This window comes from Hibiscus syriacus, unplaced genomic scaffold (genome assembly GCF_006381635.1).
Source record: "Hibiscus syriacus cultivar Baekdansim isolate YM2019G1 unplaced genomic scaffold, ASM638163v2 tig00112344_pilon, whole genome shotgun sequence".
NCBI lineage: Eukaryota > Viridiplantae > Streptophyta > Magnoliopsida > Malvales > Malvaceae > Hibiscus > Hibiscus syriacus.
Window position 1 is genome coordinate 1450662 of NW_024063307.1, and position 72089 is coordinate 1522750.

The following is a 72089-nucleotide window of genomic DNA, read 5'->3' on the forward strand; positions in this document are numbered from 1 at the left end:
TGAGCGTTTTCTTCATCTCATGATCACTTGGTGTTTTCGACCATCTAGGGGTCATTATTCTACTCTCAGAGCTTTAGATCTTTGGTGGTTGCATTGTTTTGAACACAATATAAAAATAAACCTTTCCGAGATTATCTTTGCTGAGATTGTTGAAACCGTTAACCTAGTGCCAAATAAGAAACTCTGTTCTTCACTAGTTTACAGCTGTATCCTTAGTAATCTCTTTTCTAAAGCCGAGCTTCGAGTTGGTCTAGATGCCTCATTTCCTCTTAAGAAACAAATCAATCTTCTTTCTTTAACAAGAGCGGGATGGGTCAAAAATAAAGAAACCGGTGAATGGGTTCGATCTTCTGCAACTACTCCGGGAGCTAGTTCTTCACAAGCTCCACTCGAAGCTGACGAAGATCCAGAGTTTAAACAATTAATGAGGGATATCGATAAAGCCGAAGATGAGCCTGAGCAACCCGAGGAGCACGGACAACAATCGACTCAAATGCCTCCATATTTTCAATCCTTTATGGAGACATTTGATTTCCGATATGCGACCATGGATTCGCGCTTTACTTCTATAGAGTCCCATTTATCCACAATGGGAGCTCAACAATTAGAGATTATCCGAGAGATGCGAACAAACAACGCTTCAATGAATGAACGTATTGATGCACTCTCACACGAGATGGCCGCTATGCGAGCTCGTTTTCCTCCTCCCGATCCTCCTACGGATGTTTGACTCTATATTTTGCTTTGAACTCCAAACTTATTGTTTTAACATTTTGAATATTTTGGAATGTTTGAATTTGTGGATTGTGAATTTGTTTGGATTTATGGATGGTGTGAACTTATATGTTTTGTGTGATTTATTCATTATTGCATCATTTACATCATTATTAGTAATATGACCAATTTTGCCATATCACATTGTTTATGAATATTGATTATGGAACTAATGGCTAACGTTTCTCTTGATTGTGATCTTAGAAGCTTATGCATACATATACCTAATCAATTGGCTAAATGATTTTCACGTTTCTTTGAATCTTTTTGATTTAACAAAAAGGGGGAGAAGTGTGTGTTTTTAAAAATGATAAATGAGAGAAGTGTTAAAGTAAGGGGGAGTAATTTCAAAACTTGATTTCAAAATCTTAAAATTACTAAAATGTTTTGTTATATCAAAAAGGGGGAGATTGTTGAAAACATTTTGATATTTTGATATAACAAATTAAGTTAAATGAATTTTAAGATTTTCCAAATGATTTTCTAAGTATATTCGATATAATTATTCGAATATTAAAACATTACTCCAAATATTTCAAAAATCATTTTTAATCCTTACTTAAGTGTAAAATTAAGTTTTAATCTTAAAACAATTTCAAAATAATCTTTCAAAGTATTTCGAACCATTTCAAAGCCAAAAATTCCAGATTGCTCAGAGGGAACCGATTCCCCCCCAAGGGGGTACCGATTTCCCCCTGAATGGTTTGGCTCCGAGATTTCCAGAATGCTCGGAGGGAACCGATTCCCCCATAGGGGGTACCGATTCCCCCTGATCAACGGTCGAAATATTTAAATTTTACACCTAGGGAACCGATTCCCTATGAGGAGGAACCGATTCCCCCCACGCTCCAAGCTGTTTTATTAATTGTTTTCACACTAAAACGACTATATGATCTTCACTAATCATCCCCAACGTTCATAAGTGATTCAAGGTGTATTTAAACAAGTTCTGAAGCCCTTGATCAACAAGAAATTATAGAGAAACAAGAGAGAAAGCATCAAACACCAAGTTTGTGCAAATCAAGCCAATTTTCCTTTCAATATTCATCTTGCTTTCAAAGAACACCATTTGTGCTCATTTGTAATTATTTGTGAGTGTTCTTTTCTTGTTCTAGAATTGTGCAAACATCTTACCTTGTGAGGTTTTCCTTGTAAGTTTGCAAATTTGTAATATTCTCTTTGGGAAAGAGTGTTCTCAAGAATTGGGGTATATTCTTGAGAGTGTTGTAAGGTTATCTCTTTGGCCTCAAAAGAAAGAACAAATTAGTGAATTTGTTGGAAAATACTTAGTGTGGATAGCTAAGGTAGTGGACGTAGACTTTGATTGAGAAAGTCGAACCACTCTAAATCGCTGTGCAATTACTTTCAATTTTCTGCAAAAGCTTCCACCAAATTTTAATTGCCAATTCACCCCCCTCTTGGCCAATTCCGTCAATCGATTAACTCAACAGAGTACATATTGAATATTCGTGAACGATGAATGTTGAGAAGGACATGCCTGCAAGCGAGGTGGTGTAGTATACGAATAATGTGATATAGAAATTGTGCACCATGTAGAATTACTGAAATACCCTTATGTGCCTAAGTGAATAAGTTAATCTATGCTAATAAGAGTTAAGGATGATCCATAATGGTGGAACTTAGTCCATGGGGGACATAAATGACCAAATATACTTAGAAACACTCATAGGAGCGGGTTACAACAGATGTAACCATATTAGGCAAAATTCCCCTAAGTATCTTCAATCAAGGATGCATATAAATAGTTGGGACCAAAGATCATTAATGGAGATATCCGATAAATGATATGATAAATATATCATATTCAGTGGTAGTAAAAAGCACGAGCTTCGAGAATGTCAGTAAACCCAGGAAGAGTAAGTCATACTTTTAGTTCAAGAGGTTTTGAAGGGAAGTACGATAAGATTGAATAGAGTACCGTTACTTAGAAATAAACTCGAGCCATATATCGGGATAGCCAGTTCCTCAGATAATATGTAAGCCTTCGCATAACATTCTAGGTGAGAGAACGAACGAGATAACAACTAGTGTGACATTGACTTCACTTTAGTGAGTCCAACTATGTTAAGATATACCTATGTTAACTTTGTTTCCCTAGAGGGCATTACCAGTGCGCGAGGCTCTTCAGGGGCTAACTAGGGCGCGAGGCCCAAACACTCGTGATGAGTGGTTGATAAATAGACATGTAAGCTTCTTACCCTAGGCTATTTCATATTTAATGTGGGATAGGGTGTTGTTCTGATATGCACATAAATTCCTCCGACCACACCATCAGACTTATTTCATGTATGTAACCCCCTCAGATCGATGCGGATAATCTAATCCGATCTGGAGTGTCACATTAGGGCCACCGGAGTGAACCACTGTAAAAATAGCAGAAATTTTAAAACTTTTATTAAAACATGTAACTTATAAAATGATTTATCAGTATATAGAAATAAAACAAATTTTTAGATTCAAATATTAAAACAAAATACAATTACATGCCCCCTAATCACAAGTACCATACTTTGCAACCAACGTCGGAATAACTCTTTTATTGAAGTCGATAACCGCACTGGTACAATTCTTTTAACCTGAAAAGGTGAGTAACAGAGTGAGCTTCGGAAAGCTCAGTAATACAAAACTACCAGATGATACCGAAGAACGTGCAGATACAGATAAACATATTTTCCTTATTGGTTTAGATATTTACAGATTTCTTTGGCTGAGCTGAGGTCCCATTGATATTTTAGGTATTAACAGATAATATTCAGTTCTGATGGAAAATATTTGAGATGTTTAGGTTCAGGAGATCAGAATAGGTTTTTTAGTGTGTTCCCAAAAACCATGTAACTTTTGAGATCTTTTTAAAACATATATATATATATACCCCCATCCGTCACGAACAAAATGTGTAGGTTCCCCAGAACCATACAACCCCGTCACGAATAGTAAGGCCCTGAGCACAAAGCCAATGAGCCTGCAAGTAAGGCCCTGAGCACAAAGCCGAGGAGCCTCCAAGTATTCTTCCTCCAACGATACCCCCTAATAAAACATGTTCCATCCGTAAACGAATATATCAAAAATCAAAACATAATTCAAGTCAAGTATCAGATCAAAATCCATGTCATTTATCAGATCAGAATCCATGTCAATATCAGATCAGAATCCAGGTCAGGTATCATAACAAAATTCAAATCAGAAATCAGATAAAATATTCATGTAATTAGGGAACACACCAGAGTTTACAGGTATTATTCAGAGGCACTGGATATATTAACAGGTAGAGGAACACAGATCTTCAGTATACCAATAGAATATCGGAATTCAGAATCACTATTGGAAGAGTTCATTAACTGACGAAATCATCAATTATTCAAAATATGACTTGAGCTGGTAAGGAAGAAATGAAGGGTTCAGGACATTTACAGTCTATGTCGATTGATCGGATTATCAAACAACTCTTAGATGAATAGCTCCCAAAACTAATGCTTGTCGATTGATCAATTCATTGTTCTTCCAGGGTATTTACTTTTTAATACCACAAATTCTTGTTCATAGATCATTTTCGAAATCATAACTGAATAGATCTTCCAATGTCTTTATTTCATTTTCACGCTTCCACAATATCATGTAATGCTGACGTACTTGATTAATTTATTCATAACCCATTGTAATTGTACACTATGTAAACTCATCAGAGTTTCCAGACTTATCCAAATCATTTATTAAATCCTCATTCATTGAGGTTACCTAATCATTTAACAGTCATGTCCATTCCTGTTATTTCGAGGTTTTTTAGGGTAATTCAGACGTTTTTGAATTTCGGATACATATTGTACTTCTGTTCAATTTAATTCGGTCTTTGTGGTCGATTTGTCTAACAAATATCAAATCCTTACTACTGAATGCGTTCTAGAGTTGAGTTGAGTTGATACTTCCAAAACTATCATCGTGCCAAACTTGAAAATACAAACACGCATTCAAGTGACATCTATGTCGTTCAAGTATTGATATAACACTAGCATTGGTTGCTCGGCTTAATATGTGATCCATAACTTTTAAGATCAGTACCACACCCATGTTTATTTGGATTCCTTAATTACTCCAACATCTACTTAGTCTAGGTTATAAGGGTATTTTGGTAATTTTGGTGTTCTATTTTATTCCATTCATTTCAAAGCTCGAGGATATCCAATCATTCCTGAGCTTGGTGATATTCTTGGGTCATTTCTATTACAGGGGTATTTTGGTCATTTTATAGATCTAACATATTACAATCATTTTCTTCCGTTTGATCTTATTATTGAATTCAAACTTATCATTTATTTCAGTTCCTTCGAACAATTCTGTCAAAAGAACACCCTCGATAATTTATTCTTAACTCATATATTTTCAGGTCAATTGTCTTCTCAGAAGTTACCAATAGGTTATCATAAATTTTCTGTACAAAGACAGAATCTTAACAATTAAATTCGTACTTAATCGAGTTAAGTACGAATCCTTAAAGTACTTTCTCATTCAGGGTTAACTCAGATTATTTTACCTCTCAAGGGCATTTTCGTAATTTATAAACCAAATAATTTCGGTATTAACTCTTAACGAAAATAATTATAATTTAGAGATCTTATGGTCAATTGCTTTCCCGTTATAGTATCTTGCACAAACCCTCTTGGAATTAAAAACCGGTTATTCGTATTTTCTAAGAAAAACTAGCATTTTTTATGCACATCAATAATTTTTACCGGATCAATATGTCTTTTCAGAGTTATTAACCAACTTCCAGGGATAATTTTGTCATCTTACAACATAAGGGTATTTTCGTAATTTTACCCAACTAGAGTATTCTCATAATTTCTCATCTGAGTATCTTTCGTATTTAACATTTGTTGATATAAAATATAAGTTACAAATCCAAGGATGATTCATTTATCACTAATCACAAAACTTGTAATTTAATTCTAACAATCTCTTATAAAAGTCATCTGAACCATAATCAATTACTGAACCTTTTTACCGTATTCAGATCGAGTGTAGAAATTAATCAACTATACAAAAGTGACCAATATTATTTTATTCATGCATTTACCAATATTCACATGTTTCATAAAGCATAAAGAGGTAGTAAAGTATTACCTCGATTTTCGTGCAATACTAATCAACCATTAAATTTCATTCGAACGCCCTCGATCTTGAAATCCTCTTCCAATATTTCCTCAGATCCATATCAATAGAAATTACATAAAAATGGAGCTTAATTATGAAAACGGATCGAATCGGATGATAAATCAGTGAAAAATAACTCGGGTTCGAATTTGGCAAAATGGATTTCGGATTGGATTCAGGACGTCGATAGCATAAAATATGACTTTTCAAAAATTTGAAATTTTTGGTCAAAATCAAAGTCAATGGGTTTGACTGGCAATTTCAAGGCATTCGGGTCCGAATTTTGAAAAACGGACTGCGGAATCAGATTTAGAACGTCGAAAAATATTGGGATAGGTATACTCGATCAAAGTCAAAGGTTGTTTATTGCCTGGTCAAAGCCGGTCAAAGTTCTAGTTAACTGTGGTCAACGCCGATTAACGGTCAATAGTCGACCATTTTACACAAATATTACCCTAACAGAAATTAATTATAAAATTAGCCACCTTCTACAGATATTTATGAAACTAACACCTGAATTTTACACAAATAGCACCCAAACAGAAATTAATTACAACCAGATGATGCCCACTATCGGGGGTGGCGCGTGCGGCGCGTGAACAATGATACGGTGTCAGAAAATTCCTAGAAAAATTCCTAAAAATTATTTTAAGCGATTTTAAGGCAGTTACAAAGCTCGGTTCACAATTTTGGATGGCGGAGAGCTCGATTCCGAAACGTCGGAAACTTTGACAGTCTCACCCCTCCACGCACCGGCGATGATGGAGAAGTGGAGAACACTGGTAGACTCGGAACGATGCAAGGAACACGATGGTGCGGGAGGTGTCATGAACGGATGACCCAATCGTCGTGAATCGATGAAAAACCAACTGAAATCGAGTTATTGCTGGCGATACTTCCAACTGAAATTAACGAAGAACGGCGACGATTCACGACGAAAGCTTTGAGGGGTTTTGTTCCTCGGTCAACAACGAACACCATGGTGGTTTCGGATCGTCGATCAGAGGTCAGACAACAAGTAATCGGAGTTGAAAGGAGGGTTGTTGGAGAGGAAAATGGAAAACATTTCTGGAAACTGAACACAACAAGGGGGTTTATAATTCAACTCATAATAAAAATATGTAAACCATGAATTTAGTCATTGAACTTCCTACACTTCTTAAAATGATCTGCCAACTTTGAAATTTTACAATTTAATCCACTGTTTCTTTCAAAATACCAATTAAATCCAATACTTTATAATTTCTTAAATTTAACCCTTAAATTGGGGTGTTACAATGTATGTTTATTTAACTCATGCATATATAGTCTCATCAGTCAGGTATATCATATATGTAAAGCTTGGCTTGAAGGCTATGTGAGACTGAGCCAATGCTTCAGTTTGTGCAGGAATTGTACCGATTCTATGTGATACCAGGTTCCCCTCAGTTATCTACCTGATGGCTATGTGAGGACTAAGAGATCATTCAATATGTTTTGTGGGAATTACGCCGATGCTAAGTGACACTGGGGTTCCATCAGTAACTAGTTTATGAGAGCTATGTGAGACTATATAGTAGTTAAGTTTGCATTCAGATAATGCACAATATGCCAGGTTCACATTCAGATAATACGTCACATATTCAATCGTTAGGGTTATAGACCCTTTAGAGGTGTTCTCAAGGCGAGGCATTTAGCAGAGGACTAAGGGAAACATGAGACCCCTACTTCAGTGTTAGAGCAGTAAAACCTTAAGGGTGTGTTTGGTTGGGGGAATGTGAGATTCCCATGGGAATGGAATCCACATTCCCCTGTTTGGTTGGCCGGGAATGTCATTCCCGGTAATCTTACATTACCAATAGTGAATTTTTTGGGGTATATTACCGAGAATGTCATTACCTCCCTTTCCTTATGTATTGTTGGATTATCGGCGTTTTGGACTAAAATGCCCTTAATTTTTTTTCTTTCAGAAATATCCTTATTCTGTCATTGAATAATAAAAATTATACGAAGGTTACATTACAAATTTATCCTTAAACTATTTTAGATTTACAAAAAAAATCTATAATTAAAATTTTATATGAAGTTCAAGGATTAAAATAAAATTTTACCCTTTCATTAAACCTTTTTATATTTTCAATTTTGTAAAAAAAATTATATAAATTTTATGAATTTAAATTTTTTAAAGAAAATATATAAATATTTTACAACTTGTTAAAAAACAAATATATAATCAGGACAATTTGGTCAAATATACATTCCAATAATCTTTTATTCCTTTAACCAAACACGATAATCTTACATTCCTACTAAACCAACCAAACACAAAATACAACATTCCCAGTAATCCTATTCCCTGGTAATCATTTATTCCCACTGATAATCTTACATTCCGTGAACCAAACGCACTCTAAGTAGGTAGCACTTGATCTAGGTCATGCATGCACCAACTACTTAGTACCATGACTTCAGCATGCTTTTGTTTATGAAATTCTTATGTTGCTCTAGATTAGTGATTATACTGCTGGGCTTTGTAAGCTCACCTTTCGGATGTTTCCGTTGGCAAGTTAGTAGCTTGGGCAGTTCGTGGAGCACCGTCGCAGTAGGACTTCTAACATCTCCGACAGAGTACTGTACTGTAACTTTTAGTGGGCATGTGTATTTATAGAACCTTACTTATGTATATAAGTTGCAAAATTCAATATGCATTATTTGTTTTAAATTATGTGTCACGGAGCTCCGGTTTTGTAAAAAAATTATAACATTTATTTATATTTTATTATGATATGATTAAGTACTTTTGAAAAGAAAATGAACAAATTAAAAAAAATCAGGAGTTGCATCGATAGCCCAGTGTGACACTTTTGGCCCAATTGGGTTTAGGGTATTATAAACATTTTTCAGAAATCAAATTAAAAAAAACAAATAGACTTATCAATTGAAGTACAAATAAATTCACAACATATCTAAGAGAAAACATAATGAAACAATCTGATGTACGATGATAAACAACTAGACCTCAAAGTTTTATTGTATTTCTTAACAACTTTCTCATCATTTCCATTTATAATGACTGCCAACACCAACAATACAATTGACTCCATATAATATAAGTTCTTAAAAATATTTTTATTTTTTAATATAATTTATTATTTTATAAATTATATATATTAAAATTTTAATATAACTTTTGTATTTCTAAAATATATATTTAATTTTTCAGTAATTTAATTTTCAGTAATTTAATTTTTTAATTTAATTTTTTGATTATTTGAATGCTTTTATATTTCAAAATTTAAATTTAAAGTATTCTTTTAAAAAATAAATGAGTCCCTGAATTTTTTAAAACAACTAATATGACCTTCAAACAAGATAAAAAATTAATTTAACATATCTGCCATGTCATTTATCACATCAACAATCATTGTTGACAGTCACATTAATACTATAAACTATCACGTCATAATCATAACAATTAACAACAACAAAAATATTGATCAAACGATCTTATGAGTTAAAGAATCAACTATATCAGAAATCATTGAATTTTAGTTAATGTATTATTTATATAATTAAATTTTATGTTGTGTATAATTTATATTATGTATACTTTATATTATTAAACCTTTACTTTATCCAATTATAACATCAAAATTTGATTTTAACTTCAATTATGTCACTCGACATTAAAATTCAAATGGTATGATGAGGTGGACAAAACGATATCGTTTTAACGATGACTAGTAATGCTCACAATGACCTTATTTTAGGAGAATTATAAGGAACGACATATTAATATAAGACTAAAAAACGGCGTAACTGAAAATATGAACAAACCTTTAACAAAAAGGTTTAGCTGCACCTAAAATCAGGGACGGAGTCAAAATTAAATATTGAGATGAGCCGAAATATTAGACTATTTAAGAAAAATATAAAGATTTATTAGGTATTTAAAATTGAAATTCAGCATGAACAAGCGACCTTAGTGATTAAGGGGATTATTGTTATCATTGAGGTCTCGAGTTCAAGCACTGCGTATGAAGGAGTATGAGCGTTCATTGTCAAATAGTTGAAAGTATTTGTACATATATTACCTTGTATTCACCTTAAATTTATAATAAAAAACTCAAAATTCACAAGACAACTTCTAATTTGTCTAATGTTTAAACTTACAATGACCTGAATTGTAATTAGACTAAAAATTTGATAATACATAATTATCATTCTTTAGTTCGACCACTACTTGATTAAATATTTAATAAATTATATATTTTTTAAATTTCAATATTTATTTTTACATGAACCAAAATACTATTAAACTAAAATTATATTGAATATACAAATTTTAACAGAGACCGGGGGCCCTTGGGCCCTAAAGGAGCTTCGTCCATGCCTAAAATGTTAACTTATTTGTAATATACTGGGTTATAACTATTTTAAAATAACTTTAGATAGTGTAATCGGGAAACCTATCTTACAAGTTAAAAGCATAACACAAAATGTTATAAAGCGAAACTATAAAAGTTTTCAGTGTTGTAACATAATAGGTTACACCTAAAACGTTATAAAGTAAAAAAAATTATAAACAATAAATGTTACGAATATTATTAATATTTTAGGTTGAGCCTAAAATGTTATCAAATTTTAAGCTAATAGAGCATTGGATTTTCTCATGATAAGAAAATAAGTTAAAAATTGAAAATATTATGAATATATATAAGAAATACGGTTGCCCCTAAAATGTTACCAAAGTTTGAGCTGATGGAACATTGGATTTTCCCAAGATAAGAAAATAAGTTAAAAACTAAGAATGTTATGAATATACATAAGAAATACGGTTGCACCTAAAAATGTCATTGTTCACTAAGAAATAAGCTGCGAACTGGAATGTTAATATTTTTATTAATAAAATGGGTTGCACCCAAGAATATCATGGTTCACTAATAAATAGGTTGCGATTTGGAATGTTAATAGTTTTATTAATAAAATGAGTTTTGCCCAAGAATGCCATGGTTCATTAGGAAATATGTTGCAATCTGAAATGTTAATATTTTTTAATAATAAAATAGTTACACTCAAGAATGTCATGGTTCACTAAGAAATAGATTGCAATATGAAATGTTAATATTTTTATTAATAAAATAGGTTGCGTCCAAGATTGTCTTGGTTCACTAAGAAATAAGTTGTGATCTGGAATGTTAATATTTTTTTAATAAAATGGGTCGCACACAAGAATGTTATGGTTCACTAAGAAACAAGTTGCAATATGGAATGTTAATTTTTCTATTATAAAAAATTCGAAAGTGTGGATACTTTCCCAAAAGTATTGATACTTTCGAATTTAAAAAAAAACATGAAAAATGATATTTTAACTTTCAAAGTTAAAAGTATTGATACTTTTGGGAAAATATTGACTAGAAAAGTATCCATACTTTTGAAGTTTTATAATAGAAAAATTAACATTTCGGATCGCAACTTGCTTTCTTAGTGAACCATAACATTCTTTTGTGCAACCTATTTATTAATAAAAATATTAATATACCAGATCACAACATATTTCTTAGTGAACCATGATATTCTTGGGCACAACCCATTTTATTAATAAAAACATTAACATTCCAGATCACAATCTATTTCTTAATGAACCATGACATTCTAGGGCACAACCTATTTTATTAATAAAAATATTAACCTTCCAGATCACAACATATTTCTTAATGAACCATTACATTCTTGGGCGCAACTTATTATATTAATAAAAATATTAACATTCTAAATCTCAACCTATTTCTTAATGAACCATAACATTATTGGACACAACTTTATTTTTTATATATATTCATAACATTTTCAATTTTTAACTTATTTTCTTATTGTGCGAAAATCCAATGTTCCATCAGTTTAAACTTTGATAACATTTTAGGCACAATCTAAAATATTAATAGTATTCATAACATTTACATTTTATAACTCATTTTCTTACCTTGTATAATATTTTAGTGCAATTTGTTATGTTACTACATCTGATAACTTTTTCAGTTCCAATTTATAATATTATAGGTTACGCTTTTAACCTATAATATTTTTTACCGGTCACACAGTTCATTAGTCTTATTTTAGGCGCCTCACAAAAGAATCCCTCCTTATTTTAGGCAATGAATTTTTAGGAATGATATCAGTAATCGTAACAAAATCGATATCAAATCGTTCACGTTTCATTCATATTTTTCCTCCTAATATACAAATTAGGTATAAAAAGAATAAAAAATAGGTATAAAAAGATAAAAATAAAAAGAATCTTATTCATATGATTGAGATCCAAATTAAAAAATATGATGAATTTTAACTATTTGATTAATAAAATTTTACATTATTTTGTAATTTTATCCCTTATTTTAAACAAATTCTTAGTATCTCATCATAGGTGGATGTTAATTATTTAAAATTTTATAATTAATTATTAAATTGTATATTTTTATAATAACTAATTATTTTTATTGTATCTTATATTTTTATTATTTTATAAATGATTATTTTTATTATTTTTCAAAATAATAATTAGTTAATTTTGATATTATATATATATATATATATATATATATATATATATATATTCACCTAGATATTAGTTTTGAGATTGAAGAAATAATTAGGGAACGATTGAGCCAGACTCAGCTTGAAAGGCCGGCTGAAAGGAATATCTAATTAGAAGCAGCAACTAGGATTGGGTTCCATAAGAAACCGGTTCAATCTCATCCCACTCCTCTCTACCCGTCTACCGGCCATCAATTATTTCAGGCTTTGAAATATAAATAAAAATCCCAAAAGCCGGTTCCCACTTCCCAAAGCCAACTTCGATATGGACGATAGTTTTAAACTTCGAGTGCAAAAACTCTTCGGATCTCTCCAATCATCGCATTCTTCATCTCAGCAGCAGCAGCGGCCCCCTCTCTGGTCTCTCTCGGACGACGAGATCGAGAGGAGGGAATGGAGGAGAGAATCCACCGTCGATCGTGAGGATATATTGTGTTCGTCGTCTTTTGATCAGTTCTTGAAGGAGGAAAGGAAGTATAGGAGTGGGAGGCGTAAAGAACTGGAGGATGATCTCGATAACGATGACGGCGACGGCGATGATAGAGGTTCGAGTCAGTCGCGTAGTAGAAAAATCGACGATCATGGAGATGAGTTGGATATCAGATCTTATATTGGAATGGATTCCACTCTCGACAATGAGGTATATTAAAATTCGTTTCGTTTTCTAAACTGTATAAAATTCTTTAGTTATTCTTTGATTTTGTTTTTTAACCGTTTGCATCCTGTTTGGTTGTTGATTCTGGTCTTGTAGGAATATTATCTTGTTATTTAGATTAAGATTTGTTTTATTATCGGGGCGGCTAAGTTGATTTTTTAAGCAAATACTTAGATGGGTGGCCTTAGAAGCTTTTCTGTCTAGAGAAGAGGATTATGCGAACGTTTAATAATTATTACGCTTTTGAAATTAAGATTACATTACATGTAACGTGAATCAAATATGAATTTGTTGTATGCTATTTGCAAATTCAGAAGCTTCCACTTATGTTCGGAGAAGGTGTAATTAATCAAGGATGATAGGAATGAATCAGGTTAATTATGGTGGAAGAACTTTTTTTTTAAATTTAATCCGTATTTCATGTATTAACAAAAGCATCAGCAATTACAAGAGCATTAATACATGAAGGGAAATTGTGATCAAATAACAATGTCTGAGCAGTGAGAGATACAAAGCTTGCTATAGCGAGCGCAACACCATTCGCCTCCCTGCGAGTGTAGGAAACTGTAACTTGCGGATGAGCATCAAGAAGCCGCCTAGCCTCAGACAAACAAAACCGCAAAACACTTCGAGCAGATGAAGAGCTCAAAAGCTGATTTACCACATTGAAAGCATCACTCTCTACAACAACACTAGGAACAGTTCATCTTCACCGCCAATCGGACACCATGGAAAATAGCTTGAGCTTCAACTAAACTGGCATTACGAACACCTGAAGCAGTTTACGAACACCATGGAAGAACTTTATATATAGATGATTGAAAACCTGCAGTCTTTACCATTTTATATAGATGGATTCATTAGGCACATCTGAAGCAGTTTACGAAGATGGTTTGAAACTTAGTATCATGCGTTTACGGTGTTGAATTAAGCTAAATTACATTGTGACTATGGCCAACTTTAATTGTTCTCACATGAATTGATTTATTTATTTATTTTTCGCTCTACCTTTATTCATGACAATAAAAGTAATTGTACACGTTAAGTTAGTATAGGAGATATTGTTTCTTAGATGTTTAGTGCACTTGTCGAGAATTTGATGAATATTATGTGTCCAGCGTGCCTGTGAGTTTTCATTTTTGTGTTCAGAACACACCCCACCTGTTTTTCTGCCTCCAATCTATTTGCAGTTGAGCTGATGTTTGTTTACTGTGTGTGACAGGAAGAGGAAGATGAATATGACATAGTGGCTTCAGGCAGGGAAAAGGCAGGTGAACGCCTTTTTATGAGTGACGTTTCTGATCATGGGTCTTTTTTGAATTCTCATAATATCCTTCAAAGAGCATTCAACAATACCAGTAGCAAGGACCACCGCGCAAATCATATGGCAGCAGAAATCAGACTAAAAGAAGATGATGAAGAAGCTCAGAAGGTTAATGATTGTGGTATGTCAAATTCAGAAATTAGAGAATTATCAGACGTGAAGGCATCCGATAATGGCTGCGAGTTGAGGTCTATATTAAAAAGAAAGAACACCGGTACAGATTCCAAGCCACAAAAGCGTGTGAGGTTTGACTGTGCTTTTAAAAATGATTTGGAAGAGCAGTTTGAAAAGTCTGAGGATCATCATTCTGAAGATTCGGACGTATCGCTTCCTGCTGAAAATGACAGAGGACTTCCAGATTATTTACGTAATCCTTCTAGGTATACATGTTATAGCTTTGATTCATCAAATGAGGTTGGTGAAGAATCTAATGCTCAAACTTCGAAGGATGTCCTTAAGCTTGTTCCAAACTCAAAATCTACAGAATCATTGTAAGAGCCTGAGGAAACACCTCGTGATCTTCCAAAGTCGGTGACATTTATCCCAAAGAGAAAATCTGGCATCCTTCAACTAGGAAGCGGTATCAGTGAATTCGGGAAAAGGAAGATGACTGTAAGAAGCAGTATCAGTGACATCGAGGACGGTGAAGATGCTACACCAGAAACAAGTACAACAAATGGCACTCCAGTTGTACGAAAAGGTGGCCGCAGTTATAGAGTAAAATCACAGCCAGAGGACATTGACCTAGAGGGCTGAAGAGAACAACTTTCAACCATTTAAAGGTTTGCTACTAAAATCTCTTGAAGTAGTTCTAAGTTTATACTGTTTCCCCAAGTTCCTTTTTTTTTCAACCACCATCATAACCCTTTAACCGTTATGTTAATACAGTCTATTAGAATGATTGAGCGTTAACGTATGCGTGCCTGATGTTAAGCGATTGGGTTTTCTGAATAACGTATGCATACCTAAACATTTAAAGAAGTATATCCCATGCTTAGATATTCAACTTTTATCTGTTTAAATATAGTTATTTTATTTTATTTTTATTGAGTAATATAAGATATTCAATCTAATTCAAGGTGTCACATTCAAGCATAAAAATAATATTACTAGGGGTGAGTCGAAGAGTTTCTAACTTGTTTACCCTGACTTAAAGCCGTCAAAGAATCTGCGACCTTGTTAAGTTTGCACCGAACATGGCGGATCTTCGCCTCCTAAGCTTGGTTCAACATAAATTTCGTTGCGTTTGCAATGGCATTACCTTCTAGTGCTAATGGTTCGTGGACCAACACATTAAAGATTTCGATACAGTCTGTTTCTACCTCGATCTTCTTGAATCCCAAATTTCATGATGTTTTAAAGCAGCGTGCACCGCCCACCACATGCGGTCGTTCCGTCACTCCCATCTCATTGCTTCGTCGATATTAGCTTTGACCCAATCATAGGAAGGTTTTCTCCATTGCAAAGTCTTACGCACAGCAGCTTGTTGTTGCAAATCTTTCGCTTGATTAGTTGCAGCTCCAGCAAGGATGACTTTATGACATCGCAAACAGCTTTCAATGGTGCTTTCAATTTGGACTTATGTTTATGATATTAATAATATCATTCTATATTGACGATTATACTACTAGGCATTGTAAGCTCAGCATTCGGATGTTTTCGTTTCCATATTTGCAGTTTAAGTCGTTCAAGGAACACTATCACAGCAAGACTTCCAGCATTCCTTCTAGAGTATTGTATTATTACTTTAGTGGGCAGTGTATTTATAGGACCTTTATTATTGTATTTAGATTTATAAACTCTGAGTTATATTATTTTGATTTAAATGATGTGTCACAGAACTTTGATTTGTAAAATTATTTTATAACAATTGTGGATGTCTTTAACTGAATTTATAATGTTTTAAATAAAAACAAACATGGTTTTAAAAATTAATGTTTGTCCCAGCAGTCTAATGTAACACTTTAAACCCAATCGAGTTTAAGTTGTTACGTTACCCTAATTTCAGTTGTGGGACGATGATCTAATTTAATAAGCAATATTAGCTTAACTCGTCTTTATTACAACAAAAATCTTCGAGCATGTCTCTTGAAGAATATCTTATCGCTAACATGTAAAATTTTCAACGGAAAATCTTAGCGTTTCGATGAAGAAAAAGAGGCAAATATTTAAAACTTAGAAAACTAGATGATGCGACTCGTAGTGTCAATTTAAATTTCAAGATAAACCACCATCATATACATAACTCAAACGGAGAAAATACGTAAACGCAAACAACCTTGAGAAGTGAAAAATCTTAGGTATGAATCATACCAAAAAAAAAAAAATCAGAAAGCTTAACAATGAGGTAAAACATATTTTAAACTTCAAAAAATGGTTGCAAGGATGACGAGGAGCAAGAAAGGCTGGTAAGAGAAAGAAAGCCTTGAAGCCTGTCATGAAATTGAGGTAAAGATACCCTTGCATGATGTTGAAAATGTACCTAATTATGCAAAGTTATTGCAAGGATTAAGCACATGTATGAAGAAACCAATCGAATTCGAATGGGTAAATATAGGGAAATTGCTTACACCATTGTCCATAAAAAGACGTCCAAGAAATGTAATGATCAAGGTATGTTTTTGATTCCATGCAATAGAAGTAAAGTTGATATTAAAAGAGTCACGTGTGACTTAAGACATCCACTAATATAATGCCATTACATAACATGTTTTTTTTCACTCAAAAGTGGCTCAAAGTTCCACTTTTTTAATACCTAAACATCCGGTAAATGAAACTTCGTAATTTTGAAGTGATTCGGATGTAATTCAGATCAGTCCAGGAGAAGGAACGTGACAGTGTTTCTTTTTTCATCAATACACGCACATACATGACTCTGATGAGATTAAAATAGAAACCGTCCAACATGTAGACCGACATTCTTGCCAAAACCCTCTGTTTTATGCAGAAAGTTAAAAATAAACTAAACCAGCAGAGAGAGGAGGTACGAATGGGGCTACCCCTCACCGGAATCCCATATCCGGGAAGTTGCATAGTCTAATATAACCGTTTCCTACACTCGTCTGTACCACAGAAGCAAGGAAGCTGTTTTGTTTTGCCATCAGGACCGACAACGCTATCAATTGCATAATTATAGTCGTATGTAAGTTCCTGTTTGTCAAATACGCAGAATCAATATTGAAATACAGTTGGAAATTCGAATATAACACACGCCGCAAGTACACATACCACACATACATATTGAACATCATTGAACGAAGAGGACTAGACGGGTAAGTTCAACATCTCATAGAAAGTTAAAAGTGTTTACATTTTATTTAATTAGTTTTTACAAACATCACGTATCCAAGATTGCTATTGTTCCACTATTTAGTATCACATTGCTTAAGCACTCTATGCAGACTTAAGAGGACATGATTTTGATTTGTCTCTCGAGTAGGGTTCCGGAAAACTCACATAAAGTCTTTAAATTTCAAATACAGAATGCTCCATATTTCAAAATAAATTTGAAAAAATGTCAGATTTATGGAGACTAACCTGCATGCGAGGAATATTATCCGCAGCAAAGAGAACTATACGGGCAAGTCTCACATCATGGTGAGAGCTCAAGACGCATTGAACAAAGAGGTTAGGATCACAACTGTGATTAATAAATCTGGTAGCATTACCGCAAGAACTGGCATCTATGCAAAACTCAGGCTCGGGATCACTTTCTAAACTTTCCTCGTCTTCATCCACGAAGTTTGACATAGGAAGAGATACATCTCCTAATCGTCTCTATTAGGGGAAATGCATTAGAGAATATACTCAAATACATGTACAGTAAGGCAATCACATAATGGATCAAAAAACATGCAGTAAAAAGAACAGAAAACGAGCATGAAAGCCTAGTATGGATGGACTCGATGAGAAGCTAACAAAAGTAGAATTTCAAAAATTACAGTTCAGACTGGGTTGGCAAGGGTGACAAATGGTTACCGACATAATGGTAGACAATGAAGGTCTACAAAAAAAAAATTGTATAGAAAAAGCAATTTTACTGTCAAAAAAGGAAAAAGAAAATAAGGTTGCAGTTAAAAAGATGATTGCCAAAAAAAAGGTTGTGGCAATGAAGGCCTTAGTTACAAGTAGCAAATTTCAGAAGGAAAAAATAATTCCAAGAAAATTGATTGGGCGGATACGATGTTGAAAAGAATGCTATTCTATATGGTATTTTTGTAGAAAATAGGTTTCTGTAGAAGTAATTTAATTCACAAAATTACAATATGATTTTACACAAGTAGTGTCAAACTATATACAAAGGTAAGGAAATAGTATTTTACTTAAAATAGTCTACCTCTTGTTATTATCTCTTATCTACATTCAAGGTTAGAAATTAGAATTACACTTAATTACAAGATAACCCTTATCCCATAACTTACACTCCCCTCAAGCTGGGGAATAGATGTTATAGAGACCCAACTTGGATATTATTTCATCAAAAGTAATTCTCAGAAGTGCCTTGGTGAGAATATCCGCCAACTGATTTTTGGTAAAAAAGTAGTCAAGTTTTACTGCTCCACCATTCACCTTCTCAGAGATAAGGTGTTTCTCAATCTCCACCTGTTTCGTTCGGTCATGGTGATTCAGATACTAATAGCAGACTTGCTATCACTCTAAAGTTCAAAACATTTATCGGCTCGTTACATAATTCGAGCTCATTCAGTAACCATTGTAACCAGATTCCTTCACAAATTCCAAATGCATCTGCACTACTTCGAGAAACCACTACCTGCTTTTTACTTCTCCAAGTTATTAGATTTCCCAAAACAAATGAACAACAACCTGTAGTGGATCTTCTGTCAGTTAACTCTCCTAGCTTGAATTTATGAAAACTCTTACTGTTCTATTCTCATTTTTTCGGAAAATTAATCCATGTCCCGATGTCATTTTCAGATACCTCAGAATTCGATTGACTGCTTCTAAATGTTGTTGTTCTCTTGGGTCATTCATGTATCGACTTACTATATTTACAGGAAAAGCTATATTCAGCCTAGTAAGAAAAAAGATAAACTAACTTCCCTACTATAGTCTTTGATATTGTTCTTTGTTCACTGGACTACCCATTTCTTCCCTTAGTTTTAGATTTGCTTCCACGGGAATTTTCGCCAGTTTTAGATTTGCTTTCATGGGCATTTTTGTCGGTTTTGCATCCTTCCATTCCTGTTTCTGAAAGAAGATCAAGAATGTACTTTCTCTGATTAATGACTATTCCTTCTTTTGATCTTGCCACCTCCATATCCAAGAAGTATTGCAACATACCTAAATCTTTAGCCTCCAATTCCCTTGCTAGTAACTTATTCAATCTTTCTATTTCCACAACATCACCACCGATTATTATGATATCATCCATAGACAATTAGAATTGTATTTTTCTTGTTGGATGCAGTTTTCACAAACAAGGTGTGATGCGATTGGCACCGTTTGTATCCATCTTGAATAATTACCTTTGTGAATTTGTCGAACCAGACCCGAGGAGATTGGTTAAGACCATACAACGACTTTAGTAACTTGCACACCTGTTGGCTGTTTGCATTTACTCCCGGTGGAACTCGCATATACACTTCCTCTTCCAAGTTCCCGTTTAAGAAGGCATTTTTTATGTCTAGTTGATGAAGCATCCACTCCTCATTAACCGCCAATGATAGCAGCACTCTTACGGTGTTCAACTTTGCTACAGGAGCAAATGTTTCTTGATAGTCTACTCCATATGATTGAGTGAGCCCTTTTGCCACCAGTCTCACTTTATACCTTTCAATACTATCATCTGTCTTGTACTTCACAGTGAATACCCATTTACAGCCGACCAATCTTTTGTCTTTAGGAAGATCAACTATAACCCAAGTGTTCTTATTTTTCAGTGCCAAAAGTTCTTCAACCGCTTTTTCCACTTGGAGTCTTTCAAAGTTTCTTCCACTGTATTTTGAACAACGATACTTTCCACGTTGAATGTAGAATTTCTAAAACAAGACATTAGTTTCCCATATGCAACAAATTTATTAATTGGATAATTTGTGCATCTCCTTACTCCCTTCCCTTGAGCAATCGGTAAATTACTAGTATCAATTGAGAATTCAATTCATTCGAAAAACACTGATTACCTTCTTCAGTGCTTGGTTCCAACTCTTGGCAGTGCTCACTTTGTATGCGAACTTCGGTGGTTTGTCTGTCTTCTTTAATAAACAAGTGTTTTGGGACTAGAAAAAATGCAAAGACAAACCTGTTTTGTGAATGGTTTGGGGCAGATTAGCTTCTCCTTGACGGTGCGGCACAATTAATGGTTTGGCTGACAAGGTTAGTTCAACTAACAAGGCTGGTTTGGCTGGTTGATTAAATAAAAAAGGCTGTGAAATAGGAACAGAATAAAAAAAACTAGGAACAGAATTTGGGAAACAACTTGACAAGGTAAAAGAAATTAGGATGTCCTAATCAAAAGTGCAATAACATAATATCGGTAGAAGGTTCAACCAAACTAGAACAAGCTTGATGTGGAATAGAAAGACTTTCGACAAGAAGATAAAGTCCCCCACAAAGTTTAGCACTGCCAATCACCTTCCCCAAGCTCAAATCCTGAGATTCACACATATCAAAATTAAAGCGGGTGTTGTAGTTCAAATCAACAGATAATTTACTCACAAAAGTCAAATTGCAAGCAAGATTAGGGACATAAAGAACATATTTTAAAAGAATGTTTGAATTTATCCAAACTGAACCACTGCTTACAATATTCGAAAGAGAACCATCTGCCGTTCGAATATAAGAATCAGATTGTAATGTCTGAAAAGTCTGAAAAAGCCGAAGATTACCTGACATATGATCACTTGCTCCAAAATCCACGATTCACGTAGTAGAGTCGTTTTGTTAGCCAAAGGGGCAAGAGGAGCTTGACTTTCAGGAGCAGAACTCGTAGAATCAGAACCCAATTCAACTGACCAAACAAGTGTCGTAATTCCCCCATTTGTTTCTTGCTGAAAGAGCTGCTATGCGAGTCGATAGATGATGCAAAGTTGCCGTGAGAGTTACATTTAGGAGATTTCCAATCTACCGGTTTTCCATGTAATTTCCAGCAGTTGTCTCGTACATGCTCAATCCTCTTACAGTGTTCGCACCATGGTTTACCTTTCTTTGGTCAAGAACTATTGTTAAAACGGGTAAGCAATGTCGACCCTTTCGTAGCCACCATATCGGGAAGCATTAGAATACGCCTACTTTCATCCCTCCGAACCTCAGAGAAAACCTCTCGTAACGAAAGAAGGGGTTTCACACTTAATACTCACCCCCTGACTTCATCAAGTTCTTTATTTTGTCCGGATAAAAATTGAAAAATTCGCCGCTTTTCAACAAGTTGTTTGAACAACCTAGAATCATCTTCATAACGCCAATCATGCGACTCAAACAAATCAAGTTGCTGCCAAAAATGAGACAACATACTGAAATATTGGGTAACACCCATACCTTAATGTTTGAGATTATTAATCTGACATCCAATATTAAACAACACAGCAGAAATTTTCAAATTCGAATATGTTCCCTTTGCAGCACTCCAAATTTCAACATCCGTATTGTATAGTAGAAAATTTTCCACCAACTCAGGGATCATCGAGTTTATTAGCCAAGATATGATCATGGTGTTGTCACTGAGCCAATTGGTGTACTCAGGATTGGTGACATCCAGAATAGGTGTCGTTTCCAAAAGATGTTGCTGTTTACGCTAGCCAGTGATATACAGTCGGACGGACTGGGACCAGGCAATATAATTATTACCATTCAAAAGGTGACAAGTGATCGACGTTGGTGATGCACCGATTAGGGTTGGACTGGGAGTATGGACAAGAGGCCTCGAGATCATCTCGGAAGAAGCCAAGGACGTCATGGATGGCAAGGTTTGTGAAATAGGATCGGTACCTTAGGTTAATACCATGTAGAAAATAGGTTTATGTAGAAGTAATTTTATTCACAAAATTACAAATTGATTTTACACAGGTAGCGTCAAACTATATATAACGGTAAGGAAGTAGTATTTTACTTAAAGTCTTAAACTAGTCTACCTCTTGTTATTATCTCTTATCTACATTCACGGTTAGGAATTAGAATTAAACTAAACTACAAGATAACCTTTATCCCAAAACTTACAATTTTCTGCTTAGTTACGCATCTATTTCATAGACTAGATGTATAAGACAAAAAAGCATGGAACTAAACTCTACCTAAAAATAAGTAATCTAATTTCTAAACTTTAGGAACAAGATATTTACATGATTTACCCAAGAAAAGGAAAGGCAATAATACACAACATTTCCACTATTTTGTTTCTATTATCAATTAGCATGCATATGTCTGCACATAAGCTATCAAATCATGATAATAATGCAAGTGTATGCTTTCAGTTCACATGTTACGGAATTATAAATGGATGGTTACGCACGTCTAACTCTATGAAACTACTTGAGTTATTCTCTTGAACTGTACCTCTCTTCCTCCAATCCCTTTCATAGTGTGCCAGCAATCAATCTCAAATATGTAGTCATTTTCTGAAATATCTTCAAGCTCGTCATTCTTCCTTAGGATTCCAACATACTCACAAACTGGTGCACCTGAAGGAATAAAGTCCAAAGTTCTAACTGCCCATCCTTTGTCTTTAGTCTGATAGACCTGTAAGAAAGAAAAAGTTTACTGAATATGTCAATGCAAGTATGCAACTGCATACCCAAATGCACTTCTTTGCAGCTATAGGTGTTATACCTCAAGATGGTATTTTAGTCCCTTCTGAGAGGCACGGTTGACACACTCCGGCCCACAGCCACAATTTGGACCACATTCAAATACAACATCTTTTGCTTCAAACAATCTGCAAATTATTAAATGAAGGAGAAAAGAACTAAGTAAAGGCATAACAAAGGATCAACCTATTTTCAAATGACTTTTGATCTTAAGGGCATGATCTTGTGGGAATTAACACTAGACCTTGACACGGTATAGGGTTTTGTGGTAAGTTATTTCAACTCAGCAATGCTCCCAACTTCTCAAAACCATATAATTCAAATCTTACCGGCCACCATCTCGAGAAACATATGGAAAGTCGCCACCATTAAGTTTAGCACAAGAACATGACTCTGGATTTGTGCACTTTCCTCTACATTTGCATCCAGGAGCATCTGGTGGGATGCTCACATTTTTGGCAAATTGAATGGACTTGATATATTTAAAGCCTACAAAGATGAACCATTAAAAAAAATAAGTTTGAAAATATGAAAAAGGAATAAACGGAGAAAGGAAATGGAGGTCATCAAATATGTGGTATTGTTAAAATTGGTTTTATTTCATCATTCTCATACACTAGCTTGTAGAAAGTTACAGAATTTAAATATAAACACTGCTACCTTATCTTAGGAAACCGTTAAACTAGGTAAGTATTGATTCTAGGACTAATTCTAATCCCTTAAAGTTAGGGATCCTAAATTAGTAGAATATTTACAAAGATCTTCCTAAATTAGGAAGCTAATCTCTGACACTCCCCCTCAAGCTGGGGCATGGATGTCTTCCATCCTCAGCTTGTCTGTCAACTTCTAGAAAAACTTACCAGGTAGACCCTTGGTAAGTATGTCAGCAACTTGATCTCCAGTGGTAACATAACTGTCAAGTTTCTTCTTTATGAAGTGTCTATCCACGTCAACATGTTTTGTTCTGTCATGTTGAACTGGATTATGAATAATATTAATTGTTGATTTGTTATCACAGTATAGCTTCATTGGTCCATCCCATTTGACCTTCAAATCTTCTAAAATGATCTTCAACCACAGTAACTCACAAATTCCCAAAGCCATAGATCGAAACTCAACTTCTGCACTTGATCTAGCCACAACATTCTGCATTTTGCTCCCCCAAGTAACTAAATTTCCTCCAAAGAAAGTACAATATCTAGAGGTTAATCTTCTATCAACTATGGACCCAGCATAGTCTGCATCAGTGTAAGCTTCCAGAGTCAAATTCCCCCCTCTTCTAAACAGAATTCCTTTGCCTGGTGTCCTTTCAAATACTGCAAAATTTGAGTCACTGCCCTTAGATGCGATTCCTTAGGATTGTGCATAAATTGACTTACAACTCCAACAACATATGCTATCTCTAGTCTAGTATGTGATAAGTAAATAAGCCTTCCCACAAGTCTTTGAAATGAATTCCTAACAACTGCTGCATCATTATCTTTTGAATCTCCAAGCTTATGGTTGACCTCTATTGGTGTTTCTGCTGGCTTACACCCTAATTTTCTAGTCTCCTTTAACAAGTCCAGAGTATACTTTTTTTGGGATATAAAGATTCCTTGTTGTGAGTGTGTCACTTCAATACCAAGAAAATATTTTAATCTCTCAAGTTCCTTAACTTCAAACTCCTTTATCAAACCATTCTTCAAACTCCTTTATCAAACAAATGTTCAAACTGCCAATCCCTTCAAGATCATTCCCTGTGCCAATTATGCAATCTACATACACCAAGAGTGCAGTTACTCCCCCTGAAGAAGAGTGTCTCACAAATAAAGTATGGTCACCTTAGCTCTGTTTGAATCCTTGTCTCATCATCAATTTAGCAAACCTTCCAAACCAAGCTCTAGGAGACTGCTTTAGTCCATATAGAGCCTTTTTCAACTTGCAAACTGTCTGTCCAACACTCGGTTTATATCCAAGTGGTATATCCATATACACTTCCTCTTCAAGGGCTTCATGCAAGAAGGCATTCTTGATGCCAAACTGCTGCAAATTCCACCCTTGAGTAATTGCTAAGGATAGTAGAACTCTTACTGTATTTATTTTTGCAACAGGGGCAAAAGTTTCAAGGTAATCTATTCCATAAGTCCGAGAATATCCCTTTGCCACCAACCTTGCTTTGTACCTTTACAAGGAGCCATCTAACTTATACTTAACTGTAAATATTCATCTATATTTCACTGTTTTCTTCCCTTCTGGCAGCTTCACTAAGTCCCAGGTTTTATTCTTTTCCAATGCTTCCATTTCATCTTCCATAGCCTTTTTCCAATTCTCATTCTTTAATGCCTCGAAAACAATCTTAGGGCTGGTAATGGTGTTTAGGCTGGTAAGAAAAGCTCTGTGACTAAAGGATAGGTTCTTCCTTTTCTAATAACAATGGAAATTCAAAATCAGAATTAGATATATCATTGTCGGTATTTTGAACATGAAGAGTTTCATAGTGTACCTCAGATTGCACAGGAGCAGGAGAAAAGGATGATTGAATCTGCATAGGTGCCTTCTTCCATGAATAAACCAGCACAGGCTGAGTAGTGTCCAGGATAGTTGGTTGAGGTGTACTGGGTTTTGGTTATGGACAATTTGTAGTAGTAGGCTGAGCAGACTGTGTTTGGGCAGGATGTGTTTGCTGTATTTGTTCAGAATGTGTAGGAGTAGGGAAATCAATGAGGAGTTGAAGTAGGAAAAGATCAACATCTTTATCTTCCTTAAATGATATCTCCCACTGAAGATAAGGAACAATAACTCTCATTTTCAACAAAGGTGACATCAGCAGTGGTGTAGTATTTTCTTGTAGGTGGATGATAGCATTTGTAGTATTTTTTAGTAGAAGAGTAGCCAATAAATATGCATTTTAGTGCCCTTGGATCAAGTTTACCTCTTCCCTGAGATTGTATATGAACGAAAGCAACACAACCAAATATTCTGGGTTTTAGGTTAAAAGATGGGCTAAAATTTGGGTGGAATTTTGTGAGGACTCTGGGACTCGAGGACTTTAGTGGGTAGTCTATTAATCATGTAGGTAGCAGTTAACACTGCCTCTCCCCAGTAATGTTTAGGGACTTTGTTTTGAAATAGGAGGGCTTTTGTAGTGGCAAGAATATGACCATTTTTCCTTTCAGTTACACCATTCTGCTATGGGGTGTTAACTCAAGATAATTCATGGATGATACCCTTCTCTAGAAAGTAAGGAGATAGGACACAGTTAAAGTAGTCTTTGGCATTATCTGATCTGAATCTCTTTATTTCAGTCCCAAATTGGGTTTTAATCATGGTATAGAAGGTTTTAAAAATGGGGCTAACATCTGACTTTTGTTTTAGAAGAAAGATCCAAGTAGCCCGAGTATAATCATCTATGAATGACACAAACCATCTAGCCCCGGTTATGTTAGGAATAGTATAAGGCCCCCAAACATCACTTTGAATAAGAGTAAATGGACTAGTAGTTCTTTTATTGATTGCTGGGAAAGTGGAACGCATGTAATTCGCAAGTTCACACACTTCACAATGAAAATCTTCAATACTTAAGGAATTGAACAAAGAGGGAAACATAGTCTTTAAAACTTTAAAAGGTGGGTGACCAAGGCGAAAATGATTTAGCCAGATTTGGTCTTTATTAGCTGTAGATTCAGATAAGAGAGACAGAGGTTGGGTATCCAAGATCCTAACTGGTCCAATGGGTTCTTCAAGGTAGTATAGGTCGTTTATTTCCCTAGTATGCCCAATCATCCTCTTCGTTTCTTGTTCCTAAAAAATACATTGTGTATGATAAAATAAAACATTGCAATTACTATCTTTAATAAGTTTCTATATGGATATAAGGCTGGTAAACAGTTTTGGTACATTAAGGACATTTTTAAGTAAAAGGGTTTCACTTATGGCTATATTTCCTTGACCATCAACTGTTATGATAGTGTCATCTGCAACTGCGATTTTCTTGCTGCTAGGACAGGGTGTGTAGGTAAGAAATTTAAGGAATTGGTCATATGGTATGTGGCTCCCGAGTCAATTACCCATGAATTTTGAGTAGGTATGTGAGTGGATATTTTCGAAACATTAAAATCCTTGGAAAAGGAAGAGGATATACCTGAGAAAACCAAATTGCTTTTACTTGTAGAGGAAGATTTCTTTAAGGATTCCAGTACATTCTTTAAATTTTCAACTTCTTCCCTGTTGAACTCAGCAGGTTGTTCTTCAGCCTCTTTAACAACTTGTTTAGTTGCATATGCTCTACTTTGTCCTCTCGATGAACCCCCTTTCTTGGTAAAATTCTTACTTGTTGACTGAGGTTTTCCATGTAACATCCAACATTTATCTTTAGCGTGGCGAGGTTTCTTGTAGTAAGTACACCATAGAGAGTCTTTATTAGCCATTCTTGTTGCTTCTGGTCTTCCTTCAAAAGTTTGTTGTTCCAAGCGTGTTGATTCCTCATTCACAGCCTTAGTGACCCAGGCTGAACTTTCTATTTGACTACTTTCAACTACCATCACCCCTCTTCTTCTTTCCTCAGCCCGAATGATAGCAATGGTCTCGCTCAGTGAAGGTAAATCCTCTTTTCCTAAGATCTAGACTTTCACTGCATCAAACTCAATATTTAGTCCAACAAGAAATCATAAATCCTTTCTTTCTCAGTAAACCTTTTTAGGCTTGCAGCATCTTCATTGCAATTCATTTGGATGCATTGATAATGATCTATCTCCTGCCAAAGGTTTTGTAGCAGGTTAGAATATTCTGTAATGAATATGCTTCCCTGTTTAGTGAATGAAATATTGCTCTTGATTTCATATACCTGGACAGCATCTTTGACTTTAGAATAAGTCCATTTCACAGCCTCCCATATCTCTTGGGTTGTCCCGAGAAACATACAAGTGTCACTAATCTCGGGCACCATTGAATTCCACATCCAAGACATGACTAGTGAGTCCTGCTCATCCCATGCTTCAAATCTAAGGTCTCCTTCTTTAGAGCCAGTTCCTAGGAGATGACTGAACTTTCCTATTCCTTTAAGGAACGTTTGAACCAACTGTGACCACTTAAGGTAATTCTTACCATTCAATCTATAGGCGACTTGAATATTTTATAAGTCACCAACAGTATTGGAATGACTTCCTTCATCAATTGTGCCTCCTTGAATGGTTTCAACTCTACTAGAATCGGCATCATCCACCATATTTTGTTAGGTAGAAACTTGGTTCTTTGAAGGGAATGAAAAGGCTAAGAAGGATGATTGAAAAACGAGTAATTGGACTTGAAAGGAAGAGCTGGAATAACTCTGATACTATGTTAAAACTGATTTTATTTCATCATTCTCGTACACTAGCTTGTAGAAAGTTACATAATTTAAATATACACACTGCTACCTTATCTTAGAAAACTGTTAAACTAGGTAAGTATTGATTCTAGGACTAATTCTAATCCCTTAAAGTTAGGGATCCTAAGTAGAATATTTACAAAGATCTTTCTAAATTAGGAAGCTAATCTCTAACAGGAATATTAAGGCATAAATGAAATTTTGCTGAGGTAAAAGCATATCCTTCATAAATAAGCATTCTTTGATGTAGCACATATTGTGGTACTTCCATAAGCATTTGAGAGAAAAGGTAGACAACTTAGTGAAACGTATAGAATGCCGATATCTTCAAAATATCTCAAAACTAGTTTATGGATTTATAAAAATATTTCTTCAGACATTCTTATAATTTAAATGTACGAGTCTCACTAGCCCTACAAACCTACCTGGAGAAATGGATATGCAATAATAACAAGAAAAAAACACAAAAACCTAAATAAAAAAATAGGTCTCAAACAGTTTTACGCAGTAAATTGATAATATAAAAAGATTAATGTAATATTCAGTTTATGAGGAAATCTGTGGATGGTTCTCTCAACAAATTCACTTCCAAGTGCAATGCATATATTATTAGCTTGGCTGACAATGCAGAGATAAAAAGAGCCTTTTATTAAATACAGGAAATATTTTTTCTAGCAAGCAAGGGAATCTAGTCCCATTAGCAAGTATATGCCCAACCTTCGCATTTCAATTTAACTTACCTGTAGGAGCCACAGTAGGATTATACAAATTAAAAACAGGGATGCATTTATCTTCTTGACCGTTTGATATGTCCTTGCATACAAGCCTTGGGAAAAAAGAAAAACATTAAGTCAAACGTGTGACTAAGATACATAAAACATGTAGTATTTGAATTTAATGTCTAAACAATCTATCTAGAAGCATATGCATTTGGTATTCATACCCACGCAATTCTCGGTTTACTCTGGAAACTTCTTCATGTACAAAGCGAACCTAAGATAAGAAAAACTAAAATTGTGAATACTAATATAAGCTACAGCCTACAGCATAATCCATGTCAGCACTTGCTGCACAAACCGAGCATAGCCAAACAATGAAAGACAAAATAGATGTGACCCAGGAGAAGCTTCCAAGAAAAAGAATGAGAAATATATTCCTCAACCATCAGTGCCACCAGCTATATCATGATAAGAGGCAGAGAAATAAAATGCAGGAAGTGTTTCATTACTGAGAACATTGTTTGCATATGTATATGTGCCTATGTGCATGTATGGGCAAGTGTGTTCCATATTCCTCATGACCATAGATAAAATAGCTTGTATAAACATCATGGTCAGTAATCTAAACAATTAGAAATCTTTTACAAAATTTCCATTAAAGAAAAATAAATTGCCTGATTCCAGCTCGTCAAATTGTCTTGCCCTTGTAGCTGCTTCAACCTGTACTTAAAAACTTTAAAGCCAGAAATTCCTCTCTCATCCCAATAGTATTTGAATTTAATGTCTAAGCAATCTATCTAGAAGCATATGCATTTGGTATTCATACCCACGCAATTCTCGGTTAACTTCGGGAACTTCTCCATGTACAAAGTGAACCTAAGATAAGAAAAACTAAAATTGTGAATACTAATATAAGCTACAGCCTAAAGCATAATCCATGTCAACACTAGCTGCACAAACCAAGCATAGCCAAACAATGAAAGACAAAATAGATGTGGCCCAGGAGATGCTTCCAAGAAAAAGAATGAGAAATTTATTCCTCAACCACCAGTGCCTCAAGCTATATCATGATAAGAGGCAAAAAAGAGAGATAAAATGCAGGAAGTGTATCATTAACTGAGGACGGTGTTTGTCAACTATCTGAGTAACAGGGTAACTTGGAGAACAGTGAAGGAAATCTTTCAACAAGAAGGTAGAGTTATACGAGTTTACATTCCGAGTAGCTCCAGGAAGCAGAAGCAGAACTATAGAAACCATACATTTGCTTTCGTTCAGTTTGCGAAGGAGGTTGGGTTGAAGAAGGCGATAGCAGATGTGAATGGTATTTGGATAGATGGAAAGAAAGTCTCAGTTGGAGTAGCTAAGTACAAGAAGAACATGTTCAGGCAAGCTGATAATAGTAATGTCAGAAGGGAAGAAGATAAGTTGAATAAGGGAGTGACTTCAAGAAGAGGAGTCGGATCAGAGTCATTCAGTAGATTGAGGGATGAGAGATCGTATAAGGATGCACTAGTCTCTTATGATGAGCGAAGGGAAGTCCAGGCGAGTAAAGAGATTAAGGAGGGTCATCCAGGAAAGGAAGCAGGGCTGAGGAATTTGTGGGAGATGCATATCCCATTAGATGAGTATGATTGGGTTAAAAGATTATTGACTGGAATTATCAAAACCCATTTTGATTTGGAGTTAGTGGTGAAGGGGTTAGCTAGTGATGGAATCATGGTCAAGGGAGGTAAATGGGGTTATACATGGAATTCTTGTATCTTAACTTTTGGTTCGGTGGAAGAATTAGAGAAAGCAAGGTCGAGTAGAGGGGAGGAAATGGCTTTTTGGTTTGATTGGCTTGATCCACTTATGAACGAAGAAGGTGTTCCGATGGCATTTTGCTCAGTTGAATTGGTTGGAATCCCCTTATTATGCTGGAATGTTTCTTTTTTGGAAAAGTTAATTTCAAGGTGGGGGAAGCTGGTGTATATTCATGAGTCGACGGTCAATAGGGAGGATTTGACGGTGGCAAGGGCTCTGCTGAAGGTGGCCAGCCCGTCTGATATACAGGAAACTGTTACCTTGGGTTCATATGAGAGATCTTTTAAGGTGAAAATTAATGTGGGGTCGGCTAGTATCAAACAGGAAAGCTTTGCAGCAAATAATTCTACGGTGGCCGGAGATGGTGTGCCCAGTATCGAAGCATTATCAGAGGAGGAAGAAGACAGGCATTCAAACAGAGTTGGTAATCCAAATTTGATAGCTGTGGATTCTAGGGACACAGTAGACAGATGGTTGGTAGGGGATAACTGTACAACTATGTCAGGCGGCAAAGGGGGAGAGCATTTATTGTTGCAGGAAGTAGAAGGTCAAACTAGTGGTGCTAAGATGTCAGACTCACCAGATGAAATTTTGAAATTTAAAGGGGATTTTCGAGGTCTTGGGTTAAGAAAAGATTTTCTAAATGAAAATGATGAAGCCCAGTCAGTGGACTTGAGTGAGCCCACCACAAACAACTCTAAATTTTCACCTTCTGGGCCTGTTGTTAATATAATCAAATTGGGGTATGTTTCGAATCCTGGTGGGGTCATTAACAGAATTCAGCCTATGTGTAGAGGAACTTCCAAAGAGTTAAATGAGGAAATTACAGACGATGTGGCAGTCCTGAACAAAGAATCTAGCAGTGAAGAAGAAACAGAGGAGGGTTGGGAAGCTTTGACGCTTCATATGGGCAGATCCAGGGGAAATGATGTAATAAGAAGTCTCTTGCAATTGGTTTAAGGAGTTGGAGTCCTTTCAATCACTTGTCTAGAAGTTTGTATATAGGAAGGTGGAATAGAGGTTCCATTTCTAGAGTGTATAGAAGATCTAGAGAAAGAAAGGTGTGGTTTAATCCGAGCAGAGAAAATGGGACATTGCAACTTACGGAGTCGAATGACCACAACAGGACTAGAATCAATCCTATTACGAGTAATCTACCTATTCCTAATACCCAGGAGAGAAGACCAAATGGGAATCAGGATGAAGGTGGTTTCTAGTCACAATTCGAAAGTAGACCAGTCACAGCATTCTCGGGGTGCTGAAGGAGTTGTAAAAGGTAATCAATCTAGATCAGTGGCAAGGAATGGCAATAGAAGAACGAGAAGGCTTTTGATTAGGGAAGCATTGGATGTGGCTAGTTTCCCTACTGTGTATTCTTCAAAATTCTCACTATTTTTGGAAGAGGCTCTAGCTACATGGAAAGTTAGTAAAATGCTGGGTATCTCATTCAAAGAGGGGAAGAATGCCTTCTTGGAAAAAATAATTAATTTGAAAGAGGGATTGGCTGAATGTAGGGAAGGGGTGGATCCGAGGGTATAGGGATCTTTTGGAAGCTTTGCTTTAGGGTGCTTTTGGTTCACGGAATGTAAGATTACCAGTGGGAATAAAAGATTACCAGGGAATAGGATTACTGGAAATGTTATATTTTGTGTTTGGTTGGTTTAGCAAGAATGTAAGATTACCGTGTTTGGTTAAAGGAATAAAAGATTATTGGAATGTATATTTGACCAAATTGTTCTTATTATATATTTGTATAATATTACAAATTGTAAAATATTTACATATTTTCTTTAAAAAATTAAATTCATAATATTTATATATTTTTTACAAAATTAAAAATATAAAAAAGGTTTAATGAAAGGGTAAAAAAAAATTTTAACCCCTGAACTTCTTATAAAATTTTAATTATAGATTTTTTTTGTAAATCTAAAATAATTTAAGGATAAATTTGTAATTTAACCTTCGTAGAATTTTTATTATTTAATGACAGAAGAAATATATTTTTGAAAAAAAATAAAAATTTAAGGGCATTTTAGTCCAAAACGCCGGTAATGTTACAATACCTAAGGGAAGGGAGGTAATGACATTCCAGGTAATATACCACAAAAATCTACTATTAGTAATAAAACATTACCGAGAATGAGATTCCCGGCCAACCAAACATGGGAATGTGGGATTCCCATCCCATGGGAATCCCATAATCTTTGAACCAAACACCCCCTTAAGGTTTTGGTTTCATACTTGTCTTCATGGTACAAATTAAGATTATTCATGGAACATTAAGGGTATTCATAAAAAGGAAAAAATCAAGAGCCATAGCTAATATAGTCAAGCAGTATAAACCAGGCATTCTACTAATTCAAGAAACAAAGCTAGAAAATTGTTCTCAGGCTCTTAGGAGAAAGATAGGTGGTAGTCTTCTTAATGGTTGGATTTTCGTTCCAGTAGTGGGGTCTGCAGGTGGATTAATGGTGTTGTGGAATGAGAAGGATTTTGAAGTTACAAACAGACATTTAAGTGGCAGATTTATAGCCATATTTGGAAAATTTAAGAATTCAAATGATGAATGTGTGATTATTAATGTTTATGGTCCTTGTATTGACTCTGAAAAGGAGGATTTCTTCAGGGAGCTGCTGAATTTTGTAGCTGCTCAAACTGTATCAGTTTGTATTGGGGGTGATTTTAATGTGTACCTTGATTCGGCAGAGAAGTTGGGAAAGTCTTAGAATTGGTTCTCTATAGATATACTTAGAAATTTCCTGAGTCAAACAAACTTAATCGATCTACCTATGGTCGGGGGAAGGTTTACCTGATGTAATAATAGAGAAGCCTCTACTTGGGTCAGATTGGATAGGTTTTTAATTTCTGGGAATTTTCTGATTAGTTTTCCTAATGTTGTGCAAAGCCTATTACCCAGGTCTCTATCTGACCACAATCCCGTTTCATTGGAGGAAAAAACTGTAGACTGGGGGACCAAACCATTCAGATTTTTCAATAATCTTTTAGAGAAAGAAGGTTTTGAGGAATTAGTTAAATCGTCCTTGGATAATTTGAAGGGGAGTAGAAAGAGAAGGGTATATTCAATTTTCTGCAAGGAACAAAAAAATCGATCAGAAGCTGGTCGGACAGAAAATTCAATGGGATTTCTGGGTCTATTGCAGATCTGGAATTGAAGATTAATGATCTTGAATTCAAGGCTCAAGCTGATGATCTTTCTCAACAGGACTGGGAGCAGCTGCTGCAGTTCAGATCGAATCTTTGGAAGCTTTATAGGATTGAAGAAAGCATATGGTTTTAGAAATCAAGGGTGAGATGGATGAAAGATGGGGACAGAAATACACGATTTTTTCATCTTTCTGCACTAAACAGAAGTAGAAGAAACGAGATTTCTAGCTTGAAGATTAACGGTTCAGAAGTCTCAGATCCGCAATTAATTAATATGCATATTGCGGATTATTTTAAGGAATCCTATAGTTCTAAGACAACATTGGAAGTCGAGGACTTATCTATGAATTTTGCTAAGTTATCAGGGGTTCAATCCTCAAATCTTGAGGAGCAGTTTTCAGAACAAGAAATATGGCAAGTGATAGCTTCATCGGATAGTTCTAAAGCACCAAGCCCAGATGGCTTCACCATGGGTTTTTTCAAGAAATATTGGCCTAGTTTAAAGGAGCATGTAATGAAGTTTTTCCAGGATTTTTACTTTGGTAGAAAATAGGAACATGGGGTTAATCATGCGTTTATTACGCTTATACCGAAGAAGATTAATCCGGAAAGTGTGGAGGATTTCAGACCAATCAGCCTTGTAGGTAGCCTATACAAGATTCTATCAAAAGTGTTATCTAAGAGGTTGAGTTGTTGTGTTGGGGATATCATCAGTCAATCCCAATTTGCTTTTATTTCGGGGAGAATTATTGGATTGCTCCTTCATTGCGAACGAAGGAATTGATTATTGGAGAAAACAGGGATTGCAAGGGGTTGTTCTAAAAGTTAACTTTTGTAGAGCATACGACTCTGTGGAATGGCCTATTTTATTTAGAGCAATGTCAGAGATGGGTTTTGGATATAGATGGTCCTCGTGGATTACTCAATGTCTGTCTACAATCTCAATTTCGATACTTGTCAATGGGTCTCTTTCTGAGGAGTTTCCTATGCACAAAGGTCTAAGACAAGGCTGCAGTCTATCTCCTTTACTGTTTAACATTGTAGGCGAGATGCTACACTTGATGTTGTCTAAAGCAGTTGAAAGGGGTTTATTTCATGGTTTTGTTATTGGGAATTCTGAAAATTCTACTAGGTTGTCTCATCTACAGTTCGCTGATGACCTAATCATCTTTTGCCAAGCCTCTATTTATCAGATCAAGAATGTTAAAAGGGTGTTGAGGATTTTTAGCATTATGGCAGGTTTGCATCTTAATTTAGTGAAGAGTAAGCTGTTTGGAATCAATTTGGAAGATGAAATTTTATCAGATTGGGCAGAACAAGTGGGTTGTTCAGTTGATTCTTTACCGACAGAATACTTGGGTCTTCCACTGGGAGCTAAGAAAAACTCAGAGGCTCTATGGGATCCTCTCTTCAAGAATTTTAGTGCCAAAATTGTTGGGTGGAAAGCTTCTTGTTTGTCATTGGCTGGTAGGACAGTAGTTTTGAAATCGGTGCTAACATCTCTACCCATTTTCTTTTTACCTCTTTTTAAAATGCCTTGCAAAATTGGCAAGAAGCTAAATTCTTTATTGGCTAACTTTCTTTGGGGTGATAAAGAGGATAAGCGGAGGATTCATTGGGTGAATTGGAATATGGTCTGCAGGCCTTTGAATTGTGGTGGACTTGGTGTCCTAGATTTGAATCTCACTAATCGGGCTTTATTAGGTAAGTGGGTGTGGAAATTTGCCAATGATAAAAATTTTCTTTGGAAATATGTGTTGTGTAGCAAGCAAAAGGTTAGTTGTAATACTATGTCTATTGGAAAGGTTTCTTCCTCTCAATCTTCTTAGATCTTGAGAGGCATTGCAAACAATTTCACAAAAAATGATTCGGTAGGGGAATATCTTAGATCGAATGCGAAGTTGCAAGTAGGAAATGGGAAATCAATTTCCTTTTGGAATGATATATGGGCAGATGAGGTTCCTTTAAAAATCATTTTTCCTAGAATATATGTGCTTTCCATTAATAAAGGGGGGATGGTTGTAGAGTTTGGCAGCTATGGATCGAGTGGTTGGGAGTGGAATGTACAAACTAGAAGGAACCCGAGTGACTGGGAATTGGATCAGTGATTGGCTTTGATGACAAAACTTAAGGATATCAAATTGTCAAACTTGGTGGAAGACTTCCTATTTTGGTCTGCTAGTGGAGATGGAATGTTTTCGGTTAAATCCTGCAGAAATTCTTTTGGTAATGTGGTTGGGAGTTGTGATTTGTGGCTTAAAGGAGTCTGGATGGGTTTTGCTCCACCTAGAGTGGAAGCTTTCCTTTGGCAGTTAGCTCATCAGAAACTGACAGTTAAGGCAGAGTTGGTTAAGAGAGGTATATCATTAGGGGAAGATATTAAGTGTCCTTTTTGCAAGAATCAGGAGGAAACTGTTAAGCACTTATTTATCTCTTGCTATGTTGTTTGGGAATTGTGGAATAAAATAGCTAGTTTTTGGAATAATTCCTTAGTTCTTCCTCAAGACCCTCCTGCTCTGCTTGGTTCCTGGGGTGAGTTGAGGGGGAAATCAACGATTTGAAAGTTTATTCCGGGAGTTATCTTCAGGTCAATTTGGAAAGCTAGGAATGCAATGGTGTTTGAAGGATCTACTCTTGACAGTCTGTCTTTGTTCTTTACTGTTAGATTCAGGCTTTCAAAATGGTTTTTAGCAAAGTTTCCTATGGTTTATATACAGGAGGATCTGCTGATTGATAATCTTTCCCTAGCAGATGGGTTTTCTCTATCCAAAGCTAAAGATTGTCCTGTCTTTCGGTGGATTCCCCCCCAGTTGATTTTCTAAAGATGAATGTTGATGGAGCCGCTAGGCTTAATGGCTCGGGTGGAGGTATTGGAGGTATTTTGAGAGATTGGGATTGTTGCACCCTTGACTTTTTCAGAGAAGGTAGGGCAAGGAACTCCTCCATTAGTTGAATTAAAGGCTATAAAAAGAGGCATTGAAATCTTTTTGTCATCATGATGGGAATCTGTTGGGAGGTTGATTGTTGAGAGTGATTGTAAGTCGGCAGTGGAATGGGTTCAATCCCCGACTTTGGCTCCTGATTTTTACTCGCCTATTGTTTATCAGATTTTGACTCTTCTCTTTGGTAAGGTACATTCAGTGAGGTGGATTCTTAGGGCGAGTAATGGGGAGGCAGACAACTTAGCAAAGAAAGGGATAGGGTGAATGTAAGGTTTTATCAGTGGAATTTCTGGTCTAGCGAGAAGGTTTATTGGGAATAAATCCTTAAGTTTTATGTTATGTAATGTGATGTAGTGGTTAAATCTTATGAAATTCTTTATTATTAATAAAATTTCTAAGGCACTCTTTTCCTCCTTCCGCTGATTAATGAGCTTACTTCTTAGCTCCATTAATCAAGAAGGGGTTTTTTAACAAGGCCTTCCATTCCTATAAAAAAATAGATAAAATAGCCTGCATAAATATCATGTTCAGTAATCTAAAGAACTAGAAATCTCTTACAAAATTTTGATTAAAGAAAAATAAATTGCCTGATTCCGGGTCATCAAATTGTCTTGCCCTTGTAGCCGCTTCAACCTGTACTTAAAAACTTTAAAGCCAGAAATACCTTTCTCATCCCAATAGTCAGTAACCTATTAAAAGTAAAAGTAGAAGTGAGCATAACTGAAAGATAATTAGTTCGATACTAACAATAGAATATCTTACTATAAGTTAATGGTGGAAAAATCTATTTATAAGGACAAGAATCACTTGTTTAAATTGGTATTGCTGAATACTAACCTAAGATCTATTATATCTTAGATTCTCAACTAATAAAACATCTAAAATACTTCACAACAATAAGTGTATTCTTGCATGTCCGTCAAGAAACAGATATGAATAAGGAGAAAATAAAGGTAAGAAAACATTTTCACGTCAAAATTTCATCCCAGTTTCATAACAAAATAAAGTTACACATTACTGAGTCAGGCAGCACTTCATATTTATATTGTTCTACTGTCAAAATATGAGAAAAATATAATTTTTGTTTGTAGTTGACAAGCAATGTGTCCAACCTAAAAAACATTACTTTTGTTTGTAGGCAGTGAATTAAGATAGGAGTAACTATTCTCCATGCACAGAAAATTTTAAATACAGTGACCCTTCAATCCTTCATACAAGAAATAAAACACAAACAAACCTATACAAACACATCAAATAAATTTCTAAATTATGAGGCATAAAATTAGTTTTGGTGATCAATTATATTAAGAAATTTATTTCAAGATTTTAACCTTGTACAAGCCATCATATATGTACACTGTTTTGCTGTAACTATCATCACATTTATGACCACGAATAACTCTAACAGGCACAGATTGCTCCTTGTTATTCTGCAAATAAGTTACAAAGAAAAAGAGTAAAGAAACAATTTAAATTGCAAGTTCAATTCAACATCATATCATGTAGATAACAAAAATCAAGGCAAAAAAATGTACATCAGTAAACCGAGCTCAGAATGTATTTAGGCTGACAAGAGAAGAAAATTGCACATACATGTGATGTTTGACTTTATTCCAGTTGTGTTGCATCGTAATATGTTAATATTATGTTTTCGTTTCATTTTGATCACTTACTATTATAAAAGTAACAAAACTATTAACGTGATATTTTTTAATTTTTCAATGATGATATGACATTATCTTACGGTATCACATCAACATTACCGTTAATTTTTTAACAATAGATGCCTAAATGAAACTAAAACGTAACGTTAAGTATGAATCTAAAACAAAAAATAATTGGGTGGCGAAAATGAAATAAAAGTGATAGTTAAGACACTAAATTTGTAGTTTAACCTAATTTTAATTTTCTTTTTGGAATCAGATTTTTTTTTTGAATAATTTGGGATAAGTACAAGTAGTATCCGTTTAAAGATAACTCTCAACCATTTTACATTGAACGCTAACACCCTCGGCATTCTTGGTGCTCAAACCCAAAACCTCAAGGATTATCAACAATTTATGTACTACCGAGATCATTTTATTCGTGTTGGAATCGAATCTTAAATACACAATTAACAGAATCTCTGAAATGGGTTGACAGAACGGCAAACATAGAAGCTGATAGCTTAGCTAAGGCTGGTATTGGGTAGTTATTGTTTGTTGGGTTGGGATATTGTTTAATTGAGTGGAAGATGTGTTCTTTGGTGTGTTTCGGGGTGTTTTTGTAAGGGGTTTCTTTGTTTTAAACATTATGTAATCTTTTACTTATTAATGAATTATGAGGCACTCTTTTCCTTCTTCCGCTGATTATAGAACACCAATTGGTGTTCCATTAATCATGAAGGAGGTTTTTAACGAGACCTTAACTTCCTATCAAAAAAAATAATAATAAGTAAAGGAAAATAATCCCTGGTCAAAAGTAACAGCTTATACACAAACTAACTGGAAATTAAAGGCGATAGCTGACACGTGTCTTAATGACTCTAGATTGTACATTTTTTAATTTTATTTTCTTAAAAATATATGCTATTATTTCTTAGTTGACTAAGGAATAATAATAATACATGCTTTTTTTTATAAAAAAAAAATCATTAATCAGCCAAAACTGGCATGTGATATACTTGTCATTCTAGAGAGAGAGAGAGAGAGAGAGAGAGAGAGAGAGAGAGAGAGAGAGAGGGATGGAGTGAATAGTGACAAAGTTCGTCAAATTTATGCAAACACTTACAGAATGGTTTACATAGAACCTTTAATAATGGTTTAACTGGTGAATAATTCAACCAAATCTAAATCTATCCTAAGCTATTAAAATCCCTTGAGTATCGTTAGAAATAGTTTTATCCTTAAATAATGAAAGTTAAAAATAAGAAGAAAAAGAAAGGATTTCCGGTGGAAGAAATCACCTATTGAAATGTTTTTTAATAGGCTGGATATGGCACTAATATAAACTATATTCACAGCAAATATAAACTATATATTTTGAGAATATAATTCAATTACATGATTTATTAATAAATTTTTCACCAAATGGCCTGGTTTTAAGTGAAAGAAAATATAACTTTGATGCTAAAATAAGGTAGTATACTATAACCTAACATTTCATTAAGTTATAGTTAAATTGCAAGAAAAAATTAAAAGAATGGTCTCCAATGGCAAAAGTTGGGACATGTTTCAAAAGCTTTCGCCTAAAAATCATTATAAGTATGCCATTTTTATAAAGTCAAAGTTCAAATATCACAAGTGAGAGCATTATTTTCATTACCATATTTAAGCAAGTTTGCTTGTGGACATTGAGCAATACATGTCATCTCATAATTACCATGAAAGTAATCCCACTGATTAAAATAACCATTAATAGGTAAAATTTTATTTAAGTAGATAAATTTGAAACTTATTGGCATTACTAATTAACACCTGAACATTAATGTTAAAGCAGTTAAGCATAGAAAGAGTGTAAACATGATACTCTACGGAAGGCAATAAAGAAAGCAAGTTACATACTTTTAGAGCCAAATTACCACGAAGCATAACTTGATCTTTGATTTGATGTTTATCACCAAGTAAATCATTTCCACCTTCACCAGTATAAACAATTTCTTCGCTATTATCAAAATCATCTTCATATTGGCCAGACAGCACAACTGAAGCAGCAAGAGGGAAGGTATAGCCACTATACTCCTGAAATGCACCAAGAGATTACTAAAACAAAGTAGGACATGAGAAGCTGATGACTTGAATGAATTTTATAGGGAAATTATATAGGAACTTGTACGGACTCTTGGATCACCCAGTCTATTATAAAAAGGAAACTTTACAAAAGTAATTAACCAAGTGGCTTAAGGAGAAAACAGTAGCATAACGATAAAACAAAGGCTGAAAACACGTAAGATAAAGGTTGGAATTCTTAGAAAACAAAGGGTTAGATGAACCTCTAGTTTTTCAACTCTAAAGATAACTTATAATTCTGGCCATCTATCCATATGTCTAATAATTAGTACAAATAAGAATGAAATAATAAAATAGCAAAATAGTAATAGCTCGTGTCACCAACTCAAGCTAGATTAAAGTAAAGCATACCTACTTGAAGTCTTAGGATAACTTGAGCAAATAAAGTAAAAAGGAAAATGCATAAATAAAGTAAAGAATTCTGTACAAGTCAATCTAAGTTGAACACTGAGATTGCTCCATCATGTGAGAGAACTTTTATGACTAATAAGTAATAAAATATGACTTTTAAAGTTTATCAACAAGATTAACAACTCGCCTTAATAAAGCTATCATTTCATGCCTGCCTGCCTGCTCTGCTGATCCAATGGAAAAATAAAATAGAAAAACATAGAATTCTTCTGATATTTGAAATTTCACACACAAACATAAAGTAAAAAAGGCCTAATCGTTGTTCATCAGTGGATAGGCCCACTAACTCCTTGCCCTCCTACTTCCAAGCTAGATCTTTATCCTAAAAGTAAAATTTTTCATCATCCATGTGAACAATTTGTTTTTCATCTCTATACCTTGTCGACATATTATAGATAATATTTTGAAATCAGAAAAATGCAAAACCAAAAAGAAACAAAATTAAAGCATCTACTAAACAATATAACCAACCGATTTCACATAATGTTCTCCAATGTAGTCAATTCCCTTCAGCAAAAGTTTATGAAGTCCTACTGCAACCATTTCAGCACGAAAATAAAAGCAATGCCCAATTTCAATACCTACATAAAAGAAGCAAAAGAAATGATTTTTAAAATAATTCCATGCAGTACAATCTGAGTGTATGAATATATATACATATGGGGGAGAACTACATTCACCAACCAGGTAGATCACCAAAGTATCTTTCGTGAGATAGAATTTCATTTTTCTTCAACATCTGTCATGAATTTAAAAAAATATAAACATGTCATAAGTAGTTCATCAAGCAATATACAGATTTCTTATACTGCTGACGTGATAGGACATATACAGAAAATACAAGTTAATTCACATTTTAGCTGCAAGCACCAAATAAACAAACTTTACATATCAATCTAATTCGAGCACCAGTTTTTCTCCATATTGAACATATTCACATCACTCCTAGCCCCTAGGAGACCAATAGGAGAAACAAAATCACAAAAGTATCTCATTTTTATTGACTAATGGAATCAAACCAGAAGAAATCCAAGCATGACAGATGGCTAAAAGCAGAGGGTCGAAAATGGAAGTCCAGTTCAAAAGCTTCAGACAGTATAAATGTGGAAAGTACATGAGCCGAGCATTAACCATAAACTTGCCTCAGAAATCGCCATCAGATCCGGGCAGCTTTTGCTTTGCTTGACGCAATCTTTGCACTTAGATAGATTAAAATGACCTTGGCACTTGGATTGCTTGACATTACCTTCACATGCATATTCTTCCTGGAAATTTACAGAATTAACAAAACTAAAAAACATCTTCTTTTCATGTAAATTGAGATAGGAAGAAAAGAGAATATACTGCTATAGAATCACGTTGATTATATTGTTTGGGGGGCGGACTAGAACTAAACAAAAATCAGGATACAAAATTCTTCCAAACCAGAGAGTGGTGCCATTTTTATTGGAGTAACATCAATAGAGAAAGCAATCAGCAAAAAAAAAAAAAAATCTGAGTAACTTGGAGTTAATGTAACCAGGTTTTATCCAACCAGAGGAAAATGAATGTCATATTAAAGATATAGACGGTCGCAGATTAATAATATCTATGTGTTTTGTGGTTCAATAATGTCATATTTAACCAATTTCTATTCATTTTCACTAGTTTTACTACTTTGACAAGTTTTTTTTCCTGAATATCAGCTCATACAGGTTCCTGGAATAACTTTTAGCCTTTTAGAGAATTTTAGTTCGGCAAGTCATGACAAAGGTCATTTACTCATCGTTCACATAGAAGAATACAGCTTTTAAGGGTCATTTTTTCCTTCCTCGCCAACTAACCTAATTAAGATGATTGATGAATGTGTCACTTCATTTTAGGAAGTATTGAAGTCACTACCAAAATATAACTACATTCGAAGTCGCATCATTTTTATATTTAATCAAAATATATCAAATTGTTGCAGAGAAAGTGTCTTAGTGAATAAAGAATTAACGACAAATCTTAATAGAAGTGCTCCAAGAAATTAAAGAAAAAAAAGTTGAAATGCAATAAATTTTACAGTTAAGAAAAAAAAGTTGAAATGCAATAAATTTTACAGTTAAGATGCTTAAATAATTTGTTTCACCATTCACAATTTCATGATCACTACCTTGTTATTACTTCATAAATAGCACAAATATGAGAGCATGACATTGAAACACAGACAGATCAAGATGTAATTCATCTTAATATGTCCTAGATCACAATACAAAAAAATATAATAAAAAGAAAATTTGTTCCAAATTATACAAAGTACTCTATTATCATCATATTAATAAAATCTTCAATCTTCTTCTACAGAACATTACATTCAAACAGAAATGCAATAAATATTTCGTTTAAAAAAATCATGAAACATTTTCATTTCTAAATTTTCCTTTCAACAAAATATATGTTAGCACCAATGTATAAGCACCAATGCTTCCTTCTGTATAAAAACCTTGCAGAACAAAATAAACAGTTTACCTTAGAGAAGTGGAGAAAATACTTATTGAACAGCCTGAGTTTATCTTTCACCGCCATAGCCGCACTTGTACCATGAGTAGATGCTAAATCATCACCATAGTTCCCCCCTTTTATATCAGTTTCCTGTAGATAGGCAACATCCTTTTCACCGCTTTCAGTGGTTACAGAACCATTAGATACACACTCCAAATCTGCGTTACCAACTTTGTGCTTTTTGACCATGATTGTATCTTGAGAAACATTCATTGTTTTCCTCTTCCTACAACTACCATAATAAGGTCTCTTCTCCCAAGGAATACTTTGGAATCTGGGGCTAACTCTAGCATTTGATGTCTTTCCCGAGTCAAGCACATCCTGTATCTTCTCAATGTTTGAGTTACCATGAGAATCATTCAATGTTTTCCTCTTACGACAACTACCATAATAGGGTTTCTTCTCCCAAGGAATACTTTGGAATCTGGGGCTGACTCTAGCATTTGATGTCTTTCTTGAATCAAGTACATTCTCTATCTTCTCAATGTTTGAGTTATCATGAGAATCATTCAATGTTTTCCTCTCCCGGAAACTACCATAATAGGGTCTCTTTTCCAAAGGAATACTTTGGAGTCTGGGGCTAACTCTAGTATCCGATATCTTTAATGACTCAATTACATTCTGTATCTTCTTAATGTTTGAGTTACCATGAGAATCATTCAATGTTTTCCTATTCTGACAACTACCATAATAGGGTCTCTTTTCCAAAGGAACACTTTGGAGCCTGGGGCTAACTCTAGTATTTGATATCTTTCCTGAGTCAAGTACATTATGTATCTTCTCAGTGTTTGAGCTACCATTGTTTGGTAAGCTTTGAAACCTTGGGCTAACTCTAGTACTTGATGTCTTCCTTGAGTCAGTTGCATCACGTATCTCCTCATTTGGTAGATTTTGAAATCTTAGGTTAACTCTAGTATGTGATGTTTTCCCTGATTCATATGCATTCCAAATCTTTTCAATGTTTGAGTTACCTCCTCTTGGTAGATTTTGAGTATTTGATATTTTTCTAGATTCAGATGCATTCCGTGTCTTTCCAATGTTTGAGTTGCCACCCTTCCGTATATTTTGAAACCTTGGACTAACTCTTCGCTGTAGATTGTGAAACCTTGGACTAACTCTTCTCTGTAGATTTTGAAACCTTGGACTAACTCTTCGCTGCAGATTTTGAAACCTTGGACCATCTCTTCGCTGTATTGCCATTCAAAAATTTAAACCAGGCCACGAAACCTGCATGCAGAAATTAGGAATAAATCACAATGTCAGAGCAAGTGAAAATAGAAATAATTTTTCTACTAAAATCACGTTTACGGACAACAATTCCTCACTAATTTTTCATAGAAAAAAATAGCAGGGATATGACAAATGGATTTGCGGAATCGACTTCAAGGCACGTTGTAAATCTTTGGAAACATAAAGGACCGGCATTGTCTTACTGAAATTGTATGCATCCATTGATTACAGTGAAGACAGGTTGATTTCTCAAGTATGTCATAGTTAGACTCATTCTAGCTGGAAATTTGATTTGCATGTACAGAAAGAACAAAAAAAAAATCGAAGTAAAAGAGAGTGAAGAAACCTACAAGTTAAATGAGTGCCGGAATGCTGGAGCAGATTGAAACTGGAAATTTGCCGTCTTTAAGTCTCCATTCTTTAGAATCGAGTCTAGGGTTTGTAAAACAATTATACTTGACAAAGGATTAAGAGGTTTAGAGCAGCGGGAAAGCTGAGATTTCGAGGGGTTTGAATAAAAAGTGCCAATGCAAGATCCTGAACATTCAAGATCAGGGTCTCTTTCACCTGTTTTCCATGATATTTAGAAAGATTTAATTACCAAATAAGTGCTATAACTTTTGTATGGAATTCGTGCCGAATATATAGGGATGGGCATGAGTCGAGTTTTTGGTTCACTAGACCCGACCCGACCCGATATCAATGAATCCTCCACCCGAGATTCAACCCGATCCAACTTGATATATAACTTAAAAACCCGATCGACTCGAAATAATAAAAAATGTTATTTTTATTCAATAAAAACAATGACTCAATTGAAAAAAATAATATATAAAGGGGGTATTATTGTAATTATTCCTAAAAATATAAGGTAAAATTATAATTTTTTCGGGTCGGGTCGAGTATTTTTCACTATAAACCTGAATCCGACCCGACCCGAACATCATATTTAAAAAAACGACCCGATTAGGTCGGATCAGAATCCATCGGGTTTGGTCCCATACCCATCCCTACTAATAGATACTTAATATTGGATAGATCAAAAAAGATTGTAGGCAGAAATACTAATAATTATTGATAAAATAATAAAAAAATATAAACAATTTTTATAAGAAACCAAATTGAATGAGTACAAAATTAGGAAAACAGTTTTTTTTTTTTAAAAAAAAAACAAGTAATTTATTTAACTGAAATTATTTATTTCTTATAATTTTGTCTATTTGTTATTTACCAATTAAAAATAAATAGGTTAAGAAATTTGAATTTCAAAAATTGAATAAAAAATAAATAACTAGAGGTTATATCTAATAATACTTGTTTTTAATGAGGTTAAATTTAATAATACTTGTTTTTAATATATATATATATATATATATATATATATATATATATATATATCGAATCCAAAATCTCTAGAAATAAATATCACTCCTTTATCCACTAAGTAATCTAAATTTGAATAACAATATTCGTAAGGCATACATAAGTTTTATCTAAATTAAAAGTAAAATAAATACAACCAAATATAAAAACACGAGTTTTGAAAGAATTTGAATCAAAAGTATGTTTATTTATTATATTCTTAAATTTATATTAGAAAAATAATTTATTAATTATTATTAGATAATAATAAAAATTAACGTGAAATTAATTAAGATACTATTAATTAATAAAAATTGAATCTATAAAATCACTGAATATAATTAGATAAATTAAAAATAAAAAAAAATTGTTTTTTCTCTAAAGTGTCTCCAATTTCTTTCATGACTTAATTTCAATTTCTTTAATAATATTTTTATTGTTAGTAGTTTTTTAGTTATTGACAATATACGCATTCTGAAGACACGAATACTTGAATTTAATACCTTTAAAAAGAATAACACTTTCTTTTATTATTGATATCGCTTAATAGGTTTAATCTCTTTAATAATAAACCTTAGGCTTCACGTATCTTTCTAATAACAATTTATTAATATAAATATAAAATAATTATAACTATTTTATTTATAAAGTTCTAGTACTAGTGTTACTTTTTTTTATCGCTTTATAAGGCTGTTTAAAATATTTACATGTTAGATATTAATTATTACTTAACTAGTTTTATAATTATATACTAATTAAAACTATTAACATTATAAAATCATTTTCATTAAAATAACATATAAAAACTCACAAAAAATATTTTAAGTACTATTCAATAGGTTTGCGCTTTGTTAAAATGCATTTGGATTTATTGATCCTAAAACCAAAACTCACGGTTCAACCTAGGACTATAAATGCGACGAGACAGATCGCGAGCTATAAAAGATTGACTCGATCAAGGCTCGATAAATACTCAGATCGAATGAACTCGACTCGAACTTGACTCGAATTCTTAACGAGCTAAAACAAACTACTCGATATTTGACTCGAAAAGCTCTTGAGCAACTCGAAAATATAATATATTAAGATTTTATTTTAAAAAATAAATTAATAATAATAATAATATTTATGTATTATTTTTTTAAAAAATACAGTAAAATTTTATGTATTTAAGGTTCATGTTCGAGTTTGAGACTTCAATCGAGTTAAGTTTAAGATTTTTTTTTTATTTCGAGCCTTTTCGAACTGCTCACGAGCTTTAGTTCAGGATTTTGAGTTCGAGTTGAGCTTGAAAATTTTATGCTCGCGAGTTTTCGAGTCGAGTCGAACTCTATTTCAGAGTTTTTGAGTCGAGTCGAGCTCAGTAATACTCAAGCTCGAGTCGGCTCGTTTACACTCCTAGTTCAACCCAAGCTCGGTGACAATGAACTTAAAGGGGAAAACATCAATTTTATGTATTTGCAGAATGAAAATTTTATATGTGGGCCGATGCAATTTCACATGAGTTTCTGGGTGAGGCTACTAGCTGTTCTCAATAGCAAGATACAAAGTTCCAAGTCTCGAGGCAACCTTTTGTTCATATCTCACAGAGTTAAGAAGCACAAACAGTTCAGTCATAACAGCCGATCAATGAGTGTATGCTTTTTGCATTACAGTCACATGTCAGCCTGCAAGGTAAATTCTCCCCCAAGTACCATTGATTAGGACATTGTCAACAACCTGCAAGACAAACAAATACACGAAACCTCTTTAGACACAACCGAATGTTAATAAATGCTCATGTCAGGGTGGTGGAAGAAAACTGGCCATTGTCAGCATCAATCTGCCATTGAGGGTGTTAGTGGCTCCTAAAAATGTAGTTAAGGGCAGTGCCGCCCCAAACTACCGGTATGAATTACTATGTTTTCAAGCCAACTGCCCTTGTCGCTCAAAAGGTTAGGGTTTGTATGTAGACCTAGGTTCCTAGTGATCCTAAACTTGTGGAGGTCCAGCAAAGCACTCTATTGATCTCAAAGGGATGTGAGGAATCACTTACCAGAAAACGCAAATGCATCATTTTGGATAGAGAATGTCATAATGACCAGGGCGATATAGCAAGGTGATAGAAGGCTTGACAGGAGTGGAGCTACCACTTGTAGCATTTGACTTATCACCCGAAGTAGGAAGAAAATCATGATGGTTTACACTGACACCACCGACATCACAAGAGCTACGATCAAGGTACACAACACGAATTGGCACACCCAAAGAATCTGAAAGGGAGGTAATGTGCACATGATCACTCTCTTCACCCATTGGCTCTACGGAAGATTTGCAAAACTACAAAACAGATTATATCATGAGAGGGAAAGTTGAAGTCGCCAACTTACCAGAATGCATCAGAATTAAATGTGATGCAAAAGAATTTAGGTATGATTAAAAAAAATGACTGATGTAAACCGTTCAATAGCATAAATACTAGCACAATACATGACTTGGAGAACAGTCGAGAAGACATAAGGAAACAGTTGCTGTATGTAATAATGCATGAAGGGTTATTTTGTAAGCATGCAAAAAGTTTTATTATATTAAACAAACCTGTTCTACCGTTGCATTTGTTAATCCCAAAATAAAGGGTTCGAAGAACTCTGAACGCTTTTGTATTTCACCAGAGGTAACAAATCTGAAAAACATTACAACTAAACAACAAAACTTGTCATGAGATATACAAAAGAGAAAGACACGTTACTCCCTCAATTTTTTACCCCACTCACCATAGTCGGAAATTGACTGATCTCGACTCCTTAGTATTAATTCATCCTGACTGACAAAGGGGGAAAACCTTGTTAAGAAGCTCAGACTCATTTAATTTCAATAGATATAGGCAACTAAAATATTTGGTTTCAAGACCTATGATTATCAGTTGGTTATGGTGGTCAGTACATGTGGCACTAAAAAGGAAAAAAAATCAATTTAAACCGAGGAAAATATCAAGGCAAAATAAAAAGATGTACACACCTAATGGAATCTTCATTTCCTTGAAGAACGCAGTCCAGTTGCTCAAGGAATAACTGAGAATTTTATACATAGAAGCACATATAAAAAAATGGTGTTAGAGATGCCAAAACACAATCAGGTGCTTCATGACGAAAACTTTCAGCCTAATAACAACAATATCCAAAATAAGTAATTTTAGAAGTAAACAATATATCAAGACATTTCTCTCAAAAAGGACTCATAAAAAGAAATAGAAAACTTTGTACCAAAAAAGAACACAGGAAAACTAAGTCTTCAGCTTAAGATGAAACCTAGAAATTAAAATATTTATAGCTTCCTTAATCTCTACGGGCATTAAACTTAGAGTTATTTTAACCAGGATAAATGCTAAGGGCTTTGTCCTGAAGAAAATATGAAAACGCATGAGCAAACATTAAAACATCTGATAACAAATTGTAAAATAACCCCCATCATGTCTTATATTTTGGAACAAAGAAGACACCCATGTTTGTAAATAGTATAAGGGATTGAAACATTGTTATGGCTAAATATTTCCTGAACATTTTTTAGGACTGAAGAACAAAAGCAACAAAATTATGTGGAACAAACCAGTGCCAGCATCCAACATAAACATGCATATTAAAGTAAAGTCTGAAAACTCTTCAAAAGCTCGGTTTTATAAGGAATTTCTTGAAGAACTTATATTTCCCCTTTTTCACACCTGCCTACCCCTTTCAAGAGGAGGCTTCTAAGGGGTGGAAAGGTAATAAGAACAATTTAGGGAGGTGCAGAATTAAAAGTTGATTGTAAAAGTGATTTTCCAGAAAAATTTTGCATGAGGAGGTATTTTAAAGATGTCTACTGTAGGTATATACCAAAACATTGTTACAACGGAGTAAAATGCACAAAAACAAGACATCTAATTTCCAAACATATAGAAATGGAATAAAATAAACTATTTAATCTAAGAAAAGTAAAAAGATATAAAAAAATAATAGTTTACCGCAAAAAAGTCCTCAAATGTTAACTCTGCATAACCTAAGCTCTGAAGTGTCTTTCTAGATTCTTTGACATTGCATTTGATACGATCAACCTCAGCACGGTCTTGTGATTCCAAAATATGCTCCTTTAAGTATTAAAAAAAAATTACAAACTTACAATTCCTAGAGAAAATGATGTGCCTTCAACATGAAGCTTGGTGACAGATTAGAAAATTATAAATAAAAGACATCTATAAGAGGTACTATGAGTCTATGACATACAAGGTATGAAAACATAAAACTCCGGAAAAAGCAGTTTCCATCTCCTCGTGTTCTTCTAATGGCAGCATATTGTTGCTCAAGTACCTGCATTAAGGATAAACATCAATGCCTCTTGTTTAGAAAAGATAAATAACTAAGCAAGCAAACAATTGTGACATCAAGGAGTAAAATGTACACACAACCATAAAGGCAAGATACCTTTATTTTTTCAACCAATATAGGGCTTCCTGATTCATATTCAGCTGCCAACATAGAGAGCGGTTCCTGCAGTTTCATATAACAAATTTTCATGGCATCACATGTAACTAGTAAGTTCAGCAAAAAGAATGGAAGTTGTCCTTGCACCATAATATTCATGCAAAGCCAAAATACGAATCAAGCAGACAAAAAGGACCCAGTGATTTTTGAAAATCATGCTAAGTAAATGAAAAGAAAAAGTTATTTTGGCATGTAAATAGGTGACAGCTAAGCAACAGCATAATACCAAGACTTGCGTCCTAGTTATTTAAGCTGCCAAAAATGGTGATGTAATGTAAGTAACCCATATAAAATGCCTCGAGATGAATATCAGTAGAAAATACTGACCATCTTTCATTGGCATGGCCAGACAATCAGCACTTGACAAGGAAACAACAATCAAGGAATGGCCATGGAAATAATGTGAAAGCATAAAGAAATTAGGATGCAACATCAGTCAAATAGCAACTCAAAAGATACTACATATATGAACTAGTAAATTCAAGAACAGAAATGTACAGACTGTCTATCATATAGTGCAGTGGCAAACTGAATGTTTAAAAAAAAAAGGCAAGAAAAGAGACCCAAAATATACCATGTTTAGAAATCTCAAAGAATCATGTGTTTTCCTCACCTTGTCACCAACAAATGGAACTTTCTTGGCTTCCTCGTCATGAATGGTAGATTGTTGCTGCATGATATCATCATCTGCGAAATTTGCCCAGTCATCGCCATCAGAAATGGGAATGGACACAGAATACTCCGTTTCAGAAATGGGAATGGACACAGAAGACTCCATTTCCCCATCAGCTATCACTCCCTCCTGATTTTGCATCTTTCCTTCACACAAATTCAAATAATTTCAGGTTTATCAATAACCTCTGCCTCCTAGCGTGAACTTTATATCTGCATTTCCTCAGAGAAATGAGAAAAACATGTTTCGGGAAAAAGAAGAAATTTCCCAACCAGACAAAGGGTTATGGCCTCTACTTAGTGGAAAATTCACCACATTAAAGTACTATTCATCTTCGTATCTTATCGTGAACTAAACCATTCAAAATAGAAGATCCCAGGCCCCATGAATTTCTTATATCAGGGTTGCCAAAACAAACAAAAAATTCATTAACATTACTATTTTATGATTCTACGAGGAAGCAATGGAGTCAGAGAACACCATATAAGCTCGTTTCATGTTCTTGTTTGCAGGGCTCCGAAATTCAACCACCAGTGTAAATTACACGCAGTCCATAAATTATAACTTGTAATTATGAAACTCAGAAATGAAAAATGACAAATGTAGCGGCGATCAACTACACAATTTAGACATCCATGCATGATGAATCGAAGTTCTTTAAATTGCCGTGAAATTTTACAGAATTTCTATCGGCGTAATTGTAATTTTTCCACTTTTCAGGCCAATTAAATTTTTTTTCTTGGTATAAACATTAAGCAGCAAGATTATGCTAAACAAATTTGATACGAACCACAATTCTGAACTGAAAATCTGAACAAAAAGGAACCCCTTTCACTCTCTATACGAATAGAACAACAAGAACAAGCAGGAGATTATAAAGAAAGACGAGCTTACCGGAAATTGAAGATTTAGGATTTGTTTTGTCTTCGCAAAATCTAAGATCGAAAGCAAAGCGCTACCAAAGGAATCCCCTTCTTAGCGACTATATTCTTTAATTCATTTATTTAAGGCTTAATTATAAAGTAAGTGTACAAACTATACTATTTTTCTCAAATATGACTCTAAACTTTTTTTTAAATCATCCACATTTTTAACATTACCACTTTAGGTGCTTAACGAGTTACATTATGATAATTTTAAAATTTTTATTTAAAATTATGTTTTTAAAAACATAAATTTTGAAATACTTTAAAAAACATCAAAATTTTAAAAACTCTCAATTTAACTCTTAAACCCACATCAGTCACATTCCTTTGTCGTCGACAAAACTTCAATCGATCTCACCTCCACTCGAAGATCAATAATCCTATAAGATCGCAACCAATTGACGGTCAATCGATGTTTATACTCGACAAACCCAACGCAGCAAATCGCGACCCCAAGCTGTCCCGATAGTCAATTGACAACAAATATGACAGCGTATGACTAGGAAGATGGCAATGACTATGTTGGCAGCGGCGGTTGTGGCCGACAAGGACGATATCGGTGAGCTAGTATTAGAGATTTAGGATTTTTAGGAATTTGGTGTTTTTTTATAATTTAAAAGAAATTATAGATTTTTTTAAATGATATTTAAAAAGAATTTTTTTCAAAATTATTATTATGTGACATGTATTACTGAACGGATAAATTTATCAGTAATCACGGTCCGAAAACTTAAAGTAATATAGTTTGGATAGTTATTTTATAATTAAGCCTTTATTTAAACACAGAATGATGCGAAGAGTTAAACAACACGATTACTGGGTGCTACCATTTTCACGTCTTCAACTTTCTTTAGGCTTTTTTCTATATATACATTATTTGGCCTTTGAACTTTGGGCTTTGGCCTTCGGCCTTTGGGATTGCGGAGAAAAGGGGTTTATAGCAATTCTTTCTGTATGGATATTTGGGCTCCGTCCGGAAAGTAAAACACAATGTGTTTTGTGGAGGTTTTTAAAATTGATTTATGGAAAAGAAAAATAAATGTATCATATATTAAAAACATGGGTAAATTACATATTCAGTCACCAAATTATCACTTTAGTTCTATTTTAATTATTCAAATATTTTTTATATCATATTTAACATACGTTTTCGTTTTCTTATGATCACTCATAGTTAAAAAATAAGTAAAATTGTTGATGTAGTGCTTGTAACACCCCCAACCCGTATCTAACTCGGATCCGAGCCCGAGGTGTTACATTGACTTTTCAAAACTCTGTTCTTTACAAATTCACTAAAAACTTAATTTCATCAATTGAGAAAATGAATACTTTACAATAATAAATACAATCAAATTATTTTACAACCCAATCAGAGCATATTCAACTCAATCAATTAGTACATGCCAACTATATTAAAAAATAATCAAATACATTTACTTCATCTATTTTCTGATCTGAAACTTTGTAAGGGAGATGTTGACCTGTCTTTCTTATTTTAGCTTCTCTTCTCGCTTCTGTAACGTACGTGTGAAACAATCACACGCTAAGTCTATGACTTAGTGAGACATTAAATTTATAAAAGAACTCTAACTATTTAAACATGCATAAGCACATCATCTCATGATGTCACACCAAAACAATATAACATTACATACAATGTAATATACACATATACATATCTCACACTATTTCCATCACTAACTTTATTCCACTATCCATATTCTTATTATTTATGTCTTATAATCATATACTCATATATTCATTCATTTAAGCCACATGTGATTCATTTAATCAAGCAATATACACATCATCTCATATAGCATATAATACAATTCATATCACAAAAGCATATACTTTACATATAAGATATATTTATTATTATCTCTTTGTTAGCCCATGTACACTTTTGAGAACTATAGATATATGAGTCTATTGAGGTTGTGCACTATGTTGTCACCACAACTCGTATAATTGTCCCGAATGACTTATCCAGAGGTCATAAAAAACCTCGAATCCCGAAGAACCTAGGTAACCGGTCCATATGCTCCTTAGAACATAGGTATACTGTACATATGTCTCAAAAGACATAGGTAATTCTGTCCATATGTTCCGTAGAATATAGGTAAACCCTCGACTCTTGGCATGCCAACTATACCACTAGCTCTCATATTACATAACATGGGCATTATCATTTATAACATTTCACATATTCATATAAACGTGTAGTTCACTGTCACATATCACGTAGCTTATGTCGCATAACTTGTACGTACCACATATACACATTCACATATACACATAGACATATGGTTCACTTACACGTAGAACATTTTCATATGATTCACATATCACAGAGCTTATCACATATAATTGTATTCTTTTTCGTATAATCACATACTCATATAATATTTCATATGATCTCATAGGTCATATCACATAGATACGTATTCAATACTTATAGTCACATATCTTATCTCTTGTTCTAATAGGTTCATATTTATCTTTTAACACATAGATTCTTATTGCATATTTTATATCATATTCTTATACCACTAATTCATAATATAATTTAGGTCAGTGTCGCTTAACTTATTTTTACTCTTTCACTTATTCATATAATTTCATTACACCAATTTCTATAATTTATACAACATCATGCACTCATTTTCCTATAATTGATACATTAATGCCATATACTTTATATTTATAATTCTTATAACATCCTCATATGATTTCAAGTACTTTGATACTATAATTCATATCACATAATAATTTCACTTGACTATATCTTATGTTCATTTCAGGCTTAAATCGTATAATATCTAAGTTTCCCTTATATAGTTTACGGTACCTATTCATATAATCTTATTTGAATCTTATAGGTAATTGCTATTTCTCTTGTCTCATTTCCCTTTTATCAGTTTACCTGATTTGTTACACTAACCTTTACAATAACGTATGACTTATATCACTTATCTCACCATATTTAAATCCTAGTTTGCTCTATTTATTTAATTTAGTTTCATATAACACATATAATCCTTCTCATAGGGATTTATAGTTCTTCATTTTATAACTCATATATCATAGTTTCTATAGTGCTTATCCTATAGGTTCGTATCACCATTATATAGTCATGAACACATACAAATCATGTATTACATATAATCACAAATATCACATATACTCATCTTACACCAATGATCATGCTCATGATTTTATGCATACTACCATAGGAAATAGACTCATCGCGAGTCTTGTTTCCATTCATCATACATCACTAATATGCACTCACCTATGCCTCACTTACTATCAATTACTCTTATGGCTTGCTTTCTCTTCTTGATCAATTATAACCTTTCAATCATTACGGAACTTGCTCTCGATCGATATCTACACAATCATGTATTTATACTATCAGTATCCCATTTTATACACTTTAATCTATCATTTCATAAACTGAAATAACAATTTTTCCATTTCCCATTAAAGTACATCTGTACATTATACAGTGTATCGATGCATCCCTTAACATGTGTATCGATGCACTACCTATGCATCGATACACAAATCACCTTCGATGTTTTAATCTTAAGGGGGTGTATAGATGCACTCCTTATGCATTAATGCACTAATTGCATTCGATGTTTCCATTTTTAAGGGCTGCATCGATGCACTTCCTGTGCATCGATACACACTGAACAATTTCTGGAAATTTACCCTTGATGCATCGGTACAGGTTGAATGTGTATCGATGCACACTAGCCCAGAATTCCATTTCGTGTACGAAAATCCACTCAAATCAACTCAAATGCTTCATCTTTCATCCCCTTTCATGTTCTTAACTCATATACACATGCTTAAACCAATTTATATCCATATAAACTATCTTTAACCTCAAAATTCTATCCCTCATATGTAACTCAAGAATTATACCAACTTTGCAACATGTTTTAATTCCAATTCTATTGCTTCTAACTTCTTAATTAGACCCTTGACAAGTCAAATTTAACTTCCAATTTAACTTATCAACTTTCATTCAAGATTTTCTTTAAAAACTTCTAATCTTTAATCTCTGTTGACTCCTTTATCTTATGGTTTTAAGATAAATTAAGCTTTCCTTTAGCTTAATTATCATCTAATGATCAACTAAATATCAACCAACAAGAGATCTTACATTTGCTTATGGCTTCACGCAAAGAAGAAGAAGAAAGGAGAAGAAGAGAACTCTAGAGAAATCTCTCCTCTTCCACGTGGTTCCCTTATCTTATAAAGGAAAAAAGAAAAGTCATACTTGTCAAATGACCATTTTACCCTTTAATTCATTCAATAATTACTAAACAGCCTTCAACATATATTTCAAATAAGTCATTGAACTATTCATTTATCCTACTTTAATCACCAATTTCTAAAAATTTTCAATCTAGTCACTAACCCGGTATTGAGGATGTTACAGTACTTCTTTATTTTTTTCAATGATGATGTTATCTTATGGTGATACATCAACATCACCATTAGTTTTTTAACGGTCGATGATCAGAACATAATGTTAAGTATGATTTTGAAATAAAATGATAGTTATACGACTCAAATTGAAGTAAAGTGATAATTGGATGACTAAATGTGCAGTTTATCCTAAAATCATTTGTTTGTTTGTTTTCATTAATGATGTTCTGTAAAAAAAAAAGATGCTGCGTAAAATTGAAAAGGCTGAAAAAGGATAATATATCGATTTACACAAAAGTAAATTAAAATAAATAGATTTAGATCGAATGTCAATATTGATATATCATAAAGTAAGATATAAAATTGAATATATTTAAATATTTTTGACAAATTCTATATTTAATTTTAATTATATTTAGAAAGAAGAGGAAAGGAGACTCTGGATAAAATAAAGAAAATATTTATAGTGACTAAAATTCATGATCTAAATATATATGAGAGAAAAAAATAAGTAATCTGGTAAATCGATCAAATATGCTTACTCGAATATATTTAAATATTTATATTATATAATGTAAGAGTAAAAAGAGAATATAAATAGTTTGAACATAGAATACAAATTTAGGGTTAAATACGACATTCATATATGAACTATATCAAATTCTCAATTTCATTCGTAATGTTTAAAAAATCTCAATTTCATACATGATGTTTTATGTTGTTAACAGATTCACTCACTTCCGTCATGGAAAAAGATGTGGCACTTTAAACTTTTTTATTTTTTTAGGTAAATTACACTTTTCACGACTCAACTATCTTCTCACTTTTATTTTAGTCGCTAAAGTTTAAATTTTTTAAATTTAATTATTAAACTATAGAATTACTCTTATTTTAATAACTCAAATTTATTTTATTAATATTTTTATGATGTCATAAAAAAATTACCTAAAAAACATGTTTTTAAAGTGCCACATGTAATTTTATGACCCTTTTGAATTACTCTTATTTTTATGACATTATAAAAATATTAATAAAAATAATTCTAATATATGCCACATCATAAAAAATATATTAATTAAATAAATTTGAGATTTATAATTAATTTTTTAAAAAAATTAAACTATTTCAATGATAAATGGTGTAATTTACCTAAAAAATAAAAAAAAACATATTTTTTAAGTACATGTGTAATTTTATTAGTGGTCGTAGGTTCCGTGTCACTTACTGTGACGAAAGTGGATGAAAATTGAGAATTTTGTATAATTCATATATGAATGGATATTTAACCCAAAAATTTAAAAGCAACTAGAATCTCAACCACATGTTAGTAATATTTTATTTATGTAGCCAATGGACCGCGTGCATGTGGGAAACATGTGCACCGTTGGATTGCCTTCTTCCCTTTATATCACTATTTGCTTATTTATTTGCCTTTTTTGTTTTCAAGTGGATTTGTAATTTCAGTGACTGATATTGTCTCAACATCATATTTATTTATTCATTTATTTTTAAAATTATTATTTATATTTTTTATTAAAATTTACACCTTTTATATATATATAGTCCAAATTTAAATTAATGACACACATATTGGTACTCAGTTGGGTAACAGTTTGAACTATTAAGAGAAGTTCAAACATTAATAGTATATTATCTTCTTCTTTTTTGACCTTTTAAAATGAGTAAATATATATAGAAGTACCAACTTAGTTTCGATATTTCAATTTGGTATATTTCTTATCCAATCAGGTACTCAAATTTGTGTTCTTTTTTACTTACACTACACATCTTGATCGGTAATGGATCTCGGGAAAGTAGTTTGAGAAAGCCAAATTAATTTTTTTTTAAAATCAAGTCTAAACCAAAATTTTTAAAATTTTTGTGACTTAATAAAAAATTTAAATGATATTTAAGTGAAAATTTTAAAAAATAAATTTTAATGCAAATAATATAATTAAAATTAAGTTCAAATACTAAAATAGTATCTATCAACTTATCAAAATTTATCCTTATAAATTAAGAGGAAAAGAAGTGTGAAAGACTCCGATCCAATAAAACCCGAAAATGTCCTCTTCCAAGACATCCTCCCCCATTATATAGTTTAGCACCAAACATTTTGCACCCTCACTTCAATCTCACTCTCTTTGATCCGCTCCTGTCTTAATCCCAAATATCTTTCCACTCATAGTCATAAGCATTTTTCATATATCTGTCTTCTATTTACATAGTGTTATTAGTTTTTTTTTCCCTGGGAAAAAAAGGTGGATCGAAGGCATGGAAAACGTCCGCTTCCATCCGAAACATCGGAGGAGAAGAGCAAATCGGCTGCAGCTTCATGGCCTGATTCAGATGATATGACGGCCATGGTTACTGCTCTCACTCGAGTCATAAGAACCGATGAGCAGCAGCAGCTCATCTTCCCACAATCATCATCATCTCCCTCATCAGCACCCCGATCTGCGGCGAAACAAGTCCCTGCAGTTCAAGATCAAGGTATGTATATTATGTATCTATAGCTGACTCTCTATTTATGTTAGGTGACAACTAGGGTTATTCAGATTGCATCCAGAACCAAACAGCCAAACTGTTGGGCAAATTACGTGTTCAAGATGGATTTCTCAAACATTTCCCGGCTTGTTTTGTTCGCTTCACCCGCGATCTATCTCTAAGTTCTCCTTCATTTTCTCCTTGCCCTTCAAAATTCTCCTCTATATTTATATAAATAGATTCTGAGAGAGAGATATCTAGCTAGAGATTCGTCAAGGGACGAAAATGGAAACTAAACAAGTCTGCACACTAGGGTTAGTCAAGTTCAATGTATCCAGAGGCTAAGGCCAAAGCCTACTTTCCGTAAACAACTCTTTCCCCCAATCAAATGAAAATCAGTGTGCTGTACTGCGTTTACACTATATATATATATATATATATTCTTCCATGCTACCTTTTTCCAATTTTTTCACATAAAAAATGATTATAGGATCATAGATAATTCCAGTTTTCTGGTCAAGCAAGCTAGACATAAACTTCTTCTTATCTATTTGCTACTGGATAAGCTTTAGGAATTTCCATCACGTGGGATGCTTTCATTTCTTTTATAGTTTCTTCTTTGACCTTGGAACGTACCTTTCCATTCCCAATCTGACATTCTTTGCCTAAAATTGTGCCGAACTTTGAAAGCAACTGCTCATAGGAAATCTGGGTTTCAAGTACCTATTCTGTAAGTTTCTTGTGGAGCTAAAACAACAACAAAATCCTATTTCCATATGCAATGGGGTAAGGAGAGGTATGATAGTAATTTGTACCCAACATCATGTTGAGAGTAGCTTCTGTAGAAAGACTTCTAGCAGTTAAAAAAAATTTAAAAATAAACATAAAATATAATGTATATATAAATAAATAAATATATACATAGTTGAAGAGTCTTCATATACAGTCTTCATATGCGTGTATGTGGAGCTAAAACACTTACCTGTATATCCTAATTTGTAAGTTAGTTGTTAGTTGATGATTGGAAGAAGGAAAGTAGTGATATAAATTACATCGGAACCATCATGATTGCATGTAGCTTTCCCTTTTTTAATGCATTTGCAAAAGGTATGGTGTGGAACCATTGATCAGAAGTAGTGCAAATTGCTTGTTAGTAATTTATTTGAAACAAGTGTTTGTTTTGTTTATTGGGTTTGGTTAACATTTAGTCCAACATTTCGTGATTGCATGCAAAAATACCATGCAGAACACTTATGAATCTTTTTGTTTGTGAAGAGAGCACTAGGAAAAAGCATTACAGAGGAGTAAGGCAAAGGCCATGGGGCAAATGGGCAGCTGAAATTCGTGACCCCAAGAAAGCTGCTCGAGTGTGGCTTGGCACCTTTGACACAGCTGAAGATGCAGCCCTTGCATATGATAGAGCTGCTCTCAAGTTTAAAGGCACCAAGGCAAAGCTAAATTTCCCTGAACGTGTACGGGGGAATCAGGAGGTGAGCCATTTAACCGGCCCCGGAGATTCGAGCACGGTCCGTTCCGTACAAAATCCTATGCCGGTAATCGAACCTTCATCGTGGTCGACTCAGGATTCTTACCCTCACTTGTATCAATATGCTCAGCTGCTTTCAAGTAGTAATGATGCCGATATCTCGTATTACACTTCGAATCTCTTCAACTTCAACCAAGAGCCTTTATCTCCTCAATTCTCTTCAATGTCAGCATCATCCACACACCCCTCATCACAGTACCATCACCCGGACCCTACACGATTTTCAACAAGCTATGAAAGCTCTTCGGGTCTTGATTATTATCCTCAACATTACCCGAAGGACTTCGATCCTAGTAACAGAAGTCAGTAGAGAAATATAACTTCTTAAGTTCGTACATGTTTCAAGAAGGCATGTGCACCAAGCAAGGAGAAAGAATGCCCCATTCCGAGTCCATTGCTCCCGCTCCTTGATCATCTCTATGCTCTTAGTAATGTCTTTTATTCTTATTTCATGCATGATTTCAACTGGTTCCACTCTGTAAAAGAATTACATTTGTACACTGTAATTCAGATATATGAATAAGGTGTGGAAGTATGATTCATATTTCATATGAGCACCATAATCCTCCTGTTATATGATTTGTTTGCTTCTATTTTTATTGTTTTCTCAATGCATCAGAAGAAAGGAGGAGAAAGACCATAATAGTAAGCTTCCTAGCTAGGTTTTTCTTGATGTTAACATAAACTAGCTAGAGAAGAGTGAAGACTTGGTTTTAATTAGTGTCATCTTCAAGTAATATAAATATCCTTCCACTAGTGGGAAACATAGTTAGATTTAGAGATGGAAAGGGGGGCGGCCGGGAACTTGATAAAATTCAAAGGTAGTTTGGAATTCGCCAATAAGCTATGGGTAGCAAATTAAACAATCAATGTTCTTCCATATTCTTTTTGACTTCTACATCATAGACTGAATATTGGAATTAATTATAAGTTGGATAGACATGCATGCATGCCATGGAGGCTTTTGATGAAACGTATGTTAATTAACTTGTTATTATATTCTTGATTGAATTCTTTTATTAATCAAAGAAGTGCTTAATTAATATAAATAATTAGTTCAACTATCTTTGAAAAATGATATTCCAACCCCGAAGTTTGAACTTAGAATCTATAACGTATTCTCTATCTTGAAGCTACCATTTCCTTCGTACATCATATAGCATAGGGCAAAACTGAAATGACTGATGAAACATCAAGGGAACAGCTATATCTTAATTTATACCAACTCCATCGTAGGATTGTTTGCTATAGATAGATAGCTATGCAAGATGAACGTGCTCCTCACTTTGGAATCCTAGCTTTGAAAGCTAGCTACTTCAAGATTTGAGATTGTGAACATTGAGAGAGAGCTCATTAAAAGCAAATATTAGCATTTTAACACAGAAAAAACTCGAAAATTTAAATATATTCTTAACCATTGTTATCTTCTTGAGAATATAGAATGTCACTATTTTTAAATTTTAATATTTTTCATTTCTCTCTCGTACGTGATCAATGATTGATCTATCATAACAGTCGCAATCCCGTATCGGACACTTAATATATTTGAAAGAAGCGAAAAGAAAAATCTTGGTTGCACAAAATGCTTTCCAATCAAACAAGAATAGGAGTGCAATCAATGAAAATGAAGAAGTGGGGGTCACTCCCTCCGATAGAATAAGTACATCTGTTGGAATAGATTGATAGCGCCTGCCCTGAATGTTGTTTTTAATTTTGATCAAATCAGCGCTTCATTCCGTATTGATTCTCATCGCAGGCTGAGGCTATCCTCCATATGGGGTCCGTTACTATCATCCTTATCGCCCTATCAGTGATAGACTGACCAGGTCCAGAGACAGTCACATCGTTAATAATTTGCTTCCTCCCCGTATAGGCCGTTGAAAAGAAAAATCCTCGCTCTCATTAAATTATTTTTTAAATTAGGGCGTGCTTGTTTCGGGGTATGTAGGATTACCATACGAATGAAATCCTTATTTTTCTGTTTGGTTGGTAAGTAATCATATTTCCGGTAATCTTTTATTTTTAATAGTGGATTTTTTTAGGTATATTATCGGAAATGTGATTAATCCCTTTCTCTTAGGTATTGTTGGATTACCGACATTTGGAATTAAAAATGTTCTTAATTTTTTTTTCTTCAAAAATATCATTATTCTGTAGTTGAATAATAAAAAATCTACGAAAGTTAAATTATAAATTTATCCTTAAACTATTTTCGATTTACAAAAAAAAATCTATAATTAAAATTTTATATGAAGTTCAGGGGTTAAAATAAAATTTTACCTTTTCATTAAACCTGTTTACCTTTTCAATTTTGTAAAAAAAAATTATATAAATTTTATGAATTTAAATTTTTTAAATAAAATATATAAATTAATTATAGTAATATTATAGTATAATTCAGCTTGTTAAAAAACAAATATATAATAAGGACAATTTAGTAAAATATACATTCCAATAATATTTTATTCCTTTAACCAAACGCTATATTCTTACATTCCTGTTAAAATAACCAAACACAAAATACAACATTCTCAGTAATTTTATTTCCCGACAATATTTTATTCTCACTGATAATCTTATATTACGTAAACTAAACGCACCCCTTAAGAAAGGAAAGATGTATGAATTACTATGCGATTTCATTTTCTTTCTAGAAAGAAAAAAAAAAGTTGGTGGGGTTAAGACGTGCAGCAATCTTGGGTGAAAATCAAAGCAATTTTGTCCACTAACCGTCCAAGACATGCCATTAATATTATCATCGTCATCGTATCACAGACTATACGACAAACAACTTTTTTTTTTTATGGATTTTAGTAATGAGAATATTAAGAATGTTTTCACCGATTATTATGTAAAATTATCAATTACTTACTTTAACAATTTTTAATATTTTTTGCATGTTATTCGCAACCATAAATGTTGTCCTTTTCTAACTCTATCCACGTGAATGGCGGTCACTTGGATTTTGTCCCATCTTCTATACCAAAGTGGGCAAGTGATTCGAGTGGACCATACAATATTAAACGATAATAAAAATCATTAGTATATATTTTTAGCATTATGTGGGTCCGTATTGATTATTAAATAAAAAAAATAAAATTTTAGCCCGCGGAGAAGTTTGAGTTCACTGCCTGCTATGGAACATGTGATGTGTCCAAATCAATTAAATTTAAGAGTAAAATATGTATTTAGTATTTAAATTATTAATTTTGATATCGGATTTTTAAAAAAATTATAATTAGTATTTAGTTTTCATTTATTTTAGTATTCCATCATTAAAAACTCAATGCATTTAGTACATAAACTATCGGTTTTAGTTCGTTTTAATACTTAAACTTTTAATTTTCTAAAGCTTAGCATTATATTTTAAATGTGTACTAAAATGAACCAAAAACTAAATTTTAGTTATGGTTTTGAAAAATTGAAAGTTTAGGTATTAAAACGACTGAAAATTATAGTTTATGTATTAAATATGTTATTTACCCTTAATCTAAAGCGATGAAGAAAATTCAATATTAAAATATTTTTTAAACCTGTTATTAAATAGAAAAATAAAAAATGTCCGTTTTTAGATTTATATTATATATAAAAAGTTTTGAATTAATATTGTGAGTTAATTTTATATCAATTCAATTAAAAATAATGAGAATTTAATCGTTACTTAAAGAACGAACACAAAATAAATAAATTTAACATAAATATTTTATATTATCTACTTTCATAAATAAAATAAAAATATTATAAAAATATTACGAAAAATATAAGACGTGGGGTTCAAATGATGAATTGACCATTAAACAAAACGCATGCAGAACCTAAAGTGGGCCTCAGCCTAGTTGTGTAAGAAAGCTATGTTTGGTGGGCCGTCCCGGTCCTCCAAAGCCGTGAACCCTCAAAACGACAAATAAAAAAGGTAAATTACGTGTTTAGTGCCTAAATCATAAGTTTTGCTCCATTTTAGTACATTAACTTTCAATTTTTTCAAAACCACACTTAAAGTTTTTTTTTCTATTTTAATATCTCTGTTCAAAATTTAACGTGATGTTTTGAATTTTTTTGAAAATTTAGGTACTAAAAATGATCAAAATTAATAGTTTAGATAATAAATGCGTTAAAATTTTAACAGTGAGACGCTAAAATAAAATAAAAATTAAATATTAGACATAGTTTTAAAAAACTAAATGTTTAGATATCAAAATAGAACAAAACTAATAATTTAGATATTAAATAAGTAGTTTACCCTAAAAAAATTGAAATCTTCTTCCATACTAATAAAATGGAAAAGACTAAAAGAGAGCAACGTAAGCCACGTGAAAAATGACGTGACGCGCGCTTCCCCTTCCCGATGCGGTGGCAAAGTCTTTTTTTTTTATTCTTTTCAATTGAATTCAATTTGGGTTTTAAGGGGTATGTAGAAAGTTTTAAGGGGTGGGTTTCTAACGAAATATAACCATTAGAATTAATAATTACTTTTCAGACACCTCTTCATTAATATTGTCAATCTAACATCTCTTTTGACACGGTAGTAATAAAAGATGGATCGTTATATGCTCCTTTGCGAGGTTCTATCCGAGCTGGCGCAGATTATCCATTATGCACGTTGAATTATTGGGTACTCCATTACTACTTGATCCTGAAAACTTAGCTTTTTAACGATTCCTCTCCCCTATAAATAATCCCTCTGAATACAAACATCATCACACCAAAATTACTTGCTTATTCTCATTTCTATCAATCCCTTCTATCAAACTAAGTAGATTTTGTTATTGTTTTTATAAGGTAAAACTATTTTTATTATATTATATTTATTTTATATTTAATTATTTGAATAAATTTTATTATACTAATTATTTATATTATTTTTTGGTTGTAAAATTAGAAGGCGGGATAATACCTCCAGAGATTTTACCGATACGATAACAATATGAAATTATGTTATTTAAATTATTGTGATTTTAAAAAAAATGAATTAGTTTATATTTTAATTTATATACTATTTATTTAATTAGACTTATTTCAATTATTGTTTTTTAGATATAAGACTCTTAATCTTTCAAACTCTCAAAATGACATGTATTTCAACTATTGTTTATTATGATAGAGAAATTCGGGAAGATGAAACCGGCGTTATCTTTGCATCAAATCATTCTATCAGAATATCCTTCAAGAGAAACATCACTCTCGAGGAGCTGATCACTAAAAATTCAAGGAAGGTTCATGTTGAAGTACTAGAAGGCAGTCCTCACTTCAGTACATATTTCCAATCACAGTATTTCTGTTAACTTATACAACGTTCGAACTCTTCAATGATGATGATGTTGCTATGATGGTTGATTATTAGAATCAATATTTAGATGTCGATAAACAGATGTATGCGACATTTGTTGAAGTGTCTGTAGCTCGTGGTATATCATTATGCTCACACTACGGGCTGACTCAACAAGCTAATCAAGTTTACAACCCAATTCAAGAAATGTGTAACGATTTTAACTTGTTAATAGGAAATCCACGTCATGGTATCATCCTATTAAGTTCAATGGGGAGACATTCATCATCAACTTGTTATGATCTATACGGATGTGGCACCACAAAAAATCCGTATGGCAATATCACTTTCAGTTCAAGGGGAATGCATTCATCTGACAATTTTTTGACCTGAATATGGAGATGCCCTCGACGCAGCAATCTATGCAGTACCCATTTAACACGATGCCTTCAAGTTCCAGGGGAAGACATTCAACTGCGAGCTTCATTGACCTTAATGTTGAGATACCTTCAAGTTTAAAGGTAAGGCATTTAACTACCATCTTGATTAACCTAAATGTCGGAATGGTGGAGGAATCTTCACATCCACCAGAAGAACCTCTTACTGAGCTAGGTGCTGATGGTACTGAGACTGAACAATTCGTTCAGTCAGAATCACCGCAATTTAATATGGACTCCGATGATGATGATGTAGATGAAGTTCCCACAAATACGATACACACTGAACCTCCAACACAAATGTATGAAGTTGACTATGATGAAATGTACGGGCCAGAAATTATGGATATGCCTAATGTTGGTGACTACGGATTTAACTCATCAATTAATGATGGTGAGTTATATAAAGGAATGGAGCTTCCATCCAAAGAAGAAACGATGATGGCAATTAAGAATTACAACATTCATAATTATGTTCAGTCCAAAGTCAACCGTTCCACAACCGAAAAATATGTCTACCATTATGTCCAATGTGATAACGGATGCAATTGGATGGTTCATATATCGAAGAGGAAGAGGAAAAACAATAAATGAAAACTAACAGTATACAACGGTCCTCACACATATTGTGCTAGAGGGATCAACCAAGATTATCCCAACCTGAACTCCGACATTATCTGCCAAGTCATCATGCCTATGATCAAAGGAAGCTCCTATATATCTATTGTGGTACTAATTTTAGTTATACAGTCGCAATACAAGTACATTGTCTCATACAGAAAAGCATGGATGGAAAAGTAAATTGCCATTAAAAACTTCACGGCGAATGAAATACATTTTACAACGAACTGCCAAGTTGGTTTACGGTAGTGCGCAGATTGATTCCCGGGATAATTATCGACTTTGAAACTTGCCATGTATACCACAATGATCAAGTGCTTAGTGGTCTATTCCAATTCTATCGACTTTTTTGGAATTACCCACAGTGCATTAGTGTTGTGAAATACTGCAAGCTCATGGTCCAGATTGATGGGACATTCTTGTACGGAAAATATAAATAATTTTTACTATTGTCAGTTGTCCAATATGGTAATCATAACATTCTTCCAATAGCTTTTTCCATTTTTGAAGCAGAATATACAGATTCTTGGGCTTTTTTCCTCAGAAACTTACGCTTATATATTGTCATGAGGGAAAAATCTATGTCATTTATGATCACGGAGCTTGGATCAAAGCAACAATGAATTCTTTGGGTCCAATAGGGCAACCACCCTATGTCCAACATCAACACTATATCCGACACATTGCTACTAATTATCATGGAAAGTTCAAGAAGAATGATGAGCGCCAATTACTTTTGCGCATGGGTATGTCAAAATGCCTAATTTTATTTCTCAACCATTTTCATTTTTATGGAAACTTAACAGTAAGTTATACATTTGACGCTCAGGTTACGAACTATTACTTAAAACATTTGAGTTAATGCTTCAAGATTTGCGAGAAAAGAACAAGCAATGATACAATTACATCAACCTCATCAACAAAGAAATATGGTCAAATCCATAAGATGGTGGATATCGATATGGACACATGAAGACCAACTTGGTTGAGACTATCAATTCGACCTTAAAGGGTATGTAACATCCTCAATACCGGGTTAGTGACCAAATTGTTAAATTTTAGAATTTAGTGGCTAAAGTAGAATAATTGAATAGTTCAAAGACTTATATGGAAAATGTTGTATATGATTAAATTGTAAAGAATGAAGAATAGAAGGCCACAAAGGTCATTTGTTGATAATATAATTTTTGGGTTAGGGTATTAAATTAACCCACGTGGAAGTGAAGGAAATAAAAAATAAGTTTCCAGAGTTCTCATCTTCTTCATCTTTCTTCATATGTGAAAACCAAGTAAAAGGTGAGGTCTCTTGTTAGTTGATTTCTTGATGAATTTAAGGTTGATTTATGACCATTAGACGATAATTAAGTTTAAGGGAAGCTTAATTTGTTTTAAAATAACAAGATGAGGGGTATAGGAATGATTTAAGAAATAAAGTATAAAAGTTAAATCTTGATAGGAAAGTATTAAGTAGATTTCAAGCCTAAATTTGACTTGTCATTAGTGGAATTAAAAGATATGAAGTGTTATAATTGAATTCAAAACCAGTAGAAAATGTGGTATAATTCTTGAATTTCATATGGAGGATGAGAGTTGGAAGTTAAAGAGGTGTTGAATGAGTATGAAGTGGTTTAAGTAGGTGTATGTAAGTTAAGGATATTAAAGGGGTTGAAATATGACACAATTAAGTTAGAATGAAATAATTTTTGTGCGTAAATTGGAATTCTGGGCTAGTGTGCATCGGTACACATTCAACATGTACTGATGCATCAAGGGTAAATTTCCAGAAATTATTCAGTGTGTATCGATGCACCCCTTAAAATAAAAACATCGAATGTAATTTGTGTATCGATGCATAGTTAGTGCATCGATACACATGTTAAGGAATGTACCGATGCACTACAGAGTGTACCAATGCCTACCTTAAATAAAAAATTTAATCAGCCTTTCTTTTAGTCTAAGGAGTGAACAATTAGAGTACATCAATTAGAATACTGATATGGATCCATGTATTATTGTGTAGATATAAAACGTAATCCCATTCCGGAACAATCAAAGAAATAAAGTTGAAAACATTTTGATGTTTCGATATAACAAATTAAGTTAAATGAATTTTAAGATTTTACAAATGATTTTATAAGTATATTTGACTCAATTATTCGAATATCAAATCAATTACACCAAGTCTTTTCAAGATCAAATTCAAACCTTACTAAATGTGTAAAATTGTGTTTTATACTTAATATATATTTGAAACAATTTTCACAAAGTATTTTGAACCAAAATCAAGCTTAAAATCAATTTTCAGAGTGATGCACCGATGCACCAATCCATGCACCGATGCACCAATCAATGCATCGGTGCACCATGGAATAAATTGAACATCGAATGCATTTCATGGATCGATGCACTCAGAGTTTTATGAAAACATCGAATGCATTTGATGCATCGATACACCAACCATGCATTGATGCACTCTGGCTATTTTGAAACATCAAATGCACTCTTAGTGCACCGATGCACTAAGGGTCCAACAGTCAAAATATTTTAATTTTACACTTGATGCACCGATGCACCTAGTGTATGCATCGATGCACTAATGCTCCCAACTGATTTTATTAATTATTTTCACACTTAGATGACTATATTGACTCCACTAACCATTCCCAACGTTCAGAATCATTTGAAGGTGTATTTAAACAAACTTAGAAGCCATTGATCAAAAATAAGAAAACACAAGAAACAAGAATCAAGAGAGAATCAAAGAGAAAGCATCAAACCTCAAGTTTGAGCATTTCAAGCCAATTTTTCATTCAATATTCATTTTGCTTTCAAGAACACTACTTGTACTCAATTGTATTCATTTTTTAGTGTTCTTTTTTTGTTATAGAATTGTGCAAACAATCTACCTTGTGAGGATTTCCTTGTAAGTTTGCAAATTTGTAATATTCTCTTTGAGAAAGAGTATTCTAAATAATTGGGGTATATTCTTGAGGGAGTTGTAAGGTTATCTCTTTGGCCTGAAAAGAAAGAATAAATTAGTGAATTTGTTGGAAAATCCTTAGTGTGGATAGCTAAGGTAGTGGACGTAGACATTGGTTGAGAAACTCGAACCACTCTAAATCGCTATGCAAATATTTTCAATTTTCTGCAAAAACTTTACCAAAATTTTTAATTGCCAATTCACCCCCTCTTGGCCGATTTCTTTGATCGATTAACTCAATAATTGGTACTAGAGCCTCACTCATTTGAAGGTTAATAGCATCTTGAGTCGATTTAGGAAGAGTTACATCGATTATCAAGTCATCAATGGCCTCTACTTCAAATGTCGACTCCGATCTCGATTCGATGCCTGTCAACAAGCCTCATTTCTTTAATGGAGCTAACTATGCCTATTGGAAGAATAAGATGATGTATTTCATTCAAGCAAGTGACATGGGAGCATGGAATGTTGTAGAAGACGGATATATCAAGCCTCTCACTCATCCAAGATTGTGGAGTGAAGGAGAGACACGAATGTTCCAGCTCAACTCCAAAGCCACCCATATCATATTTTATGCTCTTGGACCAGATGAATATGGAAGAGTCTCATCTTGTACAACCGCCAAAGAAATATGGGATAAACTACAAGTCACTCATGAAGGCACCGACGAGGTAAAAGAATATAAAATTAGTCTTCTAACATATATCTATAAAAATTTCAGGATGAAACAAAATGAATATATCAAAGCTATGACGGATAGATTCTCAACGATTATCAATGGTCTCAAATCATATGGAGATATCATTCCAAACGAAAAGCTTGTAGGGAAGTTAGTTTACTCACTTCTAAAATCGTGGCAATCCAAGAAGACGACAATCATCGAGGCTAAGAACCTAAAGTCATTAACTCTTGAAGAGCTAATCAGTTCCTTCCTCACTCATGAAATGATTCTTGAAGATGAGGTGGACCTCGATAAGATTGACGAGACACCAAAGGAAAATGAGAAGAAGAAAAATATCGGAGTTGCTCTCAAATCCATAAAAGATGAGAGTGATTCAGATGAAGATGACGATGACGAGAAAATGGCATTGTTTGCCAAACGGTTCAGAAAAATGATGAGACCTTATGGAGAAAGAAAATTCAAACGAAATGAAGGCCTCAAAAATGAACCAAAAGAGAAGGACCCTATCATTTGCTATGAATGCAAAAAGTCGGGGCATGTCAAATATGATTGCCCACAATTGAAGAGAAATGGTCAATCAAAGAATAAGCACACGACTCATGTGGCTACATGGAGCGATGAAGAAGGTTCCAATGAAGAGGAACAAAAAGTAGCAAACTTGTGCTTGATGGCATTTGGGGAAGATTCTAAAGTAACCTTTAACTCATTTGAATTAGATGATTTATCTTATGATGAGTTAATAGAGGAATATAATGGGTTGGCTTTGGATTATGAGAAATTGTTTTTAAAATATAAAAATGATGTCTCAAAATTTAAAAATGAAAATAAGCTCATATCCAAGACCAACAATGATTTTGAAAGTAAAATCAAAGATTTACAAATCAAACTAGAAGAGTTTGAAAAGAAAAATTCGGATTTGTAAAATTTACTTTCAAAGGTCAATGATGATCATCAAAAGAAAATTGATGATCTTAAAGATTCTTTTGATAAAGTTGGAGCAAAACGT

General features: G+C 33.7%; 5 protein-coding genes across 10 annotated transcripts; 2 read left to right on the forward strand and 3 right to left on the reverse strand.

The window, feature by feature from the left end:
• The first annotated feature begins 12609 nt into the window (after positions 1-12609).
• Positions 12610-17324, forward strand: LOC120178261 (RNA polymerase-associated protein LEO1-like). Of its 2 annotated transcripts, XR_005521502.1 has the most exons (3): positions 12610-13156; positions 14394-15081; positions 17312-17324. XR_005521502.1 is itself a non-coding variant. In XM_039184173.1 (2 exons), the coding sequence occupies exons 1-2, from the start codon at positions 12782-12784 to the stop codon at positions 14988-14990; spliced, it is 972 nt and encodes a 323-aa protein (XP_039040104.1). In that variant the 5' UTR covers positions 12610-12781; the 3' UTR covers positions 14991-15428. The 2 variants fall into 2 exon arrangements, 1 of the variants encoding a protein (XP_039040104.1); XM_039184173.1 differs by lacking the exon at positions 17312-17324 and having other exon boundaries at positions 14394-15428.
• LOC120178236 (histone-lysine N-methyltransferase, H3 lysine-9 specific SUVH4-like) lies at positions 17195-30577 on the reverse strand. The gene is made up of 12 exons (XM_039184156.1): positions 30438-30577; positions 30281-30380; positions 30147-30196; positions 29995-30040; positions 29545-29594; positions 29342-29427; positions 23584-23743; positions 23277-23382; positions 23004-23186; positions 18033-18272; positions 17502-17645; positions 17195-17427 (listed from the first exon to the last, which is right to left on the reverse strand). The coding sequence occupies exons 1-11, from the start codon at positions 30575-30577 to the stop codon at positions 17532-17534; spliced, it is 1275 nt and encodes a 424-aa protein (XP_039040087.1). The 3' UTR covers positions 17195-17427; positions 17502-17531.
• Positions 30578-37784: 7207 nt separating this feature from the next.
• Positions 37785-45131, reverse strand: LOC120178237. Its single transcript, XM_039184157.1, has 7 exons — positions 43899-45131; positions 42551-42673; positions 42093-42147; positions 41880-41989; positions 40773-40949; positions 38562-38660; positions 37785-37919 (listed from the first exon to the last, which is right to left on the reverse strand). Exons 1-7 carry the CDS (start codon positions 45129-45131, stop codon positions 37785-37787), a joined length of 1932 nt encoding a protein of 643 aa, XP_039040088.1.
• Positions 45132-48004: 2873 nt separating this feature from the next.
• LOC120178085 (OVARIAN TUMOR DOMAIN-containing deubiquitinating enzyme 1-like) lies at positions 48005-52715 on the reverse strand. Of its 4 annotated transcripts, none has more exons than XM_039184035.1 (10): positions 52587-52715; positions 51633-51838; positions 50960-51025; positions 50762-50845; positions 50503-50625; positions 49521-49573; positions 49277-49326; positions 49101-49201; positions 48559-48842; positions 48005-48242 (listed from the first exon to the last, which is right to left on the reverse strand). In XM_039184035.1, exons 2-9 carry the CDS (start codon positions 51831-51833, stop codon positions 48576-48578), a joined length of 945 nt encoding a protein of 314 aa, XP_039039966.1. In that variant the 5' UTR covers positions 51834-51838; positions 52587-52715; the 3' UTR covers positions 48005-48242; positions 48559-48575. The 4 variants fall into 4 exon arrangements, with proteins under 4 accessions (XP_039039966.1, XP_039039964.1, XP_039039967.1 ...); XM_039184033.1 differs by having other exon boundaries at positions 51633-51904; positions 52587-52688; XM_039184036.1 differs by having other exon boundaries at positions 51633-51833; positions 52587-52678.
• Positions 52716-59216: 6501 nt separating this feature from the next.
• On the forward strand, positions 59217-61641 carry LOC120178160 (ethylene-responsive transcription factor ERF113-like). 2 transcript variants are annotated; one of them, XM_039184099.1, is made up of 3 exons: positions 59217-59258; positions 59314-59557; positions 60827-61641. In XM_039184099.1, exons 2-3 carry the CDS (start codon positions 59419-59421, stop codon positions 61405-61407), a joined length of 720 nt encoding a protein of 239 aa, XP_039040030.1. In that variant the 5' UTR covers positions 59217-59258; positions 59314-59418; the 3' UTR covers positions 61408-61641. The 2 variants fall into 2 exon arrangements, 1 of the variants encoding a protein (XP_039040030.1); XR_005521498.1 differs by lacking the exons at positions 59217-59258; positions 59314-59557 and adding exons at positions 60179-60281; positions 60724-60733 and having other exon boundaries at positions 60827-60911.
• The last annotated feature ends 10448 nt before the right edge of the window (positions 61642-72089 follow it).

Bases quoted from the DNA above. Each gene is read 5' to 3' on its own strand.
- LOC120178261 (XM_039184173.1), top strand. From the start codon at position 12,782: ATGGACGATAGTTTTAAACTTCGAGTGCAAAAACTCTTCGGATCTCTC. The intron at 13,157-14,393 runs GTATATTAAAAT...TGTGTGTGACAG, and splicing joins ATTCCACTCTCGACAATGAG to GAAGAGGAAGATGAATATGA.
- LOC120178236 (XM_039184156.1), bottom strand. From the start codon at position 30,577: ATGGTTTCTATAGTTCTGCTTCTGCTTCCTGGAGCTACTCGGAATGTA. The intron at 30,381-30,437 runs GTTAATGATACA...ATCATGATATAG, and splicing joins GTTGACAAACACCGTCCTCA to CTTGAGGCACTGGTGGTTGA. The intron at 17,646-18,032 runs GTTAGTCTCCAT...TTTGACAAACAG, and splicing joins ATAATATTCCTCGCATGCAG to GAACTTACATACGACTATAA.
- LOC120178237 (XM_039184157.1), bottom strand. From the start codon at position 45,131: ATGGCAATACAGCGAAGAGATGGTCCAAGGTTTCAAAATCTGCAGCGA. The intron at 42,148-42,550 runs GCAAGTTTATGG...AATTCATGACAG, and splicing joins ATCTGATGGCGATTTCTGAG to ATGTTGAAGAAAAATGAAAT. The intron at 37,920-38,561 runs GTTAAAATCTTG...TACTTTTAATAG, and splicing joins TATATGATGGCTTGTACAAG to GTTACTGACTATTGGGATGA.
- LOC120178085 (XM_039184035.1), bottom strand. From the start codon at position 51,833: ATGCAAAATCAGGAGGGAGTGATAGCTGATGGGGAAATGGAGTCTTCT. The intron at 51,026-51,632 runs GTGAGGAAAACA...ATGAAACTGCAG, and splicing joins TTCCATTTGTTGGTGACAAG to GAACCGCTCTCTATGTTGGC. The intron at 50,626-50,761 runs GTATGTCATAGA...TAATACTTAAAG, and splicing joins GTTTTATGTTTTCATACCTT to GAGCATATTTTGGAATCACA.
- LOC120178160 (XM_039184099.1), top strand. From the start codon at position 59,419: ATGACGGCCATGGTTACTGCTCTCACTCGAGTCATAAGAACCGATGAG. The intron at 59,558-60,826 runs GTATGTATATTA...TTGTTTGTGAAG, and splicing joins CCCTGCAGTTCAAGATCAAG to AGAGCACTAGGAAAAAGCAT.